We start from the raw sequence: 65835 nt of genomic DNA, 5'->3' as shown, positions 1-65835 counted from the left end.
TGGAGCCCTTGGCACTGTGCAAGCCACCGGCCCCTAAGCCCTCCCCAAGGACGCCTGGGGCCTAGGTGCAAAGCCAAGGCAGGAGCGGAGCTGAGGCCAGGAAGGCGCCAGTGGCGTCTCCCAGCCTCGCGCAGCCTGCTCCTTCCTGGGCAGGAAGCCTAGCAGCGAGGCAAGTCTGGGCAAGGCTCGCCCAAGGCAGAGCAGCCTCGCGCCAGCAACTCTGCCAGAACGGGCCTCTGAGCAGAGCTGGAGCTCTGGCGTCCTGGAGGCGCACTCGGCTCCAGCCAAGTAGGGCTTGAGCCAAACGTGGCTGTGCTGCCTCTTCTTCCCTCGAGGAGGCTCGCCTCCCCGTCAGCTGTTCACTCGGCTTCCAGGTGGGGGCGCTCTGCGCCTCCTGCAGGTCTTGGCTCAGGGGTTGCTTGCCCTGAGCTGGGGCTGTGCGCGGGAGCCCAGGCACGCAGGGGCAGGCCCCAACCAGCTGCACACGTCTCTGCTGGGGAGGAGAGCGCTAGGGAAGCTACGTGTGTGAGGCAGCTTCTGGGCGCCCAGGGAGTCAGCCTCCGGGTGTGCGGGGCTGCAGACCTCAGCCAGGGGCCCTGGGAGCCTGGTGCACTCCGTGCGGCGCTGAGCCTGGGCGGCCAAGCAACCGCTGGAGGAGCCCTGCACTGGCCCTTCCCTTCCCTCGCACAGAGCTCTTCCTGCTGGAGCCCTTGGCAGTGTGCAAGCCACCTGCCCCTAAGCCCTCCCCAAGAACGCCTGGGGCCTAGGTGCAAAGCCAAGGCAGGAGCGGAGCTGAGGCCAGGAAGGCGCCAGTGGCGTCTCCCAGCCTCGCGCAGCCTGCTCCTTCCTGGGCAGGAAGCCTAGCAGCGAGGCAAGTCTGGGCAAGGCTCGCCCAGGGCAGAGCAGCCTCGCGCCAGCAACTCTGCCAGATCGGGCCTCTGAGCAGAGCTGGAGCTCTGCCGTCCTGGGGGCGCACTCGGCTCCAGCCAAGTAGGGCTTGAGCCAAACGAGGCTGGGCTGCCTCTTCTTCCCTCGAGGAGGCTCGCCTCCCCGCCAGCTGTTCACTCGGCTTCCAGGTGGGGGCGCTCTGCGCCTGCTGCAGGTCTTGGCTCAGGGGCTGCTTGCCCTGAGCTGGGGCTGTGGGCGGGAGCCCAGGCACGCAGGGGCAGGCCCCAACCAGCTGCACACGTCTCTGCTGGGGAGGAGAGCGCTAGGGAAGCTACGTGTGTGAGGCAGCTGCTGGGCGCCCAGCGAGTCAGCCTCCGGGTGTGCGGGGCTGCAGACGCCAGCCAGGGGCCCTGGGAGCCTGGTGCACTCCGTTCGGCGCTGAGTCTGGGCGGCCAAGCAACTGCTGGAGGAGCCCTGCACTGGCCCTTTCCTTCCCTCGCACAGAGTTCTTCCTGCTGCAGCCCTTGGCAGTGTGCAAGCCCCCGGCCCCTAAGCCCTTCCCAAGGAAGCCTGGGGCCTAGGTGCAAAGGCAAGGCAGGAGCGGAGCTGAGGCCAGGAAGGCGCCAGTGGCGTCTCCCATCCTCGCGCAGCCTGCTCCTTCCTGGGCAGGAAGCCTAGCAGCGAGGCAAGTCTGGGCAAGGCTCGCCCAGGGCAGAGCAGCCTCGCGCCAGCAACTCTGCCAGATCGGGCCTCTGAGCAGAGCTGGAGCTCTGCCGTCCTGGAGGCGCACTCGGCTCCAGCCAAGTAGGGCTTAAGCCAAACGAGGCTGGGCTGCCTCTTCTTCCCTCGAGGAGGCTCGCCTCCCCGCCAGCTGTTCACTCGGCTTCCAGGTGGGGGCGCTCTGCGCCTCCTGCAGGTCTTGGCTCAGGGGCTGCTTGCCCTGAGCTGGGGCTGTGGGCGGGAGCCCAGGCACGCAGGGGCAGGCCCAAACCAGCTGCACACGTCTCTGCTGGGGAGGAGAGCGCTAGGGAAGCTACGTGTGTGAGGCAGCTGCTGGGCCCCCAGGGAGTCAGCCTCCGGGTGTGCGGGGCTGCAGACCCCAGCCAGGGGCCCTGGGAGCCTGGTGCACTCCGTGCGGCGCTGAGCCGGGGCGGCCAAGCAACCGCTGGAGGAGCCCTGCACTGGCCCTTCCCTTCCCTCGCACAGAGCTCTTCCTGCTGGAGCCCTTGGCAGTGTGCAAGCCACCGGCCCCTAAGCCCTTCCCAAGGACGCCTGGGGCCTAGGTGCAAAGGCAAGGCAGGAGTGGAGCTGAGGCCAGGAAGGCGCCAGTGTCGTCTCCCAGCCTCGCGCAGCCTGCTCCTTCCTGGGCAGGAAGCCTAGCAGCGAGGCAAGTCTGGGCAAGGCTCGCCCAAGGCAGAGTAGCCTCGCGCCAGCAACTCTGGCAGATCGGGCCTCTGAGCAGAGCTGGAGCTCTGCCGTCCTGGAGGCGCACTCGGCTCCAGCCAAGTAGGGCTTGAGCCAAACGAGGCTGGGCTGCCTCTTCTTCCCTCGAGGAGGCTCGCCTCCCCGCCAGATGTTCACTCGGCTTCCAGGTGGGGGCGCTCTGCGCCTCCTGCAGGTATTGGCTCAGGGGCTGCTTGCCCTGAGCTGGGGCTGTGGGCGGGAGCCCAGGCATGCAGGGGCAGGCCCCAACCAGCTGCACACGTCTCTGCTGGGGAGGAGAGCGCTAGGGAAGCTACGTGTGTGAGGCAGCTGCTGTGCGCCAAGGGAGTCAGCCTCCGGGTGTGCGGGGCTGCAGACCCCAGCCAGGGGCCCTGGGAGCCTGGTGCACTCCGTGCGGCGCTGAGTCTGGGCGGCCAAGCAACTGCTGGAGGAGCCCTGCACTGGCCCTTCCCTTCCCTCGCACAGAGTTCTTCCTGCTGCATCCCTTGGCAGTGTGCAAGCCACCGGCCCTTAAGCCCTTCCCAAGGAAGCCTGGGGCCTAGGTGCAAAGGCAAGGCAGGAGCGGAGCTGAGGCCAGGAAGGCGCCTGTGGCGTCTCCCAGCCTCGCGCAGCCTGCTCCTTCCTGGGCTGGAAGCCTAGCAGCGAGGCAAGTCTGGGCAAGGCTCGCCCAGGGCAGAGCAGCCTCGCGCCAGCAACTCTGCCAGATCGGGCCTCTGAGCAGAGATGGAGCTCTGCCGTCCTGGAGGCGCACTCGGCTCCAGCCAAGTAGGGCTTGATCCAAACGAGGCTGGGCTGCCTCTTCTTCCCTCAAGGAGGCTCGCCTCCCCGCCAGCTGTTCACTCGGCTTCCAGGTGGGGGCGCTCTGCGCCTCCTGCAGGTCTTGGCTCAGGGGCTGCTTGCCCTGAGCTGGGGCTGTGGGCGGGAGCCAGGCACGCAGGGGCAGGCCCCAACCAGCTGCACACGTCTCTGCTGGGGAGGAGAGCGCTAGGGAAGCTACGTGTGTGAGGCAGCTGCTGGGCGCCCAGGGAGTCAGCCTCCGGGTGTGCGGGGCTGCAGACCCCAGCCAGTGGCCCTGGGAGCCTGGTGCACTCTGTGCGGCGCTGAGTCTGGGCGGCCAAGCAACCGCTGGAGGAGCCCTGCACTAGCCCTTCCCTTCCCTCGCACAGAGCTCTTCCTGCTGGAGCCCTTGGCAGTGTGCAAGCCACCGGCCCCTAAGCCCTCCCCAAGGACGCCTGGGGCCAAGGTGCAAAGGCAAGTCAGGAGCGGAGCTGAGGCCAGGAAGGCGCCGGTGGCGTCTCCCAGCCTCGCGCAGCCTGCTCCTTCCTGGGCAGGAAGCCTAGCAGCGAGGCAAGTCTGGGCAAGGCTCGCCCAGGGCAGAGCAGCCTCGCGCCAGCAACTCTGGCAGATGGGGCCTCTGAGCAGAGCTGGGGCTCTGCCGTCCTGGAGGCGCACTCGGCTCCAGCAAAGTAGGGCTTGAGCCAAACGAGGCTGGGCTGCCTCTTCTTCCCTCGAGGAGGCTCGCCTCCCCGCCAGCTGTTCACTCGGCTTCCAGGTGGGGGCGCTCTGCGCCTCCTGCAGGTCTTGGCTCAGGGGCTGCTTGCCCTGAGCTGGGGCTGTGGGCGGGAGCCCAGGCACGCAGGGGCAGGCCCCAACCAGCTGCACACGTCTCTGCTGGGGAGGAGAGCGCTAGGGAAGCTACGTGTGTGAGGCAGCTGCTGGGCGCCCAGGGAGTCAGCCTCCGGGTGTGCGGGGCTGCAGACCCCAGCCAGGGGCCCTGGGAGCCTGGTGCACTCCGTGCGGCGCTGAGTCTGGGCGGCCAAGCAACCGCTGGAGGAGCCCTGCACTGGCCCTTCCCTTCCCTCGCACAGAGCTCTTCCTGCTGGAGCCCTTGGCAGTGTGCAAGCCACCGGACCCTAAGCCCTCCCCAAGGACGCCTGGGGCCTATGTGCAAAGGCAAGGCAGGAGCGGAGCTGAGGCCAGGAAGGCGCCAGTGGCGTCTCCCAGCCTCGCGCAGCCTGCTCCTTCCTGGGCAGGAAGCTTAGCAGCGAGGCAAGTCTGGGCAAGGCTCGCCCAGGGCAGAGCAGCCTCGCGCCAGCAACTCTGCCAGATCGGGCCTCTGAGCAGAGCTGGAGCTCTGCCGTCCTGGAGGCGCACTCGGCTCCAGCCAAGTAGGGCTTGAGCCAAACGAGGCTGGGCTGCCTCTTCTTCCCTCGAGGAGGCTCGGCTCCCCGCCAGCTGTTCACTCGGCTTCCAGGTGGGGGCGCTCTGCGCCTCCTGCAGGTCCTGGCTCAGGGGCTGCTTGCCCTGAGCTGGGGCTGTGCGCGGGAGCCCAGGCACGCAGGGGCAGGCCCCAACCAGCTGCACAGGTCTCTGCTGGGGAGGAATGCGCTAGGGAGACTACGTGTGTGAGGCAGCTGCTGGGCACCCAGTGAGTCAGCCTCCGGGTGTGCGGGGCTGCAGACCCCAGCCAGGGGCCCTGGGAGCCTGGTGCACTCCGTGCGGCGCTGAGTCTGGGCGGCCAAGCAACCGCTGGAGGAGCCCTGCACTAGCCCTTCCCTTCCCTCGCACAGAGCTCTTCCTGCTGGAGCCCTGGGCAGTGTGCAAGCCACCGGTCCCTAAGCCCTCCCCAAGGAAGCCTGGGGCCTAGGTGCAAAGGCAAGGCAGGAGCGGAGCTGAGGCCAGGAAGGCGCCAGTGGCGTCTCCCAGCCTCGCGCAGCCTGCTCCTTCCTGGGCAGGAAGCCTAGCAGCGAGGCAAGTCTGGGCAAGGCTCGCCCAGGGCAGAGCAGCCTCGCGCCAGCAACTCTGCCAGATCGGGCCTCTGAGCAGAGCTGGAGCTCTGCCGTCCTGGAGGCGCACTCGGCTCCAGCCAAGTAGGGCTTGAGCCAAACGAGGCTGGGCTGCCTCTTCTTCCCTCGAGGAGGCTCGCCTCCCCGCCAGCTGTTCACTCGACTTCCAGGTGGGGGCGCTCTGCGCATCCTGCAGGTCTTGGCTCAGGGGCTGCTTGCCCTGAGCTGGGGCTGTGGGCGGGAGCCCAGGCACGCAGGGGCAGGCCCCAACCAGCTGCACACGTCTCTGCTGGGGAGGAGAGCGCTAGGGAAGCTACGTGTGTGAGGCAGCTGCTGGGCGCCCAGCGAGTCAGCCTCCGGGTGTGCGGGGCTGCAGACCCCAGCCAGGGGCCCTGGGAGCCTGGTGCACTCCGTGCGGCGCTGAGCCTGGGCGGCCAAGCAACCGCTGGAGGAGCCCTGCACTGGCCCTTCCCTTCCCTCGCACAGAGCTCTTCCTGCTGGAGCCCTTGGCAGTGTGCAAGCCACCGGCCCCTAAGCCCTCCCCAAGGACGCCTGGGGCCTATGTGCAAAGGCAAGGCAGGAGCGGAGCTGAGGCCAGGAAGGCGCCAGTGGCGTCTCCCAGCCTCGCGCAGCCTGCTCCTTCCTGGGCAGGAAGCCTAGCAGCGAGGCAAGTCTGGGCAAGGCTCGCCCAGGGCAGAGCAGCCTCGGGCCAGCAACTCTGCCAGATCGGGCCTCTGAGCAGAGCTGGAGCTCTGCCGTCCTGGAGGCGCACTCGGCTCCAGCCAAGTAGGGCTTGAGCCAAACGAGGCTGGGCTGCCTCTTCTTCCCTCGAGGAGGCTCGGCTCCCCGCCAGCTGTTCACTCGGCTTCCAGGTGGGGGCGTTCTGCGCCTCCTGCAGGTCCTGGCTCAGGGGCTGCTTGCCCTGAGCTGGGGCTGTGGGCGGGAGCCCAGGCACGCAGGGGCAGGCCCCAACCAGCTGCACACGTCTCTGCTGGGGAGGAGAGCGCTAGGGAAGCTACGTGTGTGAGGCAGCTGCTGGGCGCCCAGGGAGTCAGCCTCCGGGTGTGCGGGGCTGCAGACCCCAGCCAGGGGCCCTGGGAGCCTGGTGCACTCCGTGCGGCGCTGAGCCTGGGCGGCCAAGCAACCGCTGGAGGAGCCCTGCACTGGCCCTTCCCTTCCCTCGCACGGAGCTCTTCCTGCTGGAGCCCTTGGCAGAGTGCAAGCCACCGGCCCCTAAGCCCTCCCCAAGGACGCCTGGTGCCTAGGTGCAAAGGCAAGGCAGGAGCGGGCTGATGCCAGGAAGGCGCCAGTGGCGTCTCCCAGCTTCGCGCAGCCTGCTCCTTCCTGGGCAGGAAGCCTAGCAGCGAGGCAAGTCTGGGCAAGGCTCGCCCAGGGCAGAGCAGCTTCGCGCCAGCAACTCTGCCAGATCGGGCCTCTGAGCAGAGCTGGAGCTCTGCCGTCCTGGAGGCGCACTCGGCTCCAGCCAAGTAGGGCTTGAGCCAAACGAGGCTGGGCTGCCTCTTCTTCCCTCGAGGAGGCTCGCCTCCCCGCCAGCTGTTCACTCGGCTTCCAGGTGGGGGCGCTCTGCGCCTGCTGCAGGTCTTGGCTCAGGGCCTGCTTGCCCTGAGCTGGGGCTGTGCGCGGGAGCCCAGGCACGCAGGGGCAGGCCCCAACCAGCTGCACAGGTCTCTGCTGGGGAGGAAAGCGCTAGGGAGACTACGTGTGTGAGGCAGCTGCTGGGCACCCAGGGAGTCAGCCTCCGGGTGTGCGGGGCTGCAGACCCCAGCCAGGGGCCCTGGGAGCCTCGTGCACTCCGTGCGGCGCTGAGTCTGGGCGGCCAAGCAACCGCTGGAGGAGCCCTGCACTAGCCCTTCCCTTCCCTCGCACAGAGCTCTTCCTGCTGGAGCCCTGGGCAGCGTGCAAGCCATCGGCCCCTAAGCCCTCCCCAAGGACGCCTGGGGCCTATGTGCAAAGGCAAGGCAGGAGCGGAGCTGAGGCCAGGAAGGCGCCAGTGGCGTCTCCCAGCCTCGCGCAGCCTGCTCCTTCCTGGGCAGGAAGCCTAGCAGCGAGGAAAGTCTGGGCAAGGCTCGCCCAGGGCAGAGCAGCCTCGGGCCAGCAACTCTGCCAGATCGGGCCTCTGAGCAGAGCTGGAGCTCTGCCGTCCTGGTGGCGCACTCGACTCCAGCCAAGTAGGGCTTGAGCCAAGCGAGGCTGGGCTGCCTCTTCTTCCCTCGAGGAGGCTCGCCTCCCCGCCAGCTGTTCACTCGGCTTCCAGGTGGGGGCGCTCTGCGCCTCCTGCAGGTCTTGGCTCAGGGGCTGCTTGCCCTGAGCTGGGGCTGTGGGCGGGAGCCCAGGCACGCAGGGGCAGGCCCCAACCAGCTGCACACGTCTCTGCTGGGGAGGAGAGCGCTAGGGAAGCTACGTGTGTGAGGCAGCTGCTGGGCCCCCAGGGAGTCAGCCTCCGGGTGTGCGGGGCTGCAGACCACAGCCAGGGGCCCTGGGAGCCTGGTGCACTCCGTGCGGCGCTGAGCCGGGGCGGCCAAGCAACCGCTGGAGGAGCCCTGCACTGGCCCTTCCCTTCCCTCGCACAGAGCTCTTCCTGCTGGAGCCCTTGGCAGTGTGCAAGCCACCGGCCCCTAAGCCCTTCCCAAGGACGCCTGGGGCCTAGGTGCAAAGGCAAGGCAGGAGTGGAGCTGAGGCCAGGAAGGCGCCAGTGGCGTCTCCCAGCCTCGCGCAGCCTGCTCCTTCCTGGGCAGGAAGCCTAGCAGCGAGGCAAGTCTGGGCAAGGCTCGCCCAAGGCAGAGTAGCCTCGCGCCAGCAACTCTGGCAGATCGGGCCTCTGAGCAGAGCTGGAGCTCTGCCGTCCTGGAGGCGCACTCGGCTCCAGCCAAGTAGGGCTTGAGCCAAACGAGGCTGGGCTGCCTCTTCTTCCCTCGAGGAGGCTCGCCTCCCCGCCAGCTGTTCACTCGGCTTCCAGGTGGGGGCGCTCTGCGCCTCCTGCAGGTCTTGGCTCAGGGGCTGCTTGCCCTGAGCTGGGGCTGTGGGCGGGAGCCCAGGCATGCAGGGGCAGGCCCCAACCAGCTGCACACGTCTCTGCTGGGGAGGAGAGCGCTAGGGAAGCTACGTGTGTGAGGCAGCTGCTGTGCGCCAAGGGAGTCAGCCTCCGGGTGTGCGGGGCTGCAGACCCCAGCCAGGGGCCCTGGGAGCCTGGTGCACTCCGTGCGGCGCTGAGTCTGGGCGGCCAAGCAACTGCTGGAGGAGCCCTGCACTGGCCCTTCCCTTCCCTCGCACAGAGTTCTTCCTGCTGCATCCCTTGGCAGTGTGCAAGCCACCGGCCCTTAAGCCCTTCCCAAGGAAGCCTGGGGCCTAGGTGCAAAGGCAAGGCAGGAGCGGAGCTGAGGCCAGGAAGGCGCCTGTGGCGTCTCCCAGCCTCGCGCAGCCTGCTCCTTCCTGGGCTGGAAGCCTAGCAGCGAGGCAAGTCTGGGCAAGGCTCGCCCAGGGCAGAGCAGCCTCGCGCCAGCAACTCTGCCAGATCGGGCCTCTGAGCAGAGCTGGAGCTCTGCCGTCCTGGAGGCGCACTCGGCTCCAGCCAAGTAGGGCTTGATCCAAACGAGGCTGGGCTGCCTCTTCTTCCCTCAAGGAGGCTCGCCTCCCCGCCAGCTGTTCACTCGGCTTCCAGGTGGGGGCGCTCTGCGCCTCCTGCAGGTCTTGGCTCAGGGGCTGCTTGCCCTGAGCTGGGGCTGTGGGCGGGAGCCAGGCACGCAGGGGCAGGCCCCAACCAGCTGCACACGTCTCTGCTGGGGAGGAGAGCGCTAGGGAAGCTACGTGTGTGAGGCAGCTGCTGGGCGCCCAGGGAGTCAGCCTCCGGGTGTGCGGGGCTGCAGACCCCAGCCAGTGGCCCTGGGAGCCTGGTGCACTCTGTGCGGCGCTGAGTCTGGGCGGCCAAGCAACCGCTGGAGGAGCCCTGCACTAGCCCTTCCCTTCCCTCGCACAGAGCTCTTCCTGCTGGAGCCCTTGGCAGTGTGCAAGCCACCGGCCCCTAAGCCCTCCCCAAGGACGCCTGGGGCCAAGGTGCAAAGGCAAGTCAGGAGCGGAGCTGAGGCCAGGAAGGCGCCGGTGGCGTCTCCCAGCCTCGCGCAGACTGCTCCTTCCTGGGCAGGAAGCCTAGCAGCGAGGCAAGTCTGGGCAAGGCTCGCCCAGGGCAGAGCAGCCTCGCGCCAGCAACTCTGGCATATGGGGCCTCTGAGCAGACCTGGAGCTCTGCCGTCCTGGAGGCGCACTCGGCTCCAGCAAAGTAGGGCTTGAGCCAAACGAGGCTGGGCTGCCTCTTCTTCCCTCGAGGAGGCTCGCCTCCCCGCCAGCTGTTCACTCGGCTTCCAGGTGGGGGCGCTCTGCGCCTCCTGCAGGTCTTGGCTCAGGGGCTGCTTGCCCTGAGCTGGGGCTGTGGGCGGGAGCCCAGGCACGCAGGGGCAGGCCCCAACCAGCTGCACACGTCTCTGCTGGGGAGGAGAGCGCTAGGGAAGCTACGTGTGTGAGGCAGCTGCTGGGCGCCCAGGGAGTCAGCCTCCGGGTGTGCGGGGCTGCAGACCCCAGCCAGGGGCCCTGGGAGCCTGGTGCACTCCGTGCGGCGCTGAGTCTGGGCGGCCAAGCAACCGCTGGAGGAGCCCTGCACTAGCCCTTCCCTTCCCTCGCACAGAGCTCTTCCTGCTGGAGCCCTGGGCAGTGTGCAAGCCACCGGTCCCTAAGCCCTCCCCAAGGAAGCCTGGGGCCTAGGTGCAAAGGCAAGGCAGGAGCGGAGCTGAGGCCAGGAAGGCGCCAGTGGCGTCTCCCAGCCTCGCGCAGCCTGCTCCTTCCTGGGCAGGAAGCCTAGCAGCGAGGCAAGTCTGGGCAAGGCTCGCCCAGGGCAGAGCAGCCTCGCGCCAGCAACTCTGCCAGATCGGGCCTCTGAGCAGAGCTGGAGCTCTGCCGTCCTGGAGGCGCACTCGGCTCCAGCCAAGTAGGGCTTGAGCCAAACGAGGCTGGGCTGCCTCTTCTTCCCTCGAGGAGGCTCGCCTCCCCGCCAGCTGTTCACTCGGCTTCCAGGTGGGGGCGCTCTGCGCATCCTGCAGGTCTTGGCTCAGGGGCTGCTTGCCCTGAGCTGGGGCTGTGGGCGGGAGCCCAGGCACGCAGGGGCAGGCCCCAACCAGCTGCACACGTCTCTGCTGGGGAGGAGAGCGCTAGGGAAGCTACGTGTGTGAGGCAGCTGCTGGGCGCCCAGCGAGTCAGCCTCCGGGTGTGCGGGGCTGCAGACCCCAGCCAGGGGCCCTGGGAGCCTGGTGCACTCCGTGCGGCGCTGAGCCTGGGCGGCCAAGCAACCGCTGGAGGAGCCCTGCACTGGCCCTTCCCTTCCCTCGCACAGAGCTCTTCCTGCTGGAGCCCTTGGCAGTGTGCAAGCCACCGGCCCCTAAGCCCTCCCCAAGGACGCCTGGGGCCTATGTGCAAAGGCAAGGCAGGAGCGGAGCTGAGGCCAGGAAGGCGCCAGTGGCGTCTCCCAGCCTCGCGCAGCCTGCTCCTTCCTGGGCAGGAAGCCTAGCAGCGAGGCAAGTCTGGGCAAGGCTCGCCCAGGGCAGAGCAGCCTCGGGCCAGCAACTCTGCCAGATCGGGCCTCTGAGCAGAGCTGGAGCTCTGCCGTCCTGGAGGCGCACTCGGCTCCAGCCAAGTAGGGCTTGAGCCAAACGAGGCTGGGCTGCCTCTTCTTCCCTCGAGGAGGCTCGGCTCCCCGCCAGCTGTTCACTCGGCTTCCAGGTGGGGGCGTTCTGCGCCTCCTGCAGGTCCTGGCTCAGGGGCTGCTTGCCCTGAGCTGGGGCTGTGGGCGGGAGCCCAGGCACGCAGGGGCAGGCCCCAACCAGCTGCACACGTCTCTGCTGGGGAGGAGAGCGCTAGGGAAGCTACGTGTGTGAGGCAGCTGCTGGGCGCCCAGGGAGTCAGCCTCCGGGTGTGCGGGGCTGCAGACCCCAGCCAGGGGCCCTGGGAGCCTGGTGCACTCCGTGCGGCGCTGAGCCTGGGCGGCCAAGCAACCGCTGGAGGAGCCCTGCACTGGCCCTTCCCTTCCCTCGCACGGAGCTCTTCCTGCTGGAGCCCTTGGCAGAGTGCAAGCCACCGGCCCCTAAGCCCTCCCCAAGGACGCCTGGTGCCTAGGTGCAAAGGCAAGGCAGGAGCGGGCTGATGCCAGGAAGGCGCCAGTGGCGTCTCCCAGCTTCGCGCAGCCTGCTCCTTCCTGGGCAGGAAGCCTAGCAGCGAGGCAAGTCTGGGCAAGGCTCGCCCAGGGCAGAGCAGCTTCGCGCCAGCAACTCTGCCAGATCGGGCCTCTGAGCAGAGCTGGAGCTCTGCCGTCCTGGAGGCGCACTCGGCTCCAGCCAAGTAGGGCTTGAGCCAAACGAGGCTGGGCTGCCTCTTCTTCCCTCGAGGAGGCTCGCCTCCCCGCCAGCTGTTCACTCGGCTTCCAGGTGGGGGCGCTCTGCGCCTGCTGCAGGTCTTGGCTCAGGGCCTGCTTGCCCTGAGCTGGGGCTGTGCGCGGGAGCCCAGGCACGCAGGGGCAGGCCCCAACCAGCTGCACAGGTCTCTGCTGGGGAGGAAAGCGCTAGGGAGACTACGTGTGTGAGGCAGCTGCTGGGCACCCAGGGAGTCAGCCTCCGGGTGTGCGGGGCTGCAGACCCCAGCCAGGGGCCCTGGGAGCCTCGTGCACTCCGTGCGGCGCTGAGTCTGGGCGGCCAAGCAACCGCTGGAGGAGCCCTGCACTAGCCCTTCCCTTCCCTCGCACAGAGCTCTTCCTGCTGGAGCCCTGGGCAGCGTGCAAGCCATCGGCCCCTAAGCCCTCCCCAAGGACGCCTGGGGCCTATGTGCAAAGGCAAGGCAGGAGCGGAGCTGAGGCCAGGAAGGCGCCAGTGGCGTCTCCCAGCCTCGCGAAGCCTGCTCCTTCCTGGGCAGGAAGCCTAGCAGCGAGGAAAGTCTGGGCAAGGCTCGCCCAGGGCAGAGCAGCCTCGGGCCAGCAACTCTGCCAGATCGGGCCTCTGAGCAGAGCTGGAGCTCTGCCGTCCTGGTGGCGCACTCGACTCCAGCCAAGTAGGGCTTGAGCCAAGCGAGGCTGGGCTGCCTCTTCTTCCCTCGAGGAGGCTCGCCTCCCCGCCAGCTGTTCACTCGGCTTCCAGGTGGGGGCGCTCTGCGCCTCCTGCAGGTCTTGGCTCAGGGGCTGCTTGCCCTGAGCTGGGGCTGTGGGCGGGAGCCCAGGCACGCAGGGGCAGGCCCCAACCAGCTGCACACGTCTCTGCTGGGGAGGAGAGCGCTAGGGAAGCTACGTGTGTGAGGCAGCTGCTGGGCCCCCAGGGAGTCAGCCTCCGGGTGTGCGGGGCTGCAGACCACAGCCAGGGGCCCTGGGAGCCTGGTGCACTCCGTGCGGCGCTGAGCCGGGGCGGCCAAGCAACCGCTGGAGGAGCCCTGCACTGGCCCTTCCCTTCCCTCGCACAGAGCTCTTCCTGCTGGAGCCCTTGGCAGTGTGCAAGCCACCGGCCCCTAAGCCCTTCCCAAGGACGCCTGGGGCCTAGGTGCAAAGGCAAGGCAGGAGTGGAGCTGAGGCCAGGAAGGCGCCAGTGGCGTCTCCCAGCCTCGCGCAGCCTGCTCCTTCCTGGGCAGGAAGCCTAGCAGCGAGGCAAGTCTGGGCAAGGCTCGCCCAAGGCAGAGTAGCCTCGCGCCAGCAACTCTGGCAGATCGGGCCTCTGAGCAGAGCTGGAGCTCTGCCGTCCTGGAGGCGCACTCGGCTCCAGCCAAGTAGGGCTTGAGCCAAACGAGGCTGGGCTGCCTCTTCTTCCCTCGAGGAGGCTCGCCTCCCCGCCAGCTGTTCACTCGGCTTCCAGGTGGGGGCGCTCTGCGCCTCCTGCAGGTCTTGGCTCAGGGGCTGCTTGCCCTGAGCTGGGGCTGTGGGCGGGAGCCCAGGCATGCAGGGGCAGGCCCCAACCAGCTGCACACGTCTCTGCTGGGGAGGAGAGCGCTAGGGAAGCTACGTGTGTGAGGCAGCTGCTGTGCGCCAAGGGAGTCAGCCTCCGGGTGTGCGGGGCTGCAGACCCCAGCCAGGGGCCCTGGGAGCCTGGTGCACTCCGTGCGGCGCTGAGTCTGGGCGGCCAAGCAACTGCTGGAGGAGCCCTGCACTGGCCCTTCCCTTCCCTCGCACAGAGTTCTTCCTGCTGCATCCCTTGGCAGTGTGCAAGCCACCGGCCCTTAAGCCCTTCCCAAGGAAGCCTGGGGCCTAGGTGCAAAGGCAAGGCAGGAGCGGAGCTGAGGCCAGGAAGGCGCCTGTGGCGTCTCCCAGCCTCGCGCAGCCTGCTCCTTCCTGGGCTGGAAGCCTAGCAGCGAGGCAAGTCTGGGCAAGGCTCGCCCAGGGCAGAGCAGCCTCGCGCCAGCAACTCTGCCAGATCGGGCCTCTGAGCAGAGCTGGAGCTCTGCCGTCCTGGAGGCGCACTCGGCTCCAGCCAAGTAGGGCTTGATCCAAACGAGGCTGGGCTGCCTCTTCTTCCCTCAAGGAGGCTCGCCTCCCCGCCAGCTGTTCACTCGGCTTCCAGGTGGGGGCGCTCTGCGCCTCCTGCAGGTCTTGGCTCAGGGGCTGCTTGCCCTGAGCTGGGGCTGTGGGCGGGAGCCAGGCACGCAGGGGCAGGCCCCAACCAGCTGCACACGTCTCTGCTGGGGAGGAGAGCGCTAGGGAAGCTACGTGTGTGAGGCAGCTGCTGGGCGCCCAGGGAGTCAGCCTCCGGGTGTGCGGGGCTGCAGACCCCAGCCAGTGGCCCTGGGAGCCTGGTGCACTCTGTGCGGCGCTGAGTCTGGGCGGCCAAGCAACCGCTGGAGGAGCCCTGCACTAGCCCTTCCCTTCCCTCGCACAGAGCTCTTCCTGCTGGAGCCCTTGGCAGTGTGCAAGCCACCGGCCCCTAAGCCCTCCCCAAGGACGCCTGGGGCCAAGGTGCAAAGGCAAGTCAGGAGCGGAGCTGAGGCCAGGAAGGCGCCGGTGGCGTCTCCCAGCCTCGCGCAGCCTGCTCCTTCCTGGGCAGGAAGCCTAGCAGCGAGGCAAGTCTGGGCAAGGCTCGCCCAGGGCAGAGCAGCCTCGCGCCAGCAACTCTGGCAGATGGGGCCTCTGAGCAGACCTGGAGCTCTGCCGTCCTGGAGGCGCACTCGGCTCCAGCAAAGTAGGGCTTGAGCCAAACGAGGCTGGGCTGCCTCTTCTTCCCTCGAGGAGGCTCGCCTCCCCGCCAGCTGTTCACTCGGCTTCCAGGTGGGGGCGCTCTGCGCCTCCTGCAGGTCTTGGCTCAGGGGCTGCTTGCCCTGAGCTGGGGCTGTGGGCGGGAGCCCAGGCACGCAGGGGCAGGCCCCAACCAGCTGCACACGTCTCTGCTGGGGAGGAGAGCGCTAGGGAAGCTACGTGTGTGAGGCAGCTGCTGGGCGCCCAGGGAGTCAGCCTCCGGGTGTGCGGGGCTGCAGACCCCAGCCAGGGGCCCTGGGAGCCTGGTGCACTCCGTGCGGCGCTGAGCCTGGGCGGCCAAGCAACCGCTGGAGGAGCCCTGCACTGGCCCTTCCCTTCCCTCGCACGGAGCTCTTCCTGCTGGAGCCCTTGGCAGAGTGCAAGCCACCGGCCCCTAAGCCCTCCCCAAGGACGCCTCGGGCCTAGGTGCAAAGGCAAGGCAGGAGCGGGCTGATGCCAGGAAGGCGCCAGTGGCGTCTCCCAGCTTCGCGCAGCCTGCTCCTTCCTGGGCAGGAAGACTAGCAGCGAGGCAAGTCTGGGCAAGGCTCGCCCAGGGCAGAGCAGCTTCGCGCCAGCAACCTTGCCAGATCGGGCCTCTGAGCAGAGCTGGAGCTCTGCCGTCCTGGAGGCGCACTCGGCTCCAGCCAAGTAGGGCTTGAGCCAAACGAGGCTGGGCTGCCTCTTCTTCCCTCGAGGAGGCTCGCCTCCCCGCCAGCTGTTCACTCGGCTTCCAGGTGGGGGCGCTCTGCGCCTGCTGCAGGTCTTGGCTCAGGGCCTGCTTGCCCTGAGCTGGGGCTGTGCGCGGGAGCCCAGGCACGCAGGGGCAGGCCCCAACCAGCTGCACAGGTCTCTGCTGGGGAGGGAAGCGCTAGGGAGACTACGTGTGTGAGGCAGCTGCTGGGCACCCAGGGAGTCAGCCTCCGGGTGTGCGGGGCTGCAGACCCCAGCCAGGGGCCCTGGGAGCCTGGTGCACTCCGTGCGGCGCTGAGTCTGGGCGGCCAAGCAACCACTGGAGGAGCCCTGCACTAGCCCTTCCCTTCCCTCGCACAGAGCTCTTCCTGCTGGAGCCCTGGGCAGTGTGCAAGCCATCGGCCCCTAAGCCCTCCCCAAGGACGCCTGGGGCCTATGTGCAAAGGCAAGGCAGGAGCGGAGCTGAGGCCAGGAAGGCGCCAGTGGCGTCTCCCAGCCTCGCGCAGCCTGCTCCTTCCTGGGCAGGAAGCCTAGCAGTGAGGAAAGTCTGGGCAAGGCTCGCCCAGGGCAGAGCAGCCTCGGGCCAGCAACTCTGCCAGATCGGGCCTCTGAGCAGAGCTGGAGCTCTGCCGTCCTGGTGGCGCACTCGACTCCAGCCAAGTAGGGCTTGAGCCAAGCGAGGCTGGGCTGCCTCTTCTTCCCTCGAGGAGGCTCGCCTCCCCGCCAGCTGTTCACTCGGCTTCCAGGTGGGGGCGCTCTGCGCCTCCTGCAGGTCTTGGCTCAGGGGCTGCTTGCCCTGAGCTGGGGCTGTGGGCGGGAGCCCAGGCACGCAGGGGCAGGCCGCAACCAGCTGCTCACGTCTCTGCTGGGGAGGAGAGCGCTAGGGAAGCTACGTGTGTGAGGCAGCTGCTGGGCCCCCAGGGAGTCAGCCTCCGGGTGTGCGGGGCTGCAGACGCCAGCCAGGGGCCCTGGGAGCCTGGTGCACTCCGTGCGGCGCTGAGTCTGGGCGGCCAAGCAACTGCTGGAGGAGCCCTGCACTGGCCCTTCCCTTCCCTCGCACAGAGTTCTTCCTGCTGCAGCCCTTGGCAGTGTGCAAGCCACCGGCCCCTAAGCCCTTCCCAAGGAAGCCTGGGGCCTAGGTGCAAAGGCAAGGCAGGAGCGGAGTTGAGGCCAGGAAGGCGCCAGTGGCGTCTCCCAGCCTCGCGCAGCCTGCTCCTTCCTGGGCTGGAAGCCTAGCAGCGAGGCAAGTCTGGGCAAGGCTCTCCCAGGGCAGAGCAGCCTCGCGCCAGCAACTCTGCCAGATCGGGCCTCTGAGCAGAGCTGGAGCTCTGCCGTCCTGGAGGCGCACTCGGCTCCAGCCAAGTAGGGCTTGAGCCAAACGAGGCTGGGCTGCCTCTTCTTCCCTCGAGGAGGCTCGCCTCCCCGCCAGCTGTTCACTCGGCTTCCAGGTGGGGGCGCTCTGCGCCTCCTGCAGGTCTTGGCTCAGGGGCTGCTTGCCCTGAGCTGGGGCTGTGGGCGGGAGCCCAGGCACGCAGGGGCAGGCCCCAACCAGCTGCACACGTCTCGGCTGGGAAGGAGAGCGCTAGGGAACCTACGTGTGTGAGGCAGCTGCTGGGCGCCCAGGGATACAGCCTCCGGGTGTGCGGGGCTGCAGACACCAGCCAGGGGCCCTGGGAGCCTGGTGCACTCCGTGCGGCGCTGAGCCGTGGCGGCCAAGCAACCGCTGGAGGAGCCCTGCACTGGCACTTCCCTTCCCTCGCACAGAGCTCTTCCTGCTGGAGCCCTTGGCAGTGTGCAAGCCACCGGCCCCTAAGCCCTCCCCAAGGACGCCTGGGGCCTAGGTGCAAAGGCAAGGCAGGAGCGGAGCTGAGGCCAGGAAGGCGCCAGTGGCGTCTCCCAGCCTCGCGCAGCCTGCTCCTTCCTGGGCAGGAAGCCTAGCAGCGAGGCAAGTCTGGGCAAGGCTCGCCCAGGGCACAGCAGCCTCGCGCCAGCAACTCTGGCAGATCGGGCCTCTGAGCAGAGCTGGAGCTCTGCCGTCCTGGAGGCGCACTCGGCTCCAGCCAAGTAGGGCTTGAGCCAAACGAGGCTGGGCTGCCTCTTCTTCCCTCGAGGAGGCTCGCCTCCCCGCCAGCTGTTCACTCGGCTTCCAGGTGGGGGCGCTCTGCGCCTCCTGCAGGTCTTGGCTCAGGGGCTGCTTACCCTGAGCTGGGGCTGTGCGCGGGAGCCCAGGCACGCAGGGGCAGGCCCCAACCCGCTGCACACGTCTCTGCTGGGGAGGAGAGCGCGAGGGAAGCTACGTGTGTGAGGCAGCTGCTGGGCGCCCAGGGAGTCAGCCTCCGGGTGTGCGGGGCTGCAGACCCCAGCCAGGGGCCCTGGGAGCCTGGTGCACTCCGTGCGGCGCTGAGTCTGGGCGGCCAAGCAACCGCTGGAGGAGCCCTGCACTGGACCTTCCCTTCCCTCGCACAGAGCTCTTCCTGCTGCAGCCATTGGCAGTGTGCAAGCCACCGGCCCCTAAGCCCTCCCCAAGGACGCCTGGGGCCTATGTGCAAAGGCAAGGCAGGAGCGGAGCTGAGGCCAGGAAGGCGCCAGTGGCGTCTCCCAGCCTCGCGCAGCCTGCTCCTTCCTGGGCAGGAAGCCTAGCAGCGAGGCAAGTCTGGGCAAGGCTCTCCCAGGGCAGAGCAGCCTCGCGCCAGCAACTCTGCCAGATCGGGCCTCTGAGCAGAGCTGGAGCTCTGCCGTCCTGGAGGCGCACTCGGCTCCAGCCAAGTAGGGCTTGAGCCAAATGAGGCTGGGCTGCCTCTTCTTCCCTCGAGGAGGCTCGCCTCCCCGCCAGCTGTTCACTCGGCTTCCAGGTGGGGGCGCTCTGCGCCTCCTGCAGGTCTTGGCTCAGGGGCTGCTTGCCCTGAGCTGGGGCTGTGGGCGGGAGCCCAGGCACGCAGGGGCAGGCCCCAACCAGCTGCACACGTCTCGGCTGGGAAGGAGAGCGCTAGGGAACCTACGTGTGTGAGGCAGCTGCTGGGCGCCCAGGGAGACAGCCTCCGGGTGTGCGGGGCTGCAGACACCAGCCAGTGGCCCTGGGAGCCTGGTGAACTCCGTGCGGCGCTGAGCCGGGGCGGCCAAGCAACCGCTGGAGGAGCCCTGCACTAGCCCTTCCCTTCCCTCGCACAGAGCTCTTCCTGCTGGAGCCCTTGGCAGTGTGCAAGCCACCGGCCCTTAAGCCCTCCCCAAGGACGCCTGGGGCCTAGGTGCAAAGGCAAGGCAGGAGCGGAGCTGAGGCCACGAAGGCGCCAGTGGCGTCTCCCAGCCTCGCGCAGCCTGCTCCTTCCTGGGCAGGAAGCCTAGCAGCGAGGCAAGTCTGGGCAAGGCTCGCCCAGGGCACAGCAGCCTCGCGCCAGCAACTCTGGCAGATCGGGCCTCTGAGCAGAGCTGGAGCTCTGCCGTCCTGGAGGCGCACTCGGCTCCAGCCAAGTAGGGCTTGAGCCAAACGAGGCTGGGCTGCCTCTTCTTCCCTCGAGGAGGCTCGCCTCCCCGCCAGCTGTTCACTCGGCTTCCAGGTGGGGGCGCTCTGCGCCTCCTGCAGGTCTTGGCTCAGGGGCTGCTTACCCTGAGCTGGGGCTGTGGGCGGGAGCCCAGGCACGCAGGGGCAGGCCCCAACCAGCTGCACACGTCTCTGCTGGGGAGGAGAGCGCGAGGGAAGCTACGTGTGTGAGGCAGCTGCTGGGCGCCCAGGGAGTCAGCCTCCGGGTGTGCGGGGCTGCAGACCCCAGCCAGGGGCCCTGGGAGCCTGGTGCACTCCGTGCGGCGCTGAGTCTGGGCGGCCAAGCAACCGCTGGAGGAGCCCTGCACTGGCCCTTCCCTTCCCTCGCACAGAGCTCTTCCTGCTGGAGCCCTTGGCAGTGTGCAAGCCATCGGCCCCTAAGCCCTCCCCAAGGACGCCTGGGGCCTATGTGCAAAGGCAAGGCAGGAGCGGAGCTGAGGCCAGGAAGGCGCCAGTATCGTCTCCCAGCCTCGCGCAGCCTGCTCCTTCCTGGGCAGGAAGCCTAGCAGCGAGGAAAGTCTGGGCAAGGCTCACCCAGGGCAGAGCAGCCTCGGGCCAGCAACTCTGCCAGATCGGGCCTCTGAGCAGAGCTGGAGCTCTGCCGTCCTGGAGGCGCACTCGGCTCCAGCCAAGTAGGGCTTGAGCCAAGCGAGGCTGGGCTGCCTCTTCTTCCCTCGAGGAGGCTCGCCTCCCCGCCAGCTGTTCACTCGGCTTCCAGGTGGGGGCGCTCTGCGCCTCCTGCAAGTCCTGGCGCAGGGGCTGCTTGCCCTGAGCTGGGGCTGTGGGCGGGAGCCCAGGCACGCAGGGGCAGGCCCCAACCAGCTGCACACGTCTCTGCTGGGGAGGAGAGCGCTAGGGAAGCTACGTGTGTGAGGCAGCTGCTGGGCGCCCAGGGAGTCAGCCTCCGGGTGTGCGGGGCTGCAGACCCCAGCCAGGGGCCCTGGGAGCCTGGTGCACTCCGTTCGGCGCTGATCCTGGGCGGCCAAGCAACCGCTGGAGGAGCCCTGCACTGGCCCTTCCCTTCCCTCGCACAGAGCTCTTCCTGCTGGAGCCCTTGGCAGTGTGCAAGCCTCCGGACCCTAAGCCCTCCCCAAGGACGCCTGGGGCCTAGGTGCAAAGGCAAGGCAGGAGCGGAGCTGAGGCCAGGAAGGCGCCAGTGGCGTCTCCCAGCCTCGCGCAGCCTGCTCCTTCCTGGGCAGGAAGCTTAGCAGCGAGGCAAGTCTGGGCAAGGCTCGCCCAGGGCAGAGCAGCCTCGCGCCAGCAACTCTGCCAGATCGGGCCTCTGAGCAGAGCTGGAGCTCTGCCGTCCTGGAGGCGCACTCGGCTCCAGCCAAGTAGGGCTTGAGCCAAACGAGGCTGGGCTGCCTCTTCTTCCCTCGAGGAGGCTCGGCTCCCCGCCAGCTGTTCAGTCGGCTTCCAGGTGGGGGCGCTCTGCGCCTCCTGCAGGTCCTGGCTCAGGGGCTGCTTGCCCTGAGCTGGGGCTGTGGGCGGGAGCCCAGGCACGCAGGGGCAGGCCCCAACCAGCTGCACACGTCTCTGCTGGGGAGGAGAGCGCTAGGGAAGCTACGTGTGTGAGGCAGCTGCTGGGCGCCCAGGGAGTCAGCCTCCGGGTGTGCGGGGCTGCAGACCCCAGCCAGGGGCCCTGGGAGCCTGGTGCACTCCGTGCGGCGCTGAGCCTGGGGGGCCAAGCAACCGCTGGAGGAGCCCTGCACTGGCCCTTCCCTTCCCTCGCACGGAGCTCTTCCTGCTGGAGCCCTTGGCAGAGTGCAAGCCACCGGCCCCTAAGCCCTCCCCAAGTACGAATGGGGCCTAGGTGCAAAGGCAAGGCAGGAGCGGGCTGATGCCAGGAAGGCGCCAGTGGCGTCTCCCAGCTTCGCGCAGCCTGCTCCTTCCTGGGCAGGAAGCCTAGCAGCGAGGCAAGTCTGGGCAAGGCTCGCCCAGGGCAGAGCAGCTTCGCGCCAGCAACTCTGCCAGATCGGGCCTCTGAGCAGAGCTGGAGCTCTGCCGTCCTGGAGGCGCACTCGGCTCCAGCCAAGTAGGGCTTGAGCCAAACGAGGCTGGGCTGCCTCTTCTTCCCTCGAGGAGGCTCGCCTCCCCGCCAGCTGTTCACTCGGCTTCCAGGTGGGGGCGCTCTGCGCCTGCTGCAGGTCTTGGCTCAGGGCCTGCTTGCCCTGAGCTGGGGCTGTGGGCGGGAGCCCAGGCACGCAGGGGCAGGCCCCAACCAGCTGCACAGGTCTCTGCTGGGGAGGAAAGCGCTAGGGAGACTACGTGTGTGAGGCAGCTGCTGGGCACCCAGGGAGTCAGCCTCCGGGTGTGCGGGGCTGCAGACCCCAGCCAGGGGCCCTGGGAGCCTGGTGCACTCCGTGCGGCGCTGAGTCTGGGCGGCCAAGCAACCGCTGGAGGAGCCCTGCACTAGCCCTTCCCTTCCCTCGCACAGAGCTCTTCCTGCTGGAGCCCTGGGCAGTGTGCAAGCCATCGGCCCCTAAGCCCTCCCCAAGGACGCCTGGGGCCTATGTGCAAAGGCAAGGCAGGAGCGGAGCTGAGGCCAGGAAGGCGCCAGTGGCGTCTCCCAGCCTCGCGCAGCCTGCTCCTTCCTGGGCTGGAAGCCTAGCAGCGAGGCAAGTCTGGGCAAGGCTCGCCAAGGGCAGAGCAGCCTCGCGCCAGCAACTCTGCCTGATCGGGCCTCTGAGCAGAGCTGGAGCTCTGCCGTCCTGGAGGCGCACTCGGCTCCAGCCAAGTAGGGCTTGATCCAAACGAGGCTGGGCTGCCTCTTCTTCCCTCAAGGAGGCTCGCCTCCCCGCCAGCTGTTCACTCGGCTTCCAGGTGGGGGCGCTCTGCGCCTCCTGCAGGTCTTGGCTCAGGGGCTGCTTGCCCTGAGCTGGGGCTGTGGGCGGGAGCCAGGCACGCAGGGGCAGGCCCCAACCAGCTGCACACGTCTCTGCTGGGGAGGAGAGCGCTAGGGAAGCTACGTGTGTGAGGCAGATGCTGGGCGCCCAGGGAGACAGCCTCCGTGTGTGCGGGGCTGCAGACCCCAGCCAGGGGCCCTGGGAGCCTGGTGCACTCCGTGCGGCGCTGAGTCTGGGCGGCCAAGCAACCGCTGGAGGAGCCCTGCACTGGACCTTCCCTTCCCTCGCACAGAGCTCTTCCTGCTGGAGCCATTGGCAGTGTGCAAGCCACCGGCCCCTAAGCCCTCCCCAAGGACGCCTGGGGCCTATGTGCAAAGGCAAGGCAGGAGCGGAGCTGAGGCCAGGAAGGCGCCAGTGGCGTCTCCCAGCCTCGCGCAGCCTGCTCCTTCCTGGGCATGAAGCCTAGCAGCGAGGCAAGTCTGGGCAAGGCTCGCCCAGGGCAGAGCAGCCTCGCGCCAGCAACTCTGCCAGATCGGGCCTCTGAGCAGAGCTGGAGCTCTGCCGACCTGGAGGCGCACTCGGCTCCAGCCAAGTAGGGCTTGAGCCAAACGAGGCTGGGCTGCCTCTTCTTCCCTCGAGGAGGCTCGCCTCCCCGCCAGCTGTTCACTCGGCTTCCAGGTGGGGGCGCTCTGCGCCTCCTGCAGGTCTTGGCTCAGGGGCTGCTTGCCCTGAGCTGGGGCTGTGGGCGGGAGCCCAGGCACGCAGGGGCAGGCCCCAACCAGCTGCACACGTCTCGGCTGGGAAGGAGAGCGCTAGGGAACCTACGTGTGTGAGGCAGCTGCTGGGCGCCCAGGGAGACAGCCTCCGGGTGTGCGGGGCTGCAGACACCAGCCAGTGGCTCTGGGAGCCTGGTGAACTCCGTGCGGCGCTGAGCCGGGGCGGCCAAGCAACCGCTGGAGGAGCCCTGCACTAGCCCTTCCATTCCCTCGCACAGAGCTCTTCCTGCTGGAGCCATTGGCAGTGTGCAAGCCACCGGCCCTTAAGCCCTCCCCAAGGACGCCTGGGGCCTAGGTGCAAAGGCAAGGCAGGAGCGGAGCTGAGGCCAGGAAGGCGCCAGTGGCGTCTCCCAGCCTCGCGCAGACTGCTCCTTCCTGGGCAGGAAGCCTAGCAGCGAGGCAAGTCTGGGCAAGGCTCGCCCAGGGCACAGCAGCCTCGCGCCAGCAACTCTGGCAGATCGGGCCTCTGAGCAGAGCTGGAGCTCTGCCGTCCTGGAGGCGCACTCGGCTCCAGCCAAGTAGGGCTTGAGCCAAACGAGGCTGGGCTGCCTCTTCTTCCCTCGAGGAGGCTCGCCTCCCCGCCAGCTGTTCACTCGGCTTCCAGGTGGGGGCGCTCTGCGCCTCCTGCAGGTCTTGGCTCAGGGGCTGCTTACCCTGAGCTGGGGCTGTGGGCGGGAGCCCAGGCACGCAGGGGCAGGCCCCAACCAGCTGCACACGTCTCTGCTGGGGAGGAGAGCGCGAGGGAAGCTACGTGTGTGAGGCAGCTGCTGGGCGCCCAGGGAGTCAGCCTCCGGGTGTGCGGGGCTGCAGACCCCAGCCAGGGGCCCTGGGAGCCTGGTGCACTCCGTGCGGCGCTGAGTCTGGGCGGCCAAGCAACCGCTGGAGGAGCCCTGCACTAGCCCTTCCCTTCCCTCGCACAGAGCTCTTCCTGCTGGAGCCCTTGGCAGTGTGCAAGCCATCGGCCCCTAAGCCCTCCCCAAGGACGCCTGGGGCCTATGTGCAAAGGCAAGGCAGGAGCGGAGCTGAGGCCAGGAAGGCGCCAGTATCGTCTCCCAGCCTCGCGCAACCTGCTCCTTCCTGGGCAGGAAGCCTAGCAGCGAGGAAAGTCTGGGCAAGGCTCACCCAGGGCAGAGCAGCCTCGGGCCAGCAACTCTGCCAGATCGGGCCTCTGAGCAGAGCTGGAGCTCTGCCGTCCTGGAGGCGCACTCGGCTCCAGCCAAGTAGGGCTTGAGCCAAGCGAGGCTGGGCTGCCTCTTCTTCCCTCGAGGAGGCTCGCCTCCCCGCCAGCTGTTCACTCGGCTTCCAGGTGGGGGCGCTCTGCGCCTCCTGCAAGTCCTGGCGCAGGGGCTGCTTGCCCTGAGCTGGGGCTGTGGGCGGGAGCCCAGGCACGCAGGGGCAGGCCCCAACCAGCTGCACACGTCTCTGCTGGGGAGGAGAGCGCTAGGGAAGCTACGTGTGTGAGGCAGCTGCTGGGCGCCCAGGGAGTCAGCCTCCGGGTGTGCGGGGCTGCAGACCCCAGCCAGGGGCCCTGGGAGCCTGGTGCACTCCGTTCGGCGCTGAGCCTGGGCGGCCAAGCAACCGCTGGAGGAGCCCTGCACTGGCCCTTCCCTTCCCTCGCACAGAGCTCTTCCTGCTGGAGCCCTTGGAAGTGTGCAAGCCACCGGACCCTAAGCCCTCCCCAAGGACGCCTGGGGCCTAGGTGCAAAGGCAAGGCAGGAGCGGAGCTGAGGCCAGGAAGGCGCCAGTGGCGTCTCCCAGCCTCGCGCAGCCTGCTCCTTCCTGGGCAGGAAGCTTAGCAGCGAGGCAAGTCTGGGCAAGGCTCGCCCAGGGCAGAGCAGCCTCGCGCCAGCAACTCTGCCAGATCGGGCCTCTGAGCAGAGCTGGAGCTCTGCCGTCCTGGAGGCGCACTCGGCTCCAGCCAAGTAGGGCTTGAGCCAAACGAGGCTGGGCTGCCTCTTCTTCCCTCGAGGAGGCTCGGCTCCCCGCCAGCTGTTCACTCGGCTTCCAGGTGGGGGCGCTCTGCGCCTCCTGCAGGTCCTGGCTCAGGGGCTGCTTGCCCTGAGCTGGGGCTGTGGGCGGGAGCCCAGGCACGCAGGGGCAGGCCCCAACCAGCTGCACACGTCTCTGCTGGGGAGGAGAGCGCTAGGGAAGCTACGTGTGTGAGGCAGCTGCTGGGCGCCCAGGGAGTCAGCCTCCGGGTGTGCGGGGCTGCAGACCCCAGCCAGGGGCCCTGGGAGCCTGGTGCACTCCGTGCGGCGCTGAGCCTGGGCGGCCAAGCAACCGCTGGAGGAGCCCTGCACTGGCCCTTCCCTTCCCTCGCACGGAGCTCTTCCTGCTGGAGCCCTTGGCAGAGTGCAAGCCACCGGCCCCTAAGCCCTCCCCAAGGACGCCTGGGGCCTAGGTGCAAAGGCAAGGCAGGAGCGGGCTGATGCCAGGAAGGCGCCAGTGGCGTCTCCCAGCTTCGCGCAGCCTGCTCCTTCCTGGGCAGGAAGCCTAGCAGCGAGGCAAGTCTGGGCAAGGCTCGCCCAGGGCAGAGCAGCTTCGCGCCAGCAACTCTGCCATATCGGGCCTCTGAGCAGAGCTGGAGCTCTGCCGTCCTGGAGGCGCACTCGGCTCCAGCCAAGTAGGGCTTGAGCCAAACGAGGCTGGGCTGCCTCTTCTTCCCTCGAGGAGGCTCGCCTCCCCGCCAGCTGTTCACTCGGCTTCCAGGTGGGGGCGCTCTGCGCCTGCTGCAGGTCTTGGCTCAGGGCCTGCTTGCCCTGAGCTGGGGCTGTGGGCGGGAGCCCAGGCACGCAGGGGCAGGCCCCAACCAGCTGCACAGGTCTCTGCTGGGGAGGAAAGCGCTAGGGAGACTACGTGTGTGAGGCAGCTGCTGGGCACCCAGGGAGTCAGCCTCCGGGTGTGCGGGGCTGCAGACCCCAGCCAGGGGCCCTGGGAGCCTGGTGCACTCCGTGCGGCGCTGAGTCTGGGCGGCCAAGCAACCGCTGGAGGAGCCCTGCACTAGCCCTTCCCTTCCCTCGCACAGAGCTCTTCCTGCTGGAGCCCTGGGCAGTGTGCAAGCCATCGGCCCCTAAGCCCTCCCCAAGGACGCCTGGGGCCTATGTGCAAAGGCAAGGCAGGAGCGGAGCTGAGGCCAGGAAGGCGCCAGTGGCGTCTCCCAGCCTCGCGCAGCCTGCTCCTTCCTGGGCAGGAAGCCTAGCAGCGAGGAAAGTCTGGGCAAGGCTCACCCAGGGCAGAGCAGCCTCGGGCCAGCAACTCTGCCAGATCGGGCCTCTGAGCAGAGCTGGAGCTCTGCCGTCCTGGTGGCGCACTCGACTCCAGCCAAGTAGGGCTTGAGCCAAGCGAGGCTGGGCTGCCTCTTCTTCCCTCGAGGAGGCTCGCCTCCCCGCCAGCTGTTCACTCGGCTTCCAGGTGGGGGCGCTCTGCGCCTCCTGCAGGTCTTGGCTCAGGGGCTGCTTGCCCTGAGCTGGGGCTGTGGGCGGGAGCCCAGGCACGCAGGGGCAGGCCGCAACCAGCTGCTCACGTCTCTGCTGGGGAGGAGAGCGCTAGGGAAGCTACGTGTGTGAGGCAGCTGCTGGGCCCCCAGGGAGTCAGCCTCCGGGTGTGCGGGGCTGCAGACGCCAGCCAGGGGCCCTGGGAGCCTGGTGCACTCCGTGCGGCGCTGAGTCTGGGCGGCCAAGCAACCGCTGGAGGAGCCCTGCACTGGCCCTTCCCTTCCCTCGCACAGAGTTCTTCCTGCTGCAGCCCTTGGCAGTGTGCAAGCCACCGGCCCCTAAGCCCTTCCCAAGGAAGCCTGGGGCCTAGGTGCAAAGGCAAGGCAGGAGCGGAGTTGAGGCCAGGAAGGCGCCAGTGGCGTCTCCCAGCCTCGCGCAGCCTGCTCCTTCCTGGGCTGGAAGCCTAGCAGCGAGGCAAGTCTGGGCAAGGCTCGCCCAGGGCAGAGCAGCCTCGCGCCAGCAACTCTGCCAGATCGGGCCTCTGAGCAGAGCTGGAGCTCTGCCGTCCTGGAGGCGCACTCGGCTCCAGCCAAGTAGGGCTTGAGCCAAACGAGGCTGGGCTGCCTCTTCTTCCCTCGAGGAGGCTCGCCTCCCCGCCAGCTGTTCACTCGGCTTCCAGGTGGGGGCGCTCTGCGCCTCCTGCAGGTCTTGGCTCAGGGGCTGCTTGCCCTGAGCTGGGGCTGTGGGCGGGAGCCCAGGCACGCAGGGGCAGGCCCCAACCAGCTGCACACGTCTCTGCTGGGAAGGAGAGCGCTAGGGAAGCTACGTGTGTGAGGCAGCTGCTGGGCGCCCAGGGAGACAGCCTCCGGGTGTGCGGGGCTGCAGACACCAGCCAGGGGCCCTGGGAGCCTGGTGAACTCCGTGCGGCGCTGAGCCGGGGCGGCCAAGCAACCGCTGGAGGAGCCCTGCACTGGCCCTTCCCTTCCCTCGCACAGAGCTCTTCCTGCTGGAGCCCTTGGCAGTGTGCAAGCCACCGGCCCCTAAGCCCTCCCCAAGGACGCCTGGGGCCTATGTGCAAAGGCAAGGCAGGAGCGGAGCTGAGGCCAGGAAGGCGCCAGTGGCGTCTCCCAGCCTCGCGCAGCCTGCTCCTTCCTGGGCAGGAAGCCTAGCAGCGAGGCAAGTCTGGGCAAGGCTCGCCCAGGGCAGAGCAGCCTCGGGCCAGCAACTCTGCCAGATCGGGCCTCTGAGCAGAGCTGGAGCTCTGCCGTCCTGGAGGCGCACTCGGCTCCAGCCAAGTAGGGCTTGAGCGAAACGAGGCTGGGCTGCCTCTTCTTCCCTCGAGGAGGCTCGCCTCCCCGCCAGCTGTTCACTCGGCTTCCAGGTGGGGGCGCTCTGCGCCTCCTGCAGGTCCTGGCTCAGGGGCTGCTTGCCCTGAGCTGGGGCTGTGGGCGGGAGCCCAGGCACGCAGGGGCAGGCCCCAACCAGCTGCACACGTCTCTGCTGGGGAGGAGAGCGCTAGGGAAGCTACGTGTGTGAGGCAGCTGTTGGGCGCCCAGGGAGTCAGCCTCCGGGTGTGCGGGGCTGCAGACCCCAGCCAGGGGCCCTGGGAGCCTGGTGCACTCCGTGCGGCGCTGAGCCTGGGCGGCCAAGCAACCGCTGGAGGAGCCCTGCACTGGCCCTTCCCTTCCCTCGCACGGAGCTCTTCCTGCTGGAGCCCTTGGCAGAGTGCAAGCCACCGGCCCCTAAGCCCTCCCCAAGGACGCCTGGGGCCTAGGTGCAAAGGCAAGGCAGGAGCGGGCTGATGCCAGGAAGGCGCCAGTGGCGTCTCCCAGCTTCGCGCAGCCTGCTCCTTCCTGGGCAGGAAGCCTAGCAGCGAGGCAAGTCTGGGCAAGGCTCGCCCAGGGCAGAGCAGCTTCGCGCCAGCAACTCTGCCAGATCGGGCCTCTGAGCACAGCTGGAGCTCTGCCGTCCTGGAGGCGCACTCGGCTCCAGCCAAGTAGGGCTTGAGCCAAACGAGGCTGGGCTGCCTCTTCTTCCCTCGAGGAGGCTCGCCTCCCCGCCAGCTGTTCACTCGGCTTCCAGGTGGTGGCGCTCTGCGCCTGCTTCAGGTCTTGGCTCAGGGCCTGCTTGCCCTGAGCTGGGGCTGTGGGCGGGAGCCCAGGCACGCAGGGGCAGGCCCCAACCAGCTGCACAGGTCTCTGCTGGGGAGGAAAGCGCTAGGGAAGCTACGTGTGTGAGGCAGCTGCTGGGCCCCCAGGGAGTCAGCCTCCGGGTGTGCGGGGCTGCAGACCCCAGCCAGGGGCCCTGGGAGCCTGGTGCACTCCGTGCGGCGCTGAGTCTGGGCGGCCAAGCAACCGCTGGAGGAGCCCTGCACTGGCCCTTCCCTTCCCTCGCACAGAGTTCTTCCTGCTGCAGCCCTTGGCAGTGTGCAAGACACCGGCCGCTAAGCCCTTCCCAAGGAAGCCTGGGGCCTAGGTGCAAAGGCAAGGCAGGAGCGGAGTTGAGGCCAGGAAGGCGCCAGTGGCGTCTCCCAGCCTCGCGCAGCCTGCTCCTTCCTGGGCTGGAAGCCTAGCAGCGAGGCAAGTCTGGGCAAGGCTCGCCCAGGGCAGAGCAGCCTCGCGCCAGCAACTCTGCCAGATCGGGCCTCTGAGCAGAGCTGGAGCTCTGCCGTCCTGGAGGCGCACTCGGCTCCAGCCAAGTAGGGCTTGAGCGAAACGAGGCTGGGCTGCCTCTTCTTCCCTCGAGGAGGCTCGCCTCCCCGCCAGCTGTTCACTCGGCTTCCAGGTGGGGGCGCTCTGCGCCTCCTGCAGGTCTTGGCTCAGGGGCTGCTTGCCCTGAGCTGGGGCTGTGGGCGGGAGCCCAGGCACGCAGGGGCAGGCCCCAACCAGCTGCACACGTCTCTGCTGGGAAGGAGAGCGCTAGGGAAGCTACGTGTGTGAGGCAGCTGCTGGGCGCCCAGGGAGACAGCCTCCGGGTGTGCGGGGCTGCAGACACCAGCCAGGGGCCCTGGGAGCCTGGTGAACTCCGTGCGGCGCTGAGCCGGGGCGGCCAAGCAACCGCTGGAGGAGCCCTGCACTGGCCATTCCCTTCCCTCGCACAGAGCTCTTCCTGCTGGAGCCCTTGGCAGTGTGCAAGCCACCGGCCCCTAAGCCCTCCCCAAGGACGCCTGGGGCCTAGGTGCAAAGGCAAGGCAGGAGCGGAGCTGAGGCCAGGAAGGCGCCAATGGCGTCTCCCAGCCTCGCGCAGCCTGCTCCTTCCTGGGCAGGAAGCCTAGCAGCGAGGCAAGTCTGGGCAAGGCTCGCCCAGGGCACAGCAGCCTCGCGCCAGCAACTCTGCCAGATCGGGCCTCTGAGCAGAGCTGGAGCTCTGCCGTCCTGGAGGCGCACTCGGCTCCAGCCAAGTAGGGCTTGAGCCAAACGAGGCTGGGCTGCCTCTTCTTCCCTCGAGGAGGCTCGCCTCCCCGCCAGCTGTTCACTCGGCTTCCAGGTGGGGGCGCTCTGCGCCTCCTGCAGGTCTTGGCTCAGGGGCTGCTTACCCTGAGCTGGGGCTGTGGGCGAGAGCCCAGGCACGCAGGGGCAGGCCCCAACCAGCTGCACACGTCTCTGCTGGGGAGGAGAGCGCGAGGGAAGCTACGTGTGTGAGGCAGCTGCTGGGCGCCCAGGGAGTCAGCCTCCGGGTGTGCGGGGCTGCAGACCACAGCCAGGGGCCCTGGGAGCCTGGTGCACTCCGTGCGGCGCTGAGTCTGGGCGGCCAAGCAACTGCTGGAGGAGCCCTGCACTGGCCCTTCCCTTCCCTCGCACAGAGCTCTTCCTGCTGGAGCCCTTGGCAGTGTGCAAGCCATCGGCCCCTAAGCCCTCCCCAAGGACGCCTGGGGCCTATGTGCAAAGGCAAGGCAGGAGCGGAGCTGAGGCCAGGAAGGCGCCAGTGGCGTCTCCCAGCCTCGCGCAGCCTGCTCCTTCCTGGGCAGGAAGCCTAGCAGCGAGGAAAGTCTGGGCAAGGCTCACCCAGGGCAGAGCAGCCTCGGGCCAGCAACTCTGCCAGATCGGGCCTCTGAGCAGAGCTGGGGCTCTGCCGTCCTGGAGGCGCACTCGACTCCAGCCAAGTAGGGCTTGAGCCAAGCGAGGCTGGGCTGCCTCTTCTTCCCTCGAGGAGGCTCGCCTCCCCGCCAGCTGTTCACTCGGCTTCCAGGTGGGGGCGCTCTGCGCCTCCTGCAGGTCTTGGCTCAGGGTCTGCTTGCCCTGAGCTGGGGCTGTGGGCGGGAGCCCAGGCACGCAGGGGCAGGCCCCAACCAGCTGCACACGTCTCGGCTGGGAAGGAGAGCGCTAGGGAAGCTACGTGTGTGAGGCAGCTGCTGGGCGCCCAGGGAGTCAGCCTCCGGGTGTGCGGGGCTGCAGACCCCAGCCAGGGGCCCTGGGAGCCTGGTGCACTCCGTGCGGCGCTGAGTCTGGGCGGCCAAGCAACCGCTGGAGGAGCCCTGCACTGGCCCTTCCCTTCCCTCGCACAGAGTTCTTCCTGCTGCAGCCCTTGGCAGTGTGCAAGACACCGGCCGCTAAGCCCTTCCCAAGGAAGCCTGGGGCCTAGGTGCAAAGGCAAGGAAGGAGCGGAGCTGAGGCCAGGAAGGCGCCAGTGGCGTCTCCCAGCCTCGCGCAGCCTGCTCTTTCCTGGGCAGGAAGCCTAGCAGTGAGGCAAGTCTGGGCAAGGCTCGCCCAGGGCAGAGCAGCCTCACGCCAGCAACTCTGCCAGATCGGGCCTCTGAGCAGAGCTGGAGCTCTGCCATCCTGGAGGCGCACTCGGCTCCAGCCAAGAGGGGCTTGAGCCAAACGAGGCTGGGCTGCCTCTTCTTCCCTCGAGGAGGCTCGCCTCCCCGCCAGCTGTTCACTCGGCTCCAGGTGGGGGCGCTCTGCGCCTCCTGAAGGTCTTGGCTCAGGGGCTGCTTGCCCTGAGCTGGGGTTGTGCTAGGAAGCCCAGGCACGCAGGGGCAGGCCCCAACCAGCTGCACACGTCTCTGCTGGGGAGGAGAGCGCTAGGGAAGCTACGTGTGTGAGGCAGCTGCTGGGCGCCCAGGGAGTCAGCCTCCGGGTGTGCGGGGCTGCAGACCCCAGCCAGGGGCCCTGGGAGCCTGGTGCACTCCGTGCGGCGCTGAGTCTGGGCGGCCAAGCAACTGCTGGAGGAGCCCTGCACTGGCCCTTCCCTTCCCTCGCACAGAGTTCTTCCTGCTGCAGCCCTTGGCAGTGTGCAAGCCACCGGCCCCTAAGCCCTTCCCAAGGAAGCCTGGGGCCTAGGTTCAAAGGCAAGGCAGGAGCGGAGCTGAGGCCAGGAAGGCGCCAGTGGCGTCTCACAGCCTCGCGCAGCCTGCTCCTTCCTGGGCTGGAAGCCTAGCAGCGAGGCAAGTCTGGGCAAGGCTCGCCCAGGGCAGAGCAGCCTCGCGCCAGCAACTCTGCCTGATCGGGCCTCTGAGCAGAGCTGGAGCTCTGCCGTCCTGGAGGCGCACTCGGCTCCAGCCAAGTAGGGCTTGATCCAAACGAGGCTGGGCTGCCTCTTCTTCCCTCAAGGAGGCTCGCCTCCCCGCCAGCTGTTCACTCGGCTTCCAGGTGGGGGCGCTCTGCGCCTCCTGCAGGTCTTGGCTCAGGGGCTGCTTGCCCTGAGCTGGGGCTGTGGGCGGGAGCCAGGCACGCAGGGGCAGGCCCCAACCAGCTGCACACGTCTCTGCTGGGGAGGAGAGCGCTAGGGAAGCTACGTGTGTGAGGCAGATGCTGGGCGCCCAGGGAGACAGCCTCCGTGTGTGCGGGGCTGCAGACCCCAGCCAGGGGCCCTGGGAGCCTGGTGCACTCCGTGCGGCGCTGAGCCTGGGCGGCCAAGCAACCGCTGGAGGAGCCCTGCACTGGCCCTTCCCTTCCCTCGCACAGAGCTCTTCCTGCTGGAGCCATTGGCAGTGTGCAAGCCACCGGCCCCTAAGCCCTCCCCAAGGACGCCTGGGGCCTATGTGCAAAGGCAAGGCAGGAGCGGAGCTGAGGCCAGGAAGGCGCCAGTGGCGTCTCCCAGCCTCGCGCAGCCTGCTCCTTCCTGGGCAGGAAGCCTAGCAGCGAGGCAAGTCTGGGCAAGGCTCTCCCAGGGCAGAGCAGCCTCGCGCCAGCAACTCTGCCAGATCGGGCCTCTGAGCAGAGCTGGAGCTCTGCCGTCCTGGAGGCACACTCGGCTCCAGCCAAGTAGGGCTTGAGCCAAACGAGGCTGGGCTGCCTCTTCTTCCCTCGAGGAGGCTCGCCTCCCCGCCAGCTGTTCACTCGGCTTCCAGGTGGGGGCGCTCTGCGCCTCCTGCAGGTCTTGGCTCAGGGGCTGCTTGCCCTGAGCTGGGGCTGTGGGCGGGAGCCCAGGCACGCAGGGGCAGGCCCCAACCAGCTGCACACGTCTCGGCTGGGAAGGAGAGCGCTAGGGAACCTACGTGTGTGAGGCAGCTGCTGGGCGCCCAGGGAGACAGCCTCCGGGTGTGCGGGGCTGCAGACACCAGCCAGTGGCCCTGGGAGCCTGGTGAACTCCGTGCGGCGCTGAGCCGGGGCGGCCAAGCAACCGCTGGAGGAGCCCTGCACTAGCCCTTCCATTCCCTCGCACAGAGCTCTTCCTGCTGGAGCCCTTGGCAGTGTGCAAGCCACCGGCCCTTAAGCCCTCCCCAAGGACGCCTGGGGCCTAGGTGCAAAGGCAAGGCAGGAGCGGAGCTGAGGCCAGGAAGGCGCCAGTGGCGTCTCCCAGCCTCGCGCAGCCTGCTCCTTCCTGGGCAGGAAGCCTAGCAGCGAGGCAAGTCTGGGCAAGGCTCGCCCAGGGCACAGCAGCCTCGCGCCAGCAACTCTGGCAGATCGGGCCGCTGAGCAGAGCTGGAGCTCTGCCGTCCTGGAGGCGCACTCGGCTCCAGCCAAGTAGGGCTTGAGCCAAACGAGGCTGGGCTGCCTCTTCTTCCCTCGAGGAGGCTCGCCTCCCCGCCAGCTGTTCACTCGGCTTCCAGGTGGGGGCGCTCTGCGCCTCCTGCAGGTCTTGGCTCAGGGGCTGCTTACCCTGAGCTGGGGCTGTGGGCGGGAGCCCAGGCACGCAGGGGCAGGCCCAAACCAGCTGCACACGTCTCTGCTGGGGAGGAGAGCGCGAGGGAAGCTACGTGTGTGAGGCAGCTGCTGGGCGCCCAGGGAGTCAGCCTCCGGGTGTGCGGGGCTGCAGACCCCAGCCAGGGGCCCTGGGAGCCTGGTGCACTCCGTGCGGTGCTGAGTCTGGGCGGCCAAGCAACCGCTGGAGGAGCCCTGCACTGGCCCTTCCCTTCCCTCGCACAGAGCTCTTCCTGCTGGAGCCCTTGGCAGTGTGCAAGCCATCGGCCCCTAAGCCCTCCCCAAGGACGCCTGGGGCCTATGTGCAAAGGCAAGGCAGGAGCGGAGCTGAGGCCAGGAAGGCGCCAGTGGCGTCTCCCAGCCTCGCGCAGCCTGCTCCTTCCTGGGCAGGAAGCCTAGCAGCGAGGAAAGTCTGGGCAAGGCTCACCCAGGGCAGAGCAGCCTCGGGCCAGCAACTCTGCCAGATCGGGCCTCTGAGCAGAGCTGGAGCTCTGCCGTCCTGGAGGCGCACTCGGCTCCAGCCAAGTAGGGCTTGAGCCAAGCGAGGCTGGGCTGCCTCTTCATCCCTCGAGGAGGCTCGCCTCCCCGCCAGCTGTTCACTCGGCTTCCAGGTGGGGGCGCTCTGCGCCTCCTGCAAGTCCTGGCGCAGGGGCTGCTTGCCCTGAGCTGGGGCTGTGGGCGGGAGCCCAGGCACGCAGGGGCAGGCCCCAACCAGCTGCACACGTCTCTGCTGGGGAGGAGAGCGCTAGGGAAGCTACGTGTGTGAGGCAGCTGCTGGGCGCCCAGGGAGTCAGCCTCCGGGTGTGCGGGGCTGCAGACCCCAGCCAGGGGCCCTGGGAGCCTGGTGCACTCCGTTCGGCGCTGAGCCTGGGCGGCCAAGCAACCGCTGGAGGAGCCCTGCACTGGCCCTTCCCTTCCCTCGCACAGAGCTCTTCCTGCTGGAGCCCTTGGCAGTGTGCAAGCCACCGGACCCTAAGCCCTCCCCAAGGACGCCTGGGGCCTATGTGCAAAGGCAAGGCAGGAGCGGAGCTGAGGCCAGGAAGGCGCCAGTGGCGTCTCCCAGCCTCGCGCAGCCTGCTCCTTCCTGGGCAGGAAGCTTAGCAGCGAGGCAAGTCTGGGCAAGGCTCGCCCAGGGCAGAGCAGCCTCGCGCCAGCAACTCTGCCAGATCGGGCCTCTGAGCAGAGCTGGAGCTCTGCCGTCCTGGAGGCGCACTCGGCTCCAGCCAAGTAGGGCTTGAGCCAAGCGAGGCTGGGCTGCCTCTTCTTCCCTCGAGGAGGCTCGCCTCCCCGCCAGCTGTTCACTCGGCTTCCAGGTGGGGGCGCTCTGCGCCTCCTGCAGGTCTTGGCTCAGGGGCTGCTTGCCCTGAGCTGGGGCTGTGGGCGGGAGCCCAGGCACGCAGGGGCAGGCCCCAACCAGCTGCACACGTCTCTGCTGGGGAGGAGAGCGCTAGGGAAGCTACGTGTGTGAGGCAGCTGCTGGGCCCCCAGGGAGTCAGCCTCCGGGTGTGCGGGGCTGCAGACGCCAGCCAGGGGCCCTGGGAGCCTGGTGCACTCCGTGCGGCGCTGAGTCTGGGCGGCCAAGCAACTGCTGGAGGAGCCCTGCACTGGCCCTTCCCTTCCCTCGCACAGAGTTCTTCCTGCTGCAGCCCTTGGCAGTGTGCAAGCCACCGGCCCCTAAGCCCTTCCCAAGGAAGCCTGGGGCCTAGGTGCAAAGGCAAGGCAGGAGCGGAGTTGAGGCCAGGAAGGCGCCAGTGGCGTCTCCCAGCCTCGCGCAGCCTGCTCCTTCCTGGGCTGGAAGCCTAGCAGCGAGGCAAGTCTGGGCAAGGCTCGCCCAGGGCAGAGCAGCCTCGCGCCAGCAACTCTGCCAGATCGGGCCTCTGAGCAGAGCTGGAGCTCTGCCGTCCTGGAGGCGCACTCGGCTCCAGCCAAGTAGGGCTTGAGCCAAGCGAGGCTGCGCTGCCTCTTCTTCCTCGAGGAGGCTCGCCTCCCCGCCAGCTGTTCACTCGGCTTCCAGGTGGGGGCGCTCTGCGCCTCCTGCAAGTCCTGGCGCAGGGGCTGCTTGCCCTGAGCTGGGGCTGTGGGCGGGAGCCCAGGCACGCAGGGGCAGGCCCCAACCAGCTGCACACGTCTCTGCTGGGGAGGAAAGCGCTAGGGAAGCTACGTGTGTGAGGCAGCTGCTGGGAGCCCAGGGAGTCACCCTCCGGGTGTGCGGGGCTGCAGACCCCAGCCAGGGGCCCTGGGAGCCTGGTGCACTCCGTGCGGCGCTGAGCCTGGGCGGCCAAGCAACCGCTGGAGGAGCCCTGCACTGGCCCTTCCCTTCCCTCGCACAGAGCTCTTCCTGATGGAGCCCTTGGCAGTGTGCAAGCCACCGGCCCCTAAGCCCTCCCCAAGGACGCCTGGGGCCTAGGTGCAAAGGCAAGGCAGGAGCGGAGCTGAGGCCAGGAAGGCGCCAGTGGCGTCTCCCAGCCTCGCGCAGCCTGCTCCTTCCTGGGCAGGAAGCCTAGCAGCGAGGCAAGTCTGGGCAAGGCTCTCCCAGGGCAGAGCAGCCTCGCGCCAGTAACTCTGCCATATCGGGCCTCTGAGCAGAGCTGGAGCTCTGCCGTCCTGGAGGCGCACTCGGCTCCAGCCAAGTAGGGCTTGAGCCAAACGAGGCTGGGCTGCCTCTTCTTCCCTCGAGGAGGCTCGCCTCCCCGCCAGCTGTTCACTCGGCTTCCAGGTGGGGGCGCTCTGCGCCTCCTGCAAGTCCTGGAGCAGGGGCTGCTTGCCCTGAGCTGGGGCTGTGGGCGGGAGCCCAGGCACGCAGGGGCAGGCCCCAACCAGCTGCACACGTCTCTGCTGGGGAGGAGAGCGCTAGGGAAGCTACGTGTGTGAGGCAGCTGCTGGGCGCCCAGGGAGACAGCCTCCGGGTGTGCGGGGCTGCAGACACCAGCCAGTGGCCCTGGGAGCCTGGTGAACTCCGTGCGGCGCTGAGCCGGGGCGGCCAAGCAACCGCTGGAGGAGCCCTGCTCTAGCCCTTCCCTTCCCTCGCACAGAGCTCTTCCTGCTGGAGCCCTTGGCAGTGTGCAAGCCACCGGCCCTTAAGCCCTCCCCAAGGACGCCTGGGGCCTAAGTGCAAAGGCAAGGCAGGAGCGGAGCTGAGGCCAGGAATGGGCCAGTGGCGTCTCCCAGCCTCGCGCAGCCTGCTCCTTCCTGGGCAGGAAGCCTAGCAGCGAGGCAAGTCTCTGCAAGGCTCGCCCAGGGCACAGCAGCCTCGCGCCAGCAACTCTGGCAGATCGGGCCTCTGAGCAGAGCTGGAGCTCTGCCGTCCTGGAGGCGCACTCGGCTCCAGCCAAGTAGGGCTTGAGCCAAACGAGGCTGGGCTGCCTCTTCTTCCCTCGAGGAGGCTCGCCTCCCCGCCAGCTGTTCACTCGGCTTCCAGGTGGGGGCGCTCTGCGCCTCCTGCAGGTCTTGGCTCAGGGGCTGCTTACCCTGAGCTGGGGCTGTGGGCGGGAGCCCAGGCACGCAGGGGCAGGCCCCAACCAGCTGCACACGTCTCTGCTGGGGAGGAGAGCGCGAGGGAAGCTACGTGTGTGAGGCAGCTGCTGGGCGCCCAGGGAGTCAGGCTCCGGGTGTGCGGGGCTGCAGACCCCAGCCAGGGGCCCTGGGAACCTGGTGCACTCTGTGCGGCCCTGAGTCTGGGCGGCCAAGCAACCGCTGGAGGAGCCCTGCACTGGCCCTTCCCTTCCCTCGCACAGAGCTCTTCCTGCTGGAGCCCTTGGCAGTGTGCAAGCCATCGGCCCCTAAGCCCTCCCCAAGGACGCCTGGGGCCTATGTGCAAAGGCAAGGCAGGAGCGGAGCTGAGGCCAGGAAGGCGCCAGTGGCGTCTCCCAGCCTCGCGCAGCCTGCTCCTTCCTGGGCAGGAAGCCTAGCAGCGAGGAAAGTCTGGGCAAGGCTCACCCAGGGCAGAGCAGCCTCGGGCCAGCAACTCTGCCAGATCGGGCCTCTGAGCAGAGCTGGAGCTCTGCCGTCCTGGAGGCGCACTCGGCTCCAGCCAAGTAGGGCTTGAGCCAAGCGAGGCTGGGCTGCCTCTTCTTCCCTCGAGGAGGCTCGCCTCCCCGCCAGCTGTTCACTCGGCTTCCAGGTGGGGGCGCTCTGCGCCTCCTGCAAGTCCTGGCGCAGGGGCTGCTTGCCCTGAGCTGGGGCTGTGGGCGGGAGCCCAGGCACGCAGGGGCAGGCCCCAACCAGCTGCACACGTCTCTGCTGGGGAGGAGAGCGCTAGGGAAGCTACGTGTGTGAGGCAGCTGCTGGGCGCCCAGGGAGTCAGCCTCCGGGTGTGCGGGGCTGCAGACCCCAGCCAGGGGCCCTGGGAGCCTGGTGCACTCCGTGCGGCGCTGAGTCTGGGCGGCCAAGCAACCGCTGGAGGAGCCCTGCACTGGCCCTTCCCTTCCCTCGCACAGAGTTCTTCCTGCTGCAGCCCTTGGCAGTGTGCAAGACACCGGCCGCTAAGCCCTTCCCAAGGAAGCCTGGGGCCTAGGTGCAAAGGCAAGGAAGGAGCGGAGCTGAGGCCAGGAAGGCGCCAGTGGTGTCTCCCAGCCTCGCGCAGCCTGCTCTTTCCTGGGCAGGAAGCCTAGCAGTGAGGCAAGTCTGGGCAAGGCTCGCCCAGGGCAGAGCAGCCTCACGCCAGCAACTCTGCCAGATCGGGCCTCTGAGCAGAGCTGGAGCTCTGCCATCCTGGAGGCGCACTCGGCTCCAGCCAAGAGGGGCTTGAGCCAAACGAGGCTGGGCTGCCTCTTCTTCCCTCGAGGAGGCTCGCCTCCCCGCCAGCTGTTCACTCGGCTCCAGGTGGGGGCGCTCTGCGCCTCCTGAAGGTCTTGGCTCAGGGGCTGCTTGCCCTGAGCTGGGGTTGTGCTAGGAAGCCCAGGCACGCAGGGGCAGGCCCCAACCAGCTGCACACGTCTCTGCTGGGGAGGAGAGCGCTAGGGAAGCTACGTGTGTGAGGCAGCTGCTGGGCGCCCAGGGAGTCAGCCTCCGGGTGTGCGGGGCTGCAGACCCCAGCCAGGGGCCCTGGGAGCCTGGTGCACTCCGTGCGGCGCTGAGTCTGGGCGGCCAAGCAACTGCTGGAGGAGCCCTGCACTGGCCCTTCCCTTCCCTCGCACAGAGTTCTTCCTGCTGCAGCCCTTGGCACTCTGCAAGCCACCGGCCCCTAAGCCCTTCCCAAGGAAGCCTGGGGCCTAGGTTCAAAGGCAAGGCAGGAGCGGAGCTGAGGCCAGGAAGGCGCCAGTGGCGTTTCACAGCCTCGCGCAGCCTGCTCCTTCCTGGGCTGGAAGCCTAGCAGCGAGGCAAGTCTGGGCAAGGCTCGCCCAGGGCAGAGCAGCCTCGCGCCAGCAACTCTGCCTGATCGGGCCTCTGAGCAGAGCTGGAGCTCTGCCGTCCTGGAGGCGCACTCGGCTCCAGCCAAGTAGGGCTTGATCCAAACGAGGCTGGGCTGCCTCTTCTTCCCTCAAGGAGGCTCGCCTCCCCGCCAGCTGTTCACTCGGCTTCCAGGTGGGGGCGCTCTGCGCCTCCTGCAGGTCTTGGCTCAGGGGCTGCTTGCCCTGAGCTGGGGCTGTGGGCGGGAGCCAGGCACGCAGGGGCAGGCCCCAACCAGCTGCACACGTCTCTGCTGGGGAGGAGAGCGCGAGGGAAGCTACGTGTGTGAGGCAGCTGCTGGGCGCCCAGGGAGTCAGCCTCCGGGTGTGCGGGGCTGCAGACCCCAGCCAGGGGCCCTGGGAGCCTGGTGCACTCCGTGCGGTGCTGAGTCTGGGCGGCCAAGCAACCGCTGGAGGAGCCCTGCACTGGCCCTTCCCTTCCCTCGCACAGAGCTCTTCCTGCTGGAGCCCTTGGCAGTGTGCAAGCCATCGGCCCCTAAGCCCTCCCCAAGGACGCCTGGGGCCTATGTGCAAAGGCAAGGCAGGAGCGGAGCTGAGGCCAGGAAGGCGCCAGTGGCGTCTCCCAGCCTCGCGCAGCCTGCTCCTTCCTGGGCAGGAAGCCTAGCAGCGAGGAAAGTCTGGGCAAGGCTCACCCAGGGCAGAGCAGCCTCGGGCCAGCAACTCTGCCAGATCGGGCCTCTGAGCAGAGCTGGAGCTCTGCCGTCCTGGAGGCGCACTCGGCTCCAGCCAAGTAGGGCTTGAGCCAAGCGAGGCTGGGCTGCCTCTTCATCCCTCGAGGAGGCTCGCCTCCCCGCCAGCTGTTCACTCGGCTTCCAGGTGGGGGCGCTCTGCGCCTCCTGCAAGTCCTGGCGCAGGGGCTGCTTGCCCTGAGCTGGGGCTGTGGGCGGGAGCCCAGGCACGCAGGGGCAGGCCCCAACCAGCTGCACACGTCTCTGCTGGGGAGGAGAGCGCTAGGGAAGCTACGTGTGTGAGGCAGCTGCTGGGCGCCCAGGGAGTCAGCCTCCGGGTGTGCGGGGCTGCAGACCCCAGCCAGGGGCCCTGGGAGCCTGGTGCACTCCGTTCGGCGCTGAGCCTGGGCGGCCAAGCAACCGCTGGAGGAGCCCTGCACTGGCCCTTCCCTTCCCTCGCACAGAGCTCTTCCTGCTGGAGCCCTTGGCAGTGTGCAAGCCACCGGACCCTAAGCCCTCCCCAAGGACGCCTGGGGCCTATGTGCAAAGGCAAGGCAGGAGCGGAGCTGAGGCCAGGAAGGCGCCAGTGGCGTCTCCCAGCCTCGCGCAGCCTGCTCCTTCCTGGGCAGGAAGCTTAGCAGCGAGGCAAGTCTGGGCAAGGCTCGCCCAGGGCAGAGCAGCCTCGCGCCAGCAACTCTGCCAGATCGGGCCTCTGAGCAGAGCTGGAGCTCTGCCGTCCTGGAGGCGCACTCGGCTCCAGCCAAGTAGGGCTTGAGCCAAGCGAGGCTGGGCTGCCTCTTCTTCCCTCGAGGAGGCTCGCCTCCCCGCCAGCTGTTCACTCGGCTTCCAGGTGGGGGCGCTCTGCGCCTCCTGCAGGTCTTGGCTCAGGGGCTGCTTGCCCTGAGCTGGGGCTGTGGGCGGGAGCCCAGGCACGCAGGGGCAGGCCCCAACCAGCTGCACACGTCTCTGCTGGGGAGGAGAGCGCTAGGGAAGCTACGTGTGTGAGGCAGCTGCTGGGCCCCCAGGGAGTCAGCCTCCGGGTGTGCGGGGCTGCAGACGCCAGCCAGGGGCCCTGGGAGCCTGGTGCACTCCGTGCGGCGCTGAGTCTGGGCGGCCAAGCAACTGCTGGAGGAGCCCTGCACTGGCCCTTCCCTTCCCTCGCACAGAGTTCTTCCTGCTGCAGCCCTTGGCAGTGTGCAAGCCACCGGCCCCTAAGCCCTTCCCAAGGAAGCCTGGGGCCTAGGTGCAAAGGCAAGGCAGGAGCGGAGTTGAGGCCAGGAAGGCGCCAGTGGCGTCTCCCAGCCTCGCGCAGCCTGCTCCTTCCTGGGCTGGAAGCCTAGCAGCGAGGCAAGTCTGGGCAAGGCTCGCCCAGGGCAGAGCAGCCTCGCGCCAGCAACTCTGCCAGATCGGGCCTCTGAGCAGAGCTGGAGCTCTGCCGTCCTGGAGGCGCACTCGGCTCCAGCCAAGTAGGGCTTGAGCCAAGCGAGGCTGCGCTGCCTCTTCTTCCTCGAGGAGGCTCGCCTCCCCGCCAGCTGTTCACTCGGCTTCCAGGTGGGGGCGCTCTGCGCCTCCTGCAAGTCCTGGCGCAGGGGCTGCTTGCCCTGAGCTGGGGCTGTGGGCGGGAGCCCAGGCACGCAGGGGCAGGCCCCAACCAGCTGCACACGTCTCTGCTGGGGAGGAAAGCGCTAGGGAAGCTACGTGTGTGAGGCAGCTGCTGGGAGCCCAGGGAGTCACCCTCCGGGTGTGCGGGGCTGCAGACCCCAGCCAGGGGCCCTGGGAGCCTGGTGCACTCCGTGCGGCGCTGAGCCTGGGCGGCCAAGCAACCGCTGGAGGAGCCCTGCACTGGCCCTTCCCTTCCCTCGCACAGAGCTCTTCCTGATGGAGCCCTTGGCAGTGTGCAAGCCACCGGCCCCTAAGCCCTCCCCAAGGACGCCTGGGGCCTAGGTGCAAAGGCAAGGCAGGAGCGGAGCTGAGGCCAGGAAGGCGCCAGTGGCGTCTCCCAGCCTCGCGCAGCCTGCTCCTTCCTGGGCAGGAAGCCTAGCAGCGAGGCAAGTCTGGGCAAGGCTCTCCCAGGGCAGAGCAGCCTCGCGCCAGTAACTCTGCCATATCGGGCCTCTGAGCAGAGCTGGAGCTCTGCCGTCCTGGAGGCGCACTCGGCTCCAGCCAAGTAGGGCTTGAGCCAAACGAGGCTGGGCTGCCTCTTCTTCCCTCGAGGAGGCTCGCCTCCCCGCCAGCTGTTCACTCGGCTTCCAGGTGGGGGCGCTCTGCGCCTCCTGCAAGTCCTGGAGCAGGGGCTGCTTGCCCTGAGCTGGGGCTGTGGGCGGGAGCCCAGGCACGCAGGGGCAGGCCCCAACCAGCTGCACACGTCTCTGCTGGGGAGGAGAGCGCTAGGGAAGCTACGTGTGTGAGGCAGCTGCTGGGCGCCCAGGGAGACAGCCTCCGGGTGTGCGGGGCTGCAGACACCAGCCAGTGGCCCTGGGAGCCTGGTGAACTCCGTGCGGCGCTGAGCCGGGGCGGCCAAGCAACCGCTGGAGGAGCCCTGCTCTAGCCCTTCCCTTCCCTCGCACAGAGCTCTTCCTGCTGGAGCCCTTGGCAGTGTGCAAGCCACCGGCCCTTAAGCCCTCCCCAAGGACGCCTGGGGCCTAAGTGCAAAGGCAAGGCAGGAGCGGAGCTGAGGCCAGGAATGGGCCAGTGGCGTCTCCCAGCCTCGCGCAGCCTGCTCCTTCCTGGGCAGGAAGCCTAGCAGCGAGGCAAGTCTCTGCAAGGCTCGCCCAGGGCACAGCAGCCTCGCGCCAGCAACTCTGGCAGATCGGGCCTCTGAGCAGAGCTGGAGCTCTGCCGTCCTGGAGGCGCACTCGGCTCCAGCCAAGTAGGGCTTGAGCCAAACGAGGCTGGGCTGCCTCTTCTTCCCTCGAGGAGGCTCGCCTCCCCGCCAGCTGTTCACTCGGCTTCCAGGTGGGGGCGCTCTGCGCCTCCTGCAGGTCTTGGCTCAGGGGCTGCTTACCCTGAGCTGGGGCTGTGGGCGGGAGCCCAGGCACGCAGGGGCAGGCCCCAACCAGCTGCACACGTCTCTGCTGGGGAGGAGAGCGCGAGGGAAGCTACGTGTGTGAGGCAGCTGCTGGGCGCCCAGGGAGTCAGGCTCCGGGTGTGCGGGGCTGCAGACCCCAGCCAGGGGCCCTGGGAACCTGGTGCACTCTGTGCGGCCCTGAGTCTGGGCGGCCAAGCAACCGCTGGAGGAGCCCTGCACTGGCCCTTCCCTTCCCTCGCACAGAGCTCTTCCTGCTGGAGCCCTTGGCAGTGTGCAAGCCATCGGCCCCTAAGCCCTCCCCAAGGACGCCTGGGGCCTATGTGCAAAGGCAAGGCAGGAGCGGAGCTGAGGCCAGGAAGGCGCCAGTGGCGTCTCCCAGCCTCGCGCAGCCTGCTCCTTCCTGGGCAGGAAGCCTAGCAGCGAGGAAAGTCTGGGCAAGGCTCACCCAGGGCAGAGCAGCCTCGGGCCAGCAACTCTGCCAGATCGGGCCTCTGAGCAGAGCTGGAGCTCTGCCGTCCTGGAGGCGCACTCGGCTCCAGCCAAGTAGGGCTTGAGCCAAGCGAGGCTGGGCTGCCTCTTCTTCCCTCGAGGAGGCTCGCCTCCCCGCCAGCTGTTCACTCGGCTTCCAGGTGGGGGCGCTCTGCGCCTCCTGCAAGTCCTGGCGCAGGGGCTGCTTGCCCTGAGCTGGGGCTGTGGGCGGGAGCCCAGGCACGCAGGGGCAGGCCCCAACCAGCTGCACACGTCTCTGCTGGGGAGGAGAGCGCTAGGGAAGCTACGTGTGTGAGGCAGCTGCTGGGCGCCCAGGGAGTCAGCCTCCGGGTGTGCGGGGCTGCAGACCCCAGCCAGGGGCCCTGGGAGCCTGGTGCACTCCGTGCGGCGCTGAGTCTGGGCGGCCAAGCAACCGCTGGAGGAGCCCTGCACTGGCCCTTCCCTTCCCTCGCACAGAGTTCTTCCTGCTGCAGCCCTTGGCAGTGTGCAAGACACCGGCCGCTAAGCCCTTCCCAAGGAAGCCTGGGGCCTAGGTGCAAAGGCAAGGAAGGAGCGGAGCTGAGGCCAGGAAGGCGCCAGTGGTGTCTCCCAGCCTCGCGCAGCCTGCTCTTTCCTGGGCAGGAAGCCTAGCAGTGAGGCAAGTCTGGGCAAGGCTCGCCCAGGGCAGAGCAGCCTCACGCCAGCAACTCTGCCAGATCGGGCCTCTGAGCAGAGCTGGAGCTCTGCCATCCTGGAGGCGCACTCGGCTCCAGCCAAGAGGGGCTTGAGCCAAACGAGGCTGGGCTGCCTCTTCTTCCCTCGAGGAGGCTCGCCTCCCCGCCAGCTGTTCACTCGGCTCCAGGTGGGGGCGCTCTGCGCCTCCTGAAGGTCTTGGCTCAGGGGCTGCTTGCCCTGAGCTGGGGTTGTGCTAGGAAGCCCAGGCACGCAGGGGCAGGCCCCAACCAGCTGCACACGTCTCTGCTGGGGAGGAGAGCGCTAGGGAAGCTACGTGTGTGAGGCAGCTGCTGGGCGCCCAGGGAGTCAGCCTCCGGGTGTGCGGGGCTGCAGACCCCAGCCAGGGGCCCTGGGAGCCTGGTGCACTCCGTGCGGCGCTGAGTCTGGGCGGCCAAGCAACTGCTGGAGGAGCCCTGCACTGGCCCTTCCCTTCCCTCGCACAGAGTTCTTCCTGCTGCAGCCCTTGGCACTCTGCAAGCCACCGGCCCCTAAGCCCTTCCCAAGGAAGCCTGGGGCCTAGGTTCAAAGGCAAGGCAGGAGCGGAGCTGAGGCCAGGAAGGCGCCAGTGGCGTTTCACAGCCTCGCGCAGCCTGCTCCTTCCTGGGCTGGAAGCCTAGCAGCGAGGCAAGTCTGGGCAAGGCTCGCCCAGGGCAGAGCAGCCTCGCGCCAGCAACTCTGCCTGATCGGGCCTCTGAGCAGAGCTGGAGCTCTGCCGTCCTGGAGGCGCACTCGGCTCCAGCCAAGTAGGGCTTGATCCAAACGAGGCTGGGCTGCCTCTTCTTCCCTCAAGGAGGCTCGCCTCCCCGCCAGCTGTTCACTCGGCTTCCAGGTGGGGGCGCTCTGCGCCTCCTGCAGGTCTTGGCTCAGGGGCTGCTTGCCCTGAGCTGGGGCTGTGGGCGGGAGCCAGGCACGCAGGGGCAGGCCCCAACCAGCTGCACACGTCTCTGCTGGGGAGGAGAGCGCTAGGGAAGCTACGTGTGTGAGGCAGATGCTGGGCGCCCAGGGAGACAGCCTCCGTGTGTGCGGGGCTGCAGACCCCAGCCAGGGGCCCTGGGAGCCTGGTGCACTCCGTGCGGCGCTGAGCCTGGGCGGCCAAGCAACCGCTGGAGGAGCCCTGCACTGGCCCTTCCCGTCCCTCGCACAGAGCTCTTCCTGCTGGAGCCCTTGGCAGTGTGCAAGCCACCGGCCACTAAGCCCTCCCCAAGGACGCCTGGGGCCTAGGTGCAAAGGCAAGGCAGGAGCGGAGCTGAGGCCATGTAGGCGCCAGTGGTGTCTCCCAGCCTCGCGCAGCCTGCTCCTTCCTGGGCAGGAAGCCTAGCAGCGAGGCAAGTCTGGGCAAGGCTCGCCCAGGGCAGAGCAGCCTCGCGCCAGCAACTCTGGCAGATCGGGCCTCTGAGCAGAGCTGGAGCTCTGCCGTCCTGGAGGCGCACTCGGCTCCAGCCAAGTAGGGCTTGAGCCAAACGAGGCTGGGCTGCCTCTTCTTCCCTCGAGGAGGCTCGCCTCCCCGCCAGCTGTTCACTCGGCTTCCAGGTGGGGGCGCTCTGCGCCTGCTGCAGGTCTTGGCTCAGGGGCTGCTTGCCCTGAGCTGGGGCTGTGGGCGGGAGCCCAGGCACGCAGGGGCAGGCCCCAACCAGCTGCACACGTCTCTGCTGGGGAGGAGAGCGCTAGGGAAGCTACGTGTGTGAGGCAGCTGCTGGTCGCCCAGGGAGTCAGCCTCCGGGTGTGCGGGGCTGCAGACCCCAGCCAGGGGCCCTGGGAGCCTGGTGCACTCCGTGCGGCGCTGAGTCTGGGCGGCCAAGCAACCGCTGGAGGAGCCCTGCACTGGACCTTCCCTTCCCTCGCACAGAGCTCTTCCTGCTGCAGCCATTGGCAGTGTGCAAGCCACCGGCCCCTAAGCCCTCCCCAAGGACGCCTGGGGCCTAGGTGCAAAGGCAAGGCAGGAGCGGAGCTGAGGCCAGGAAGGCGCCAGTGGCGTCTCCCAGCCTCGCGCAGCCTGCTCCTTCCTGGGCAGGAAGCCTAGCAGCGAGGCAAGTCTGGGCAAGGCTCTCCCAGGGCAGAGCAGCCTCGCGCCAGCAACTCTGCCAGATCGGGCCTCTGAGCAGAGCTGGAGCTCTGCCGTCCTGGAGGCGCACTCGGCTCCAGCCAAGTAGGGCTTGAGCCAAGCGAGGCTGGGCTGCCTCTTCTTCCCTCGAGGAGGCTCGCCTCCCCGCCAGCTGTTCACTCGGCTTCCAGGTGGGGGCGCTCTGCGCCTCCTGCAGGTCTTGGCTCAGGGGCTGCTTGCCCTGAGCTGGGGCTGTGGGCGGGAGCCCAGGCACGCAGGGGCAGGCCCCAACCAGCTGCACACGTCTCGGCTGGGAAGGAGAGCGCTAGGGAACCTACGTGTGTGAGGCAGCTGCTGGGCGCCCAGGGAGACAGCCTCCGGGTGTGCGGGGCTGCAGACCCCAGCCAGTGGCCCTGGGAGCCTGGTGAACTCCGTGCGGCGCTGAGCCGGGGCGGCCAAGCAACCGCTGGAGGAGCCCTGCACTAGCCCTTCCATTCCCTCGCACAGAGCTCTTCCTGCTGGAGCCCTTGGCAGTGTGCAAGCCATCGGCCCCTAAGCCCTCCCCAAGGACGCCTGGGGCCTATGTGCAAAGGCAAGGCAGGAGCGGAGCTGAGGCCAGGAAGGCGCCAGTGGCGTCTCCCAGCCTCGCGCAGCCTGCTCCTTCCTGGGCAGGAAGCCTAGCAGCGAGGAAAGTCTGGGCAAGGCTCACCCAGGGCAGAGCAGCCTCGGGCCAGCAACTCTGCCAGATCGGGCCTCTGAGCAGAGCTGGAGCTCTGCCGTCCTGGAGGCGCACTCGGCTCCAGCCAAGTAGGGCTTGAGCCAAGCGAGGCTGGGCTGCCTCTTCTTCCCTCGAGGAGGCTCGCCTCCCCGCCAGCTGTTCACTCGGCTTCCAGGTGGGGGCGCTCTGCGCCTCCTGCAAGTCCTGGCGCAGGGGCTGCTTGCCCTGAGCTGGGGCTGTGGGCGGGAGCCCAGGCACGCAGGGGCAGGCCCCAACCAGCTGCACACGTCTCTGCTGGGGAGGAGAGCGCTAGGGAAGCTACGTGTGTGAGGCAGCTGCTGGGCGCCCAGGGAGTCAGCCTCCGGGTGTGCGGGGCTGCAGACCCCAGCCAGGGGCCCTGGGAGCCTGGTGCACTCCGTGCGGCGCTGAGTCTGGGCGGCCAAGCAACTGCTGGAGGAGCCCTGCACTGGCCCTTCCCTTCCCTCGCACAGAGTTCTTCCTGCTGCAGCCCTTGGCAGTGTGCAAGCCACCGGCCCCTAAGCCCTTCCCAAGGAAGCCTGGGGCCTAGGTTCAAAGGCAAGGCAGGAGCGGAGCTGAGGCCAGGAAGGCGCCAGTGGCGTCTCCCAGCCTCGCGCAGCCTGCTCCTTCCTGGGCTGGAAGCCTAGCAGCGAGGCAAGTCTGGGCAAGGCTCGCCCAGGGCAGAGCAGCCTCGCGCCAGCAACTCTGCCTGATCGGGCCTCTGAGCAGAGCTGGAGCTCTGCCGTCCTGGAGGCGCACTCGGCTCCAGCCAAGTAGGGCTTGATCCAAACGAGGCTGGGCTGCCTCTTCTTCCCTCAAGGAGGCTCGCCTCCCCGCCAGCTGTTCACTCGGCTTCCAGGTGGGGGCGCTCTGCGCCTCCTGCAGGTCTTGGCTCAGGGGCTGCTTGCCCTGAGCTGGGGCTGTGGGCGGGAGCCCAGGCACGCAGGGGCAGGCCCCAACCAGCTGCACACGTCTCTGCTGGGGAGGAGAGCGCTAGGGAAGCTACGTGTGTGAGGCAGATGCTGGGCGCCCAGGGAGTCAGCCTCCGTGTGTGCGGGGCTGCAGACCCCAGCCAGGGGCCCTGGGAGCCTGGTGAACTCCGTGCGGCGCTGAGCCTGGGCGGCCAAGCAACCGCTGGAGGAGCCCTGCACTAGCCCTTCCCTTCCCTCGCACAGAGCTCTTCCTGCTGGAGCCCTTGGCAGTGTGCAAGCCACCGGCCACTAAGCCCTCCCCAAGGACGCCTGGGGCCTAGGTGCAAAGGCAAGGCAGGAGCGGAGCTGAGGCCATGTAGGCGCCAGTGGTGTCTCCCAGCCTCGCGCAGCCTGCTCCTTCCTGGGCAGGAAGCCTAGCAGCGAGGCAAGTCTGGGCAAGGCTCGCCCAGGGCAGCGCAGCCTCGCGCCAGCAGCTCTGGCAGATCGGGCCTCTGAGCAGAGCTGGAGCTCTGCCGTCCTGGAGGCGCACTCGGCTCCAGCCAAGTAGGGCTTGAGCCAAACGAGGCTGGGCTGCCTCTTCTTCCCTCGAGGAGGCTCGCCTCCCCGCCAGCTGTTCACTCGGCTTCCAGGTGGGGGCGCTCTGCGCCTCCTGCAGGTCTTGGCTCAGGGGCTGCTTGCCCTGAGCTGGGGCTGTGGGCGGGAGCCCAGGCACGCAGGGGCAGGCCCCAACCAGCTGCACACGTCTCTGCTGGGGAGGAGAGCGCTAGGGAAGCTACGTGTTTGAGGCAGCTGCTGTGCCCCCAGGGAGTCAGCCTCCGGGTGTGCGGGGCTGCAGACGCCAGCCAGGGGCCCTGGGAGCCTGGTGCACTCCGTGCGGCGCTGAGTCTGGGCGGCCAAGCAACTGCTGGAGGAGCCCTGCACTGGCCCTTCCCTTCCCTCGCACAGAGTTCTTCCTGCTGCAGCCCTTGGCAGTGTGCAAGCCACCGGCCCCTAAGCCCTTCCCAAGGAAGCCTGGGGCCTAGGTGCAAAGGCAAGGCAGGAGCGGAGTTGAGGCCAGGAAGGCGCCAGTGGCGTCTCCCAGCCTCGCGCAGCCTGCTCCTTCCTGGGCTGGAAGCCTAGCAGCGAGGCAAGTCTGGGCAAGGCTCGCCCAGGGCAGCCAGCCTCGCGCCACAACTCTGCCAGATCGGGCCTCTGAGCAGAGCTGGAGCTCTGCCGTCCTGGAGGCGCACTCGGCTCCAGCCAAGTAGGGCTTGAGCCAAACGAGGCTGGGCTGCCTCTTCTTCCCTCAAGGAGGCTCGCCTACCCGCCAGCTGTTCACTCGGCTTCCAGGTGGGGGCGCTCTGCGCCTCCTGCAGGTCTTGGCTCAGGGGCTGCTTGCCCTGAGCTGGGGCTGTGGGCGGGAGCCCAGGCACGCAGGGGCAGGCCCCAACCAGCTGCACACGTCTCTGCTGGGAAGGAGAGCGCTAGGGAACCTACGTGTGTGAGGCAGCTGCTGGGCGCCCAGGGAGACAGCCTCCGGGTGTGCGGGGCTGCAGACACCAGCCAGGGGCCCTGGGAGCCTGGTGAACTCCGTGCGGCGCTGAGCCGGGGCGGCCAAGCAACCGCTGGAGGAGCCCTGCACTGGCCCTTCCCTTCCCTCGCACAGAGCTCTTCCTGCTGGAGCCCTTGGCAGTGTGCAAGCCACCGGCCCCTAAGCCCTCCCCAAGGACGCCTGGGGCCTAGGTGCAAAGGCAAGGCAGGAGCGGAGCTGAGGCCAGGAAGGCGCCAGTGGCGTCTCCCAGCCTCGCGCAGCCTGCTCCTTCCTGGGCAGGAAGCCTAGCAGCGAGGCAAGTCTGGGCAAGGCTCGCCCAGGGCAGAGCAGCCTCGCGCCAGCAACTCTGGCAGATCGGGCCTCTGAGCAGAGCTGGAGCTCTGCCGTCCTGGAGGCGCACTTGGCTCCAGCCAAGTAGGGCTTGATCCAAACGAGGCTGGGCTGCCTCTTCTTCCCTCAAGGAGGCTCGCCTCCCCGCCAGCTGTTCACTCGGCTTCCAGGTGGGGGCGCTCTGCGCTTCCTGCATGTCTTGGCTCAGGGGCTGCTTGCCCTGAGCTGGGGCTGTGGGCGGGAGCCAGGCACGCAGGGGCAGGCCCCAACCAGCTGCACACGTCTCTGCTGGGGAGGAGAGCGCTAGGGAAGCTACGTGTGTGAGGCAGATGCTGGGCGCCCAGGGAGACAGCCTCCGTGTGTGCGGGGCTGCAGACCCCAGCCAGGGGCCCTGGGAGCCTGGTGCACTCCGTGCGGCGCTGAGCCTGGGCGGCCAAGCAACCGCTGGAGGAGCCCTGCACTGGCCCTTCCCTTCCCTCGCACAGAGCTCTTCCTGCTGGAGCCCTTGGCAGTGTGCAAGCCACCGGCCACTAAGCCCTCCCCAAGGACGCCTGGGGCCTAGGTGCAAAGGCAAGGCAGGAGCGGAGCTGAGGCCATGTAGGCGCCAGTGGTGTCTCCCAGCCTCGCGCAGCCTGCTCCTTCCTGGGCAGGAAGCCTAGCAGCGAGGCAAGTCTGGGCAAGGCTCGCCCAGGGCAGAGCAGCCTCGCGCCAGCAACTCTGGCAGATCGGGCCTCTGAGCAGAGCTGGAGCTCTGCCGTCCTGGAGGCGCACTCGGCTCCAGCCAAGTAGGGCTTGAGCCAAACGAGGCTGGGCTGCCTCTTCTTCCCTCGAGGAGGCTCGCCTCCCCGCCAGCTGTTCACTCGGCTTCCAGGTGGGGGCGCTCTGCGCCTGCTGCAGGTCTTGGCTCAGGGGCTGCTTGCCCTGAGCTGGGGCTGTGGGCGGGAGCCCAGGCACGCAGGGGCAGGCCCCAACCAGCTGCACACGTCTCTGCTGGGAAGGAGAGCGCTAGGGAACCTACGTGTGTGAGGCAGCTGCTGGGCGCCCAGGGAGACAGCCTCCGGGTGTGCGGGGCTGCAGACACCAGCCAGGGGCCCTGGGAGCCTGGTGAACTCCGTGCGGCGCTGAGCCGGGGCGGCCAAGCAACCGCTGGAGGAGCCCTGCACTGGCCCTTCCCTTCCCTCGCACAGAGCTCTTCCTGCTGGAGCCCTTGGCAGTGTGCAAGCCACCGGCCCCTAAGCCCTCCCCAAGGACGCCTGGGGCCTATGTGCAAAGGCAAGGCAGGAGCGGAGCTGAGGCCAGGAAGGCGCCAGTGGCGTCTCCCAGCCTCGCGCAGCCTGCTCCTTCCTGGGCAGGAAGCCTAGCAGCGAGGCAAGTCTGGGCAAGGCTCGCCCAGGGCAGAGCAGCCTCGCGCCAGCAACTCTGGCAGATCGGGCCTCTGAGCAGAGCTAGAGCTCTGCCGTCCTGGAGGCGCACTTGGCTCCAGCCAAGTAGGGCTTGAGCCAAACGAGGCTGGGCTGCCTCTTCTTCTTTCGAGGAGGCTCGCCTCCCCGCCAGCTGTTCACTCGGCTTCCAGGTGGGGGCGCTCTGCGCCTCCTGCAGGTCTTGGCTCAGGGGCTGCTTGCCCTGAGCTGGGGCTGTGGGCGGGAGCCCAGGCACGCAGGGGCAGGCCGCAACCAGCTGCTCACGTCTCTGCTGGGGAGGAGAGCGCTAGGGAAGCTACGTGTGTGAGGCAGCTGCTGGGCGCCCAGGGAGTCAGCCTCCGGGTGTGCGGGGCTGCAGACGCCAGCCAGGGGCCCTGGGAGCCTGGTGCACTCCGTGCGGCGCTGAGTCTGGGCGGCCAAGCAACTGCTGGAGGAGCCCTGCACTGGCCCTTCCCTTCCCTCGCACAGAGTTCTTCCTGCTGCAGCCCTTGGCAGTGTGCAAGCCACCGGCCCCTAAGCCCTTCCCAAGGAAGCCTGGGGCCTAGGTGCAAAGGCAAGGCAGGAGCGGAGTTGAGGCCAGGAAGGCGCCAGTGGCGTCTCCCAGCCTCGCGCAGCCTGCTCCTTCCTGGGCTGGAAGCCTAGCAGCGAGGCAAGTCTGGGCAAGGCTCGCCCAGGGCAGAGCAGCCTCGCGCCAGCAACTCTGCCAGATCGGGCCTCTGAGCAGAGCTGGAGCTCTGCCGTCCTGGAGGCGCACTCGGCTCCAGCCAAGTAGGGCTTGAGCCAAACGAGGCTGGGCTGCCTCTTCTTCCCTCGAGGAGGCTCGCCTCCCCGCCAGCTGTTCACTCGGCTTCCAGGTGGGGGCGCTCTGTCCTCCTGCAGGTCTCGGCTCAGGGGCTGCTTGCCCTGAGCTGGGGCTGTGGGCGGGAGCCCAGGCACGCAGGGGCAGGCCCCAACCAGCTGCACTCGTCTCTGCTGGGAAGGAGAGCGCTAGGGAAGCTACGTGTGTGAGGCAGCTGCTGGGCGCCCAGGGAGACAGCCTCCGGGTGTGCGGGGCTGCAGACACCAGCCAGGGGCCCTGGGAGCCTGGTGAACTCCGTGCGGCGCTGAGCCGGGGCGGCCAAGCAACAGCTGTAGGAGCCCTGCACTGGCCCTTCCCTTCCCTCGCACAGAGCTCTTCCTGCTGGAGCCCTTGGCAGTGTGCAAGCCACCGGCCCCTAAGCCCTCCCCAAGGACGCCTGGGGCCTAGGTGCAAAGGCAAGGCAGGAGCGGAGCTGAGGCCAGGAAGGCGCCAGTGGCGTCTCCCAGCCTCGCGCAGCCTGCTCCTTCCTGGGCAGGAAGCCTAGCAGCGAGGCAAGTCTGGGCAAGGCTCGCCCAGGGCACAGCAGCCTCGCGCCAGCAACTCTGGCAGATCGGGCCTCTGAGCAGAGCTGGAGCTCTGCCGTCCTGGAGGCGCACTCGGCTCCAGCCAAGTAGGGCTTGAGCGAAACGAGGCTGGGCTGCCTCTTCTTCCCACGAGGAGGCTCGCCTCCCCGCCAGCTGTTCACTCGGCTTCCAGGAGGGGGCGCTCTGCGCCTCCTGCAGGTCTTGGCTCAGGGGCTGCTTACCCTGAGCTGGGGCTGTGGGCGAGAGCCCAGGCACGCAGGGGCTGGCCCCAACCAGCTGCACACGTCTCTGCTGGGGAGGAGAGCGCGAGGGAAGCTACGTGTGTGAGGCAGCTGCTGGGCGCCCAGGGAGTCAGCCTCCGGGTGTGCGGGGCTGCAGACCACAGCCAGGGGCCCTGGGAGCCTGGTGCACTCCGTGCGGCGCTGAGTCTTGGCGGCCAAGCAACCGCTGGAGGAGCCCTGCACTGGCCCTTCCCTTCCCTCGCACAGAGCTCTTCCTGCTGGAGCCCTTGGCAGTGTGCAAGCCATCGGCCCCTAAGCCCTCCCCAAGGACGCCTGGGGCCTATGTGCAAAGGCAAGGCAGGAGCGGAGCTGAGGCCAGGAAGGCGCCAGTGGCGTCTCCCAGCCTCGCGCAGCCTGCTCCTTCCTGGGCAGGAAGCCTAGCAGCGAGGAAAGTCTGGGCAAGGCTCACCCAGGGCAGAGCAGCCTCGGGCCAGCAACTCTGCCAGATCGGGCCTCTGAGCAGAGTTGGAGCTCTGCCGTCCTGGAGGCGCACTCGACTCCAGCCAAGTAGGGCTTGAGCCAAGCGAGGCTGGGCTGCCTCTTCTTCCCTCGAGGAGGCTCGCCTCCCCGCCAGCTCTTCACTCGACTTCCAGGTGGGGGCGCTCTGCGCCTCCTGCAGGTCTTGGCTCAGGGGCTGCTTGCCCTGAGCTGGGGCTGTGGGCGGGAGCCCAGGCACGCAGGGGCAGGCCGCAACCAGCTGCTCACGTCTCTGCTGGGGAGGAGAGCGCTAGGGAAGCTACGTGTGTGAGGCAGCTGCTGGGCCCCCAGGGAGTCAGCCTCCGGGTGTGCGGGGCTGCAGACGCCAGCCAGGGGCCCTGGGAGCCTGGTGCACTCCGTGCGGCGCTGAGTCTGGGCGGCCAAGCAACTGCTGGAGGAGCCCTGCACTGGCCCTTCCCTTCCCTCGCACAGAGTTCTTCCTGCTGCAGCCCTTGGCAGTGTGCAAGCCACCGGCCCCTAAGCCCTTCCCAAGGAAGCCTGGGGCCTAGGTGCAAAGGCAAGGCAGGAGCGGAGTTGAGGCCAGGAAGGCGCCAGTGGCGTCTCCCAGCCTCGCGCAGCCTGCTCCTTCCTGGGCTGGAAGCCTAGCAGCGAGGCAAGTCTGGGCAAGGCTCGCCCAGGGCAGAGCAGCCTCGCGCCAGCAACTCTGCCAGATCGGGCCTCTGAGCAGAGCTGGAGCTCTGCCGTCCTGGAGGCGCACTCGGCTCCAGCCAAGTAGGGCTTGAGCCAAACGAGGCTGGGCTGCCTCTTCTTCCCTCGAGGAGGCTCGCCTCCCCGCCAGCTGTTCACTCGGCTTCCAGGTGGGGGCGCTCTGCGCCTCCTGCAGGTCTTGGCTCAGGGGCTGCTTGCCCTGAGCTGGGGCTGTGGGCGGGAGCCCAGGCACGCAGGGGCAGGCCCCAACCAGCTGCACACGTCTCGGCTGGGAAGGAGAGCGCTAGGGAACCTACGTGTGTGAGGCAGCTGCTGGCGCCCAGGGAGACAGCCTCCGGGTGTGCGGGGCTGCAGACACCAGCCAGGGGCCCTGGGAGCCTGGTGAACTCCGTGCGGCGCTGAGCCGGGGCGGCCAAGCAACCGCTGGAGGAGCCCTGCACTGGCCCTTCCCTTCCCTCGCACAGAGCTCTTCCTGCTGGAGCCCTTGGCAGTGTGCAAGCCACCGGCCCCTAAGCCCTCCCCAAGGACGCCTGGGGCCTAGGTGCAAAGGCAAGGCAGGAGCGGAGCTGAGGCCAGGAAGGCGCCAGTGGCGTCTCCCAGCCTCGCGCAGCCTGCTCCTTCCTGGGCAGGAAGCCTAGCAGCGAGGCAAGTCTGGGCAAGGCTCGCCCAGGGCACAGCAGCCTCGCGCCAGCAACTCTGGCAGATCGGGCCTCTGAGCAGAGCTGGAGCTCTGCCGTCCTGGAGGCGCACTCGGCTCCAGCCACGTAGGGCTTGAGCCAAACGAGGCTGGGCTGCCTCTTCTTCCCTCGAGGAGGCTCGCCTCCCCGCCAGCTGTTCACTCGGCTTCCAGGTGGGGGCGCTCTGCGCCTCCTGCAGGTCTTGGCTCAGGGGCTGCTTGCCCTGAGCTGGGGCTGTGGGCGGGAGCCCAGGCACGCAGGGGCAGGCCCCAACCAGCTGCACACGTCTCTGCTGGGGAGGAGAGCGCTAGGGAAGCTACGTGTGTGAGGCAGCTGCTGGGCCCCCAGGGAGTCAGTCTCCGGGTGTGCGGGGCTGCAGACGCCAGCCAGGGGCCCTGGGAGCCTGGTGCACTCCGTGCGGCGCTGAGTCTGGGCGGCCAAGCAACTGCTGGAGGAGCCCTGCACTGGCCCTTCCCTTCCCTCGCACAGAGTTCTTCCTGCTGCAGCCCTTGGCAGTGTGCAAGCCACCGGCCCCTAAGCCCTTCCCAAGGAAGCCTGGGGCATAGGTGCAAAGGCAAGGCAGGAGCGGAGTTGAGGCCAGGAAGGCGCCAGTGGCGTCTCCCAGCCTCGCGCAGCCTGCTCCTTCCTGGGCAGGAAGCCTAGCAGCGAGGCAAGTCTGGGCAAGGCTCGCCCAGGGCAGAGCAGCCTCGCGCCAGAACTCTGCCAGATCGGGCCTCTGAGCAGAGCTGGAGCTGTGCCGTCCTGGAGGCGCACTCGGCTCCAGCCAAGTAGGGCTTGAGCCAAACGAAGCTGGGCTGCCTCTTCTTCCCTCGAGGAGGCTCCCCTACCCGCCAGCTGTTCACTCGGCTTCCAGGTGGGGGCGCTCTGCGCCTCCTGCAGGTCTCGGCTCAGGGGCTGCTTGCCCTGAGCTGGGGCTGTGGGCGGGAGCCCAGGCACGCAGGGGCAGGCCCCAACCAGCTGCACTCGTCTCTGCTGGGAAGGAGAGCGCTAGGGAAGCTACGTGTGTGAGGCAGCTGCTGGGCGACCAGGGAGACAGCCTCCGGGTGTGCGGGGCTGCAGACACCAGCCAGGGGCCCTGGGAGCCTGGTGAACTCCGTGCGGCGCTGAGCCGGGGCGGCCAAGCAACAGCTGGAGGAGCCCTGCACTGGCCCTTCCCTTCCCTCGCACAGAGCTCTTCCTGCTGGAGCCCTTGGCAGTGTGCAAGCCACCGGCCCCTAAGCCCTCCCCAAGGACGCCTGGGGCCTATGTGCAAAGGCAAGGCAGGAGCGGAGCTGAGGCCAGGAAGGCGCCAGTGGCGTCTCCCAGCCTCGCGCAGCCTGCTCCTTCCTGGGCAGGAAGCCTAGCAGCGAGGCAAGTCTGGGCAAGGCTCGCCCAGGGCAGAGCAGCCTCGCGCCAGCAACTCTGGCAGATCGGGCCTCTGAGCAGAGCTGGAGCTCTGCCGTCCTGGAGGCGCACTCGGCTCCAGCCAAGTAGGGCTTGAGCGAAACGAGGCTGGGCTGCCTCTTCTTCCCTCGAGGAGGCTCGCCTCCCCGCCAGCTGTTCACTCGGCTTCCAGGTGGGGGCGCTCTGCGCCTCCTGCAGGTCTTGGCTCAGGGGCTGCTTACCCTGAGCTGGGGCTGTGGGCGAGAGCCCAGGCACGCAGGGGCAGGCCCCAACCAGCTGCACACGTCTCTGCTGGGGAGGAGAGCGCGAGGGAAGCTACGTGTGTGAGGCAGCTGCTGGGCGCCCAGGGAGTCAGCCTCCGGGTGTGCGGGGCTGCAGACCACAGCCAGGGGCCCTGGGAGCCTGGTGCACTCCGTGCGGCGCTGAGTCTGGGCGGCCAAGCAACCGCTGGAGGAGCCCTGCACTGGCCCTTCCCTTCCCTCGCACAGAGCTCTTCCTGCTGGAGCCCTTGGCAGTGTGCAAGCCATCGGCCCCTCAGCCCTCCCCAAGGACGCCTGGGGCCTATGTGCAAAGGCAAGGCAGGAGCGGAGCTGAGGCCAGGAAGGCGCCAGTGGCGTCTCCCAGCCTCGCGTAGCCTGCTCCTTCCTGGGCAGGAAGCCTAGCAGCGAGGAAAGTCTGGGCAAGGCTCACCCAGGGCAGAGCAGCCTCGGGCCAGCAACTCTGCCAGATCGGGCCTCTGAGCAGAGCTGGAGCTCTGCCGTCCTGGAGGCGCACTCGGCTCCAGCCAAGTAGGGCTTGAGCCAAACGAGGCTGGGCTGCCTCTTCTTCCCTCGAGGAGGCTCGCCATCCCGCCAGCTGTTCACTCGGCTTCCAGGTGGGGGCGCTCTGCGCCTGCTGCAGGTCTTGGCTCAGGGGCTGCTTGCCCTGAGCTGGGGCTGTGGGCGGGAGCCCAGGCACGCAGGGGCAGGCCCCAAACAGCTGCACACGTCTCTGCTGGGGAGTAGAGCGCTAGGGAAGCTACGTGTGTGAGGCAGCTGCTGGGCGCCCAGGGAGTCAGCCTCCGGGTGTGCGGGGCTGCAGACCCCAGCCAGGGGCCCTGGGAGCCTGGTGCACTCCGTGCGGCGCTGAGTCTGGGCGGCCAAGCAACCGCTGGAGGAGCCCTGCACTGGACCTTCCCTTCCCTCGCACAGAGCTCTTCCTGCTGGAGCCATTGGCAGTGTGCAAGCCACCGGCCCCTAAGACCTCCCCAAGGACGCCTGGGGCCTATGTGCAAAGGCAAGGCAGGAGCGGAGCTGAGGCCAGGAAGGCGCCAGTGGCGTCTCCCAGCCTCGCGCAGCCTGCTCCTTCCTGGGCAGGAAGCCTAGCAGCGAGGCAAGTCTGGGCAAGGCTCTCCCAGGGCAGAGCAGCCTCGCGCCAGCAACTCTGCCAGATCGGGCCTCTGAGCAGAGCTGGAGCTCTGCCGTCCTGGAGGCGCACTCAGCTCCAGCCAAGTAGGGCTTGAGCCAAACGAGGCTGGGCTGCCTCTTCTTCCCTCGAGGAGGCTCGCCTCCCCGCCAGCTGTTCACTCGGCTTCCAGGTGGGGGCGCTCTGCGCCTCCTGCAGGTCCTGGCTCAGGGGCTGCTTGCCCTGAGCTGGGGCTGTGCGCGGGAGCCCAGGCACGCAGGGGCAGGCCCCAACCAGCTGCACACGTCTCTGCTGGGGAGGAGAGCGCTAGGGAAGCTACGTGTGTGAGGCAGCTGCTGGGCGCCCAGGGAGTCAGCCTCCGGGTGTGCGGGGCTGCAGACCCCAGCCAGGGGCCCTGGGAGCCTGGTGCACTCCGTGCGGCGCTGAGTCTGGGCGGCCAAGCAACCGCTGGAGGAGCCCTGCACTGGCCCTTCCCTTCCCTCGCACAGAGTTCTTCCTGCTGCAGCCCTTGGCAGTGTGCAAGACACCGGCCGCTAAGCCCTTCCCAAGGAAGCCTGGGGCCTAGGTGCAAAGGCAAGGAAGGAGCGGAGCTGAGGCCAGGAAGGCGCCAGTGGCGTCTCCCAGCCTCGCGCAGGCTGCTCTTTCCTGGGCAGGAAGCCTAGCAGTGAGGCAAGTCTGGGCAAGGCTCGCCCAAGGCAGAGCAGCCTCGGGCCAGCAACTCTGCCAGATCGGGCCTCTGAGCAGAGCTGGAGCTCTGCCATCCTGGAGGCGCACTCGGCTCCAGCCAAGAGGGGCTTGAGCCAAACGAGGCTGGGCTGCCTCTTCTTCCCTCGAGGAGGCTCGCTTCCCCGCCAGCTGTTCACTCGGCTCCAGGTGGGGGCGCTCTGCGCCTCCTGAAGGTCTTGGCTCAGGGGCTGCTTGCCCTGAGCTGGGGTTGTGCTAGGAAGCCCAGGCACGCAGGGGCAGGCCCCAACCAGCTGCACACGTCTCTGCTGGGGAGGAGAGCGCTAGGGAAGCTACGTGTGTGAGGCAGCTGCTGGGCGCCCAGGGAGTCAGCCTCCGGGTGTGCGGGGCTGCAGACCCCAGCCAGGGGCCCTGGGAGCCTGGTGCACTCCGTGCGGCGCTGAGTCTGGGCGGCCAAGCAACTGCTGGAGGAGCCCTGCACTGGCCCTTCCCTTCCCTCGCACAGAGTTCTTCCTGCTGCAGCCCTTGGCAGTGTGCAAGCCACCGGCCCCTAAGCCCTTCCCAAGGAAGCCTGGGGCCTAGGTGCAAAGGCAAGGCAGGAGCGGAGCTGAGGCCAGGAAGGCGCCAGTGGCGTCTCCCAGCCTCGCGCAGCCTGCTCCTTCCTGGGCTGGAAGCCTAGCAGCGAGGCAAGTCTGGGCAAGGCTCGCTCAGGGCAGAGCAGCCTCGCGCCAGCAACTCTGCCAGATCGGGCCTCTGAGCAGAGCTGGAGCTCTGCCGTCCTGGAGGCGCACTCGGCTCCAGCCAAGTAGGGCTTGATCCAAACGAGGCTGGGCTGCCTCTTCTTCCCTCGAGGAGGCTCGCCTCCCCGCCAGCTGTTCACTCGGCTTCCAGGTGGGGGCGCTCTGCGCCTCCTGCAGGTCTTGGCTCAGGGGCTGCTTGCCCTGAGCTGGGGCTGTGGGCGGGAGCCAGGCACGCAGGGGCAGGCCCCAACCAGCTGCACACGTCTCTGCTGGGGAGAAGAGCGCTAGGGAAGCTACGTGTGTGAGGCAGATGCTGGGCGCCCAGGGAGACAGCCTCCGGGTGTGCGGGGCTGCAGACCCCAGCCAGGGGCCCTGGGAGCCTGGTGCACTCCGTGCTGCGCTGAGCCTGGGCGGCCAAGCAACCGCTGGAGGAGCCCTGCACTGGCCCTTCCCTTCCCTCGCACAGAGCTCTTCCTGCTGGAGCCCTTGGCAGTGTGCAGCCACCGGCCACTAAGCCCTCCCCAAGGACGCCTGGGGCCTAGGTGCAAAGGCAAGGCAGGAGCGGAGCTGAGGCCAGGTAGGCGCCAGTGGTGTCTCCCAGCCTCGCGCAGCCTGCTCCTTCCTGGGCAGGAAGCCTAGCAGCGAGGCAAGTCTGGGCAAGGCTCGCCCAGGGCAGAGCAGCCTCGCGCCAGCAACTCTGGCAGATCGGGCCTCTGAGCAGAGCTGGAGCTCTGCCGTCCTGGAGGCGCACTCGGCTCCAGCCAAGTAGGGCTTGAGCCAAACGAGGCTGGGCTGCCTCTTCTTCCCTCGAGGAGGCTCGCCTCCCCACCAGCTGTTCACTCGGCTTCCAGGTGGGGGCGCTCTGCGCCTCCTGCAGGTCTTGGCTCAGGGGCTGCTTGCCCTGAGCTGGGACTGTGGGCGGGAGCCCAGGCACGCAGGGGCAGGCCCCAACCAGCTGCACACGTCTCTGCTGGGGAGGAGAGCGCTAGGGAAGCTACGTGTGTGAGGCAGCTGCTGGGCCCCCAGGGAGTCAGCCTCCGGGTGTGCGGGGCTGCAGACGCCAGCCAGGGGCCCTGGGAGCCTGGTGCACTCCGTGCGGCGCTGAGGCTGGGCGGCCAAGCAACTGCTGGAGGAGCCCTGCACTGGCCCTTCCCTTCCCTCGCACAGAGTTCTTCCTGCTGCAGCCCTTGGCAGTGTGCAAGCCACTGGCCCCTAAGCCCTTCCCAAGGAAGCCTGGGGCCTAGGTGCAAAGGCAAGGCAGGAGCGGAGTTGAGGCCAGGAAGGCGCAAGTGGCGTCTCCCAGCCTCGCGCAGCCTGCTCCTTCCTGGGCTGGAAGCCTAGCAGCGAGGCAAGTCTGGGCAAGGCTCGCCCAGGGCAGAGCAGCCTCGCGCCAGCAACTCTGCCAGATCGGGCCTCTGAGCAGAGCTGGAGCTCTGCCGTCCTGGAGGCGCACTCGGCTCCAGCCAAGTAGGGCTTGAGCCAAACGAGGCTGGGCTGCCTCTTCTTCCCTCGAGGAGGCTCGCCTCCCCGCCAGCTGTTCACTCGGCTTCCAGGTGGGGGCGCTCTGCGCCTCCTGCAGGTCTTGGCTCAGGGGCTGCTTGCCCTGAGCTGGGGCTGTGGGCGGGAGCCCAGGCACGCAGGGGCAGGCCCCAACCAGCTGCACACGTCTCGGCTGGGAAGGAGAGCGCTAGGGAACCTACGTGTGTGAGGCAGCTGCTGGGCGCCCAGGGAGACAGCCTCCGGGTGTGCGGGGCTGCAGACCCCAGCCAGGGGCCCTGGGAGCCTGGTGAACTCCGTGCGGCGCTGAGCCGGGGCGGCCAAGCAACCGCTGGAGGAGCCCTGCACTGGCACTTCCCTTCCCTCGCACAGAGCTCTTCCTGCTGGAGCCCTTGGCAGTGTGCAAGCCACCGGCCCCTAAGCCCTCCCCAAGGACGCCTGGGGCCTAGGTGCAAAGGCAAGGCAGGAGCGGAGCTGAGGCCAGGAAGGCGCCAGTGGCGTCTCCCAGCCTCGCGCAGCCTGCTCCTTCCTGGGCAGGAAGCCTAGCAGCGAGGCAAGTCTGGGCAAGGCTCGCCCAGGGCAGAGCAGCCTCGCGCCAGCAACTCTGGCAGATCGGGCCTCTGAGCAGAGCTGGAGCTCTGCCGTCCTGGAGGCGCACTCGGCTCCAGCCAAGTAGGGCTTGAGCCAAACGAGGCTGGGCTGCCTCTTCTTCCCTCGAGGAGGCTCGCCTCCCCGCCAGCTGTTCACTCGGCTTCCAGGTGGGGGCGCTCTGCGCCTCCTGCAGGTCTTGGCTCAGGGGCTGCTTGCCCTGAGCTGGGGCTGTGGGCGGGAGCCCAGGCACGCAGGGGCAGGCCCCAACCAGCTGCACACGTCTCTGCTGGGGAGGAGAGCGCTAGGGAAGCTACGTGTGTGAGGCAGCTGCTGGGCCCCCAGGGAGTCAGCCTCCGGGTGTGCGGGGCTGCAGACGCCAGCCAGGGGCCCTGGGAGCCTGGTGCACTCCGTGCGGCGCTGAGTCTGGGCGGCCAAGCAACTGCTGGAGGAGCCCTGCACTGGCCCTTCCCTTCCCTCGCACAGAGTTCTTCCTGCTGCAGCCCTTGGCAGTGTGCAAGCCACCGGCCCCTAAGCCCTTCCCAAGGAAGCCTGGGGCCTAGGTGCAAAGGCAAGGCAGGAGCGGAGTTGAGGCCAGGAAGGCGCCAGTGGCGTCTCCCAGCCTCGCGCAGCCTGCTCCTTCCTGGGCAGGAAGCCTAGCAGCGAGGCAAGTCTGGGCAAGGCTCGCCCAGGGCAGAGCAGCCTCGCGCCAGCAACTCTGCCAGATCGGGCCTCTGAGCAGAGCTGGAGCTCTGCCGTCCTGGAGGCGCACTCGGCTCCAGCCAAGTAGGGCTTGAGCCAAACGAAGCTGGGCTGCCTCTTCTTCCCTCGAGGAGGCTCGCCTACCCGCCAGCTGTTCACTCGGCTTCCAGGTGGGGGCGCTCTGCGCCTCCTGCAGGTCTCGGCTCAGGGGCTGCTTGCCCTGAGCTGGGGCTGTGGGCGGGAGCCCAGGCACGCAGGGGCAGGCCCCAACCAGCTGCACTCGTCTCTGCTGGGAAGGAGAGCGCTAGGGAAGCTACGTGTGTGAGGCAGCTGCTGGGCGCCCAGGGAGACAGCCTCCGGGTGTGCGGGGCTGCAGACACCAGCCAGGGGCCCTGGGAGCCTGGTGAACTCCGTGCGGCGCTGAGCCGGGGCGGCCAAGCAACCGCTGGAGGAGCCCTGCACTGGCCCTTCCCTTCCCTCGCACAGAGCTCTTCCTGCTGGAGCCCTTGGCAGTGTGCAAGCCACCGGCCCCTAAGCCCTCCCCAAGGACGCCTGGGGCCTAGGTGCAAAGGCAAGGCAGGAGCGGAGCTGAGGCCAGGAAGGCGCCAGTGGCGTCTCCCAGCCTCGCGCAGCCTGCTCCTTCCTGGGCAGGAAGCCTAGCAGCGAGGCAAGTCTGGGCAAGGCTCGCCCAGGGCAGAGCAGCCTCGCGCCAGAACTCTGCCAGATCGGGCCTCTGAGCAGAGCTGGAGCTCTGCCGTCCTGGAGGCGCACTCGGCTCCAGCCAAGTAGGGCTTGAGCCAAACGAGGCTGGGCTGCCTCTTCTTCCCTCGAGGAGGCTCGCCTCCCCGCCAGCTGTTCACTCGGCTTCCAGGTGGGGGCGCTCTGCGCCTGCTGCAGGTCTTGGCTCAGGGGCTGCTTGCCCTGAGCTGGGGCTGTGGGCGGGAGCCCAGGCACGCAGGGGCAGGCCCCAACCAGCTGCACACGTCTCTGCTGGGGAGTAGAGCGCTAGGGAAGCTACGTGTGTGAGGCAGCTGCTGGGCGCCCAGGGAGTCAGCCTCCGGGTGTGCGGGGCTGCAGACCCCAGCCAGGGGCCCTGGGAGCCTGGTGCACTCCGTGCGGCGCTGAGTCTGGGCGGCCAAGCAACCGCTGGAGGAGCCCTGCACTGGACCTTCCCTTCCCTCGCACAGAGCTCTTCCTGCTGGAGCCATTGGCAGTGTGCAAGCTACCGGCCCCTAAGACCTCCCCAAGGACGCCTGGGGCCTATGTGCAAAGGCAAGGCAGGAGCGGAGCTGAGGCCAGGAAGGCGCCAGTGGCGTCTCCCAGCCTCGCGCAGCCTGCTCCTTCCTGGGCAGGAAGCCTAGCAGCGAGGCAAGTCTGGGCAAGGCTCTCCCAGGGCAGAGCAGCCTCGCGCCAGCAACTCTGCCAGATCGGGCCTCTGAGCAGAGCTGGAGCTCTGCCGTCCTGGAGGCGCACTCAGCTCCAGCCAAGTAGGGCTTGAGCCAAACGAGGCTGGGCTGCCCCTTCTTCCCTCGAGGAGGCTCGCCTCCCCGCCAGCTGTTCACTCGGCTCCAGGTGGGGGCGCTCTGCGCCTCCTGAAGGTCTTGGCTCAGGGGCTGCTTGCCCTGAGCTGGGGTTGTGCTAGGAAGCCCAGGCACGCAGGGGCAGGCCCCAACCAGCTGCACACGTCTCTGCTGGGGAGGAGAGCGCTAGGGAAGCTACGTGTGTGAGGCAGCTGCTGGGCGCCCAGGGAGTCAGCCTCCGGGTGTGCGGGGCTGCAGACCCCAGCCAGGGGCCCTGGGAGCCTGGTGCACTCCGTGCGGCGCTGAGTCTGGGCGGCCAAGCAACTGCTGGAGGAGCCCTGCACTGGCCCTTCCCTTCCCTCGCACAGAGTTCTTCCTGCTGCAGCCCTTGGCAGTGTGCAAGCCACCGGCCCCTAAGCCCTTCCCAAGGAAGCCTGGGGCCTAGGTGCAAAGGCAAGGCAGGAGCGGAGCTGAGGCCAGGAAGGCGCCAGTGGCGTCTCCCAGCCTCGCGCAGCCTGCTCCTTCCTGGGCTGGAAGCCTAGCAGCGAGGCAAGTCTGGGCAAGGCTCGCTCAGGGCAGAGCAGCCTCGCGCCAGCAACTCTGCCAGATCGGGCCTCTGAGCAGAGCTGGAGCTCTGCCGTCCTGGAGGCGCACTCGGCTCCAGCCAAGTAGGGCTTGATCCAAACGAGGCTGGGCTGCCTCTTCTTCCCTCGAGGAGGCTCGCCTCCCCGCCAGCTGTTCACTCGGCTTCCAGGTGGGGGCGCTCTGCGCCTCCTGCAGGTCTTGGCTCAGGGGCTGCTTGCCCTGAGCTGGGGCTGTGGGCGGGAGCCCAGGCACGCAGGGGCAGGCCCCAACCAGCTGCACACGTCTCTGCTGGGGAGGAGAGCGCTAGGGAAGCTACGTGTGTGAGGCAGCTGCTGGGCCCCCAGGGAGTCAGCCTCCGGGTGTGCGGGGCTGCAGACCACAGCCAGGGGCCCTGGGAGCCTGGTGCACTCCGTGCGGCGCTGAGTCTGGGCGGCCAAGCAACTGCTGGAGGAGCCCTGCACTGGCCCTTCCCTTCCCTCGCACAGAGTTCTTCCTGCTGCAGCCCTTGGCAGTGTGCAAGCCACCGGCCCCTAAGCCCTTCCCAAGGAAGCCTGGGGCATAGGTGCAAAGGCAAGGCAGGAGCGGAGTTGAGGCCAGGAAGGCGCCAGTGGCGTCTCCCAGCCTCGCGCAGCCTGCTCCTTCCTGGGCAGGAAGCCTAGCAGCGAGGCAAGTCTGGGCAAGGCTCGCCCAGGGCAGAGCAGCCTCGCGCCAGAACTCTGCCAGATCGGGCCTCTGAGCAGAGCTGGAGCTGTGCCGTCCTGGAGGCGCACTCGGCTCCAGCCAAGTAGGGCTTGAGCCAAACGAAGCTGGGCTGCCTCTTCTTCCCTCGAGGAGGCTCCCCTACCCGCCAGCTGTTCACTCGGCTTCCAGGTGGGGGCGCTCTGCGCCTCCTGCAGGTCTCGGCTCAGGGGCTGCTTGCCCTGAGCTGGGGCTGTGGGCGGGAGCCCAGGCACGCAGGGGCAGGCCCCAACCAGCTGCACTCGTCTCTGCTGGGAAGGAGAGCGCTAGGGAAGCTACGTGTGTGAGGCAGCTGCTGGGCGACCAGGGAGACAGCCTCCGGGTGTGCGGGGCTGCAGACACCAGCCAGGGGCCCTGGGAGCCTGGTGAACTCCGTGCGGCGCTGAGCCGGGGCGGCCAAGCAACAGCTGGAGGAGCCCTGCACTGGCCCTTCCCTTCCCTCGCACAGAGCTCTTCCTGCTGGAGCCCTTGGCAGTGTGCAAGCCACCGGCCCCTAAGCCCTCCCCAAGGACGCCTGGGGCCTATGTGCAAAGGCAAGGCAGGAGCGGAGCTGAGGCCAGGAAGGCGCCAGTGGCGTCTCCCAGCCTCGCGCAGCCTGCTCCTTCCTGGGCAGGAAGCCTAGCAGCGAGGCAAGTCTGGGCAAGGCTCGCCCAGGGCAGAGCAGCCTCGCGCCAGCAACTCTGGCAGATCGGGCCTCTGAGCAGAGCTGGAGCTCTGCCGTCCTGGAGGCGCACTCGGCTCCAGCCAAGTAGGGCTTGAGCGAAACGAGGCTGGGCTGCCTCTTCTTCCCTCGAGGAGGCTCGCCTCCCCGCCAGCTGTTCACTCGGCTTCCAGGTGGGGGCGCTCTGCGCCTCCTGCAGGTCTTGGCTCAGGGGCTGCTTACCCTGAGCTGGGGCTGTGGGCGAGAGCCCAGGCACGCAGGGGCAGGCCCCAACCAGCTGCACACGTCTCTGCTGGGGAGGAGAGCGCGAGGGAAGCTACGTGTGTGAGGCAGCTGCTGGGCGCCCAGGGAGTCAGCCTCCGGGTGTGCGGGGCTGCAGACCACAGCCAGGGGCCCTGGGAGCCTGGTGCACTCCGTGCGGCGCTGAGTCTGGGCGGCCAAGCAACCGCTGGAGGAGCCCTGCACTGGCCCTTCCCTTCCCTCGCACAGAGCTCTTCCTGCTGGAGCCCTTGGCAGTGTGCAAGCCATCGGCCCCTAAGCCCTCCCCAAGGACGCCTGGGGCCTATGTGCAAAGGCAAGGCAGGAGCGGAGCTGAGGCCAGGAAGGCGCCAGTGGCGTCTCCCAGCCTCGCGCAGCCTGCTCCTTCCTGGGCAGGAAGCCTAGCAGCGAGGAAAGTCTGGGCAAGGCTCACCCAGGGCAGAGCAGCCTCGGGCCAGCAACTCTGCCAGATCGGGCCTCTGAGCAGAGCTGGAGCTCTGCCGTCCTGGAGGCGCACTCGGCTCCAGCCAAGTAGGGCTTGAGCCAAACGAGGCTGGGCTGCCTCTTCTTCCCTCGAGGAGGCTCGCCATCCCGCCAGCTGTTCACTCGGCTTCCAGGTGGGGGCGCTCTGCGCCTGCTGCAGGTCTTGGCTCAGGGGCTGCTTGCCCTGAGCTGGGGCTGTGGGCGGGAGCCCAGGCACGCAGGGGCAGGCCCCAACCAGCTGCACACGTCTCTGCTGGGGAGTAGAGCGCTAGGGAAGCTACGTGTGTGAGGCAGCTGCTGGGCGCCCAGGGAGTCAGCCTCCGGGTGTGCGGGGCTGCAGACCCCAGCCAGGGGCCCTGGGAGCCTGGTGCACTCCGTGCGGCGCTGAGTCTGGGCGGCCAAGCAACCGCTGGAGGAGCCCTGCACTGGACCTTCCCTTCCCTCGCACAGAGCTCTTCCTGCTGGAGCCATTGGCAGTGTGCAAGCCACCGGCCCCTAAGACCTCCCCAAGGACGCCTGGGGCCTATGTGCAAAGGCAAGGCAGGAGCGGAGCTGAGGCCAGGAAGGCGCCAGTGGCGTCTCCCAGCCTCGCGCAGCCTGCTCCTTCCTGGGCAGGAAGCCTAGCAGCGAGGCAAGTCTGGGCAAGGCTCTCCCAGGGCAGAGCAGCCTCGCGCCAGCAACTCTGCCAGATCGGGCCTCTGAGCAGAGCTGGAGCTCTGCCGTCCTGGAGGCGCACTCAGCTCCAGCCAAGTAGGGCTTGAGCCAAACGAGGCTGGGCTGCCTCTTCTTCCCTCGAGGAGGCTCGCCTCCCCGCCAGCTGTTCACTCGGCTTCCAGGTGGGGGCGCTCTGCGCCTCCTGCAGGTCCTGGCTCAGGGGCTGCTTGCCCTGAGCTGGGGCTGTGCGCGGGAGCCCAGGCACGCAGGGGCAGGCCCCAACCAGCTGCACACGTCTCTGCTGGGGAGGAGAGCGCTAGGGAAGCTACGTGTGTGAGGCAGCTGCTGGGCGCCCAGGGAGTCAGCCTCCGGGTGTGCGGGGCTGCA

The sequence above is a fragment of the Ovis canadensis genome, chromosome 26 (assembly GCF_042477335.2).
Source record: "Ovis canadensis isolate MfBH-ARS-UI-01 breed Bighorn chromosome 26, ARS-UI_OviCan_v2, whole genome shotgun sequence".
NCBI classification, from domain to species: domain Eukaryota; kingdom Metazoa; phylum Chordata; class Mammalia; order Artiodactyla; family Bovidae; genus Ovis; species Ovis canadensis.
Note: the sequence above shows the minus strand (reverse complement) of the source record.